This window comes from Urtica dioica, chromosome 8, assembly GCF_054948205.1.
Source record: "Urtica dioica subsp. dioica isolate 48M chromosome 8, U.dioica_male_clone48M_v1_H2, whole genome shotgun sequence".
Lineage (NCBI taxonomy): Eukaryota > Viridiplantae > Streptophyta > Magnoliopsida > Rosales > Urticaceae > Urtica > Urtica dioica.
In genome coordinates this window covers 32,255,209-32,327,297 of record NC_142763.1, presented here as the reverse complement: position 1 = coordinate 32,327,297, position 72,089 = coordinate 32,255,209, and the positions used below count along the sequence as shown (strand labels likewise).

At 40.0% G+C, this 72,089-nt stretch overlaps 2 protein-coding genes across 2 annotated transcripts in view; both read right to left on the bottom strand.

Annotated features, from left to right (window-relative positions):
* Positions 1-2,084, bottom strand: part of LOC149389261 (abscisic acid 8'-hydroxylase 4-like) — a 3,588-nt gene extending 1,504 nt beyond the window's left edge. Inside the window, exons 1-4 of the mRNA XM_089621771.1 lie at positions 1,701-2,084; positions 1,252-1,576; positions 418-567; positions 68-316 (exon numbers count right to left, since the gene is read on the bottom strand). Of these exons, the coding sequence (XP_089477897.1) occupies positions 68-316; positions 418-567; positions 1,252-1,576; positions 1,701-1,921 (945 nt within the window). The 5' untranslated portion in view covers positions 1,922-2,084. The remainder of the gene's footprint in view (positions 1-67; positions 317-417; positions 568-1,251; positions 1,577-1,700) is intronic.
* Positions 2,085-67,331: 65,247 nt separating this feature from the next.
* NIR1 (nitrite reductase 1) lies at positions 67,332-70,770 on the bottom strand. The gene is made up of 4 exons (XM_089622921.1): positions 70,206-70,770; positions 69,492-69,846; positions 68,870-69,158; positions 67,332-68,303 (listed from the first exon to the last, which is right to left on the bottom strand). Exons 1-4 carry the CDS (start codon positions 70,570-70,572, stop codon positions 67,566-67,568), a joined length of 1,749 nt encoding a protein of 582 aa, XP_089479047.1. The 5' UTR covers positions 70,573-70,770; the 3' UTR covers positions 67,332-67,565.
* Between the last annotated feature and the right edge of the window lie 1,319 nt (positions 70,771-72,089).

The window sequence follows — 72,089 nt, the reverse complement described above, 5'->3', positions numbered from 1 at the left end:
CATATAGTTGTAAATTATATAATGTCTCACATGTTATTTTTTTCTTCGCATTTATAATCACACACACCTTGACAGCCTCAAGAAGTTTTGGGTTATCATGGAGGTACTTGAGGATCCATGTCAAAACACTAGCTGTTGTGTCTTGGGCCGCAAACAAGACTCCAATGATGTTATCAGAGATCTCGCTTTTCGTTAAGATTCGACCTTTTTCGTCCCCGAAACTCAAGAACTGGCCTAAGAGATCTTTCTCCACGACCCTCTTCTCACTTTGATCGTCGATTATGTCGCTCAAAATTTGATTAAGCCTCTTCCTTGCCTTTAGAAAAAGATAATCATATATGTAAAACATAGATTAATAATAACATGATAATATAAACAGAAAATTGCTATACGATATTTTTATTTTGTCTTGCTTACTTTGGTTGCTTTTTGATATGCAGTCCCCGGAATGTTGGTGGGGAAAGAGTTGTACCCTTTATTCAATATGCAATAATTATCACTTAGCTCTATTCTATAATTGCCTTCCAACTGACCAAAGATTGAAAGAATCCCCACGTCAAAAGCAAACTGGTCCAAACAAAAATTGTGGCATTGGTCATTGTTATACTAGGACCAAAGAGACCCACTATTAGAAGGAGAAGAAATTGAACAATAGAACCAAACACAAATAAAATAAAGTTTCCAATTGAACACGTTTGCGACAAAATCATAAAAAGACAAAAACACTTTATTTTATTTTATTTATAAAAAAAGGGTGGGATTATTCATTCTAATCAGAAAAAAATAACAAGAAAAAATGAGATAGAATATCCGACATCCAACCAATGTATATCACGTCATCCTGAATTAAATCATCGCCGTATCAATGTATATTATGAACAAATATCATTTTACATTAGAACTCTATCCATAACATATGTCAAAATATTTAATGACTTTTTTTTATCATATTTTAGTTTAAAAAAATGGTCTTTTAGCTATATATCCATTTGACTTATAGCGTTTTGTATAATAGCCAATTTTTTATAAAATTTTTGTGAATAGTCACCTCAATTTATTTATGACACTAAAAAAGACAACAAAAAAAAAACTCAAAATAGGCGGAATTTTTTTCGGTTTTTTTTTTGTCTTCTTGAGTGCCGTAAATAAGTTGAGATGGTTATTTACATAAAATTTTACAAAATATTGGTTATCTAGCAATTTTTAGACTTTCGGTGTCTTATTTGACTAATTTTTGTTAAAAAAAAACACCTTTTTCATCTCATGAAGGGTATGAACAACTCTTTCTTCTCTAGCCCAAGAGGTTAGGGCAGAGATAGCCAAGGCTTGGACATCAACAATCCTCTTTTGGATGGTGTTTGGGGAGAGGGAATTCTGGACCAGTTTCCTTAGCCGAGAGTGGTAGAGACCATGGTGGAAGAACAGCGCCGAAGGCCCAATCAGCCGCTCTTTGCTCTTTGGGAACGTCGGCTTGAATAGCTGAGGGTGAGTCGAAAGAACAAACTTCGATGCCTCGGGGCTCGTCAATATTACGCACGGACACCCCAATATATGCGTCTTGAATATCTCGCCGTATCTTATGTAAAAAGAAATGTGCAGTGACGGAGTCAGAAATTGGATTCTATCTTTCAAAATCACTAAAAAAAGTACTAAAAGTGACAACTTAATTTTTTTTTTTGTTTTTAAATAATATATTAGACCTTTTGTGTTTGGTTGCAAAGAAAGTGTTGGGGTGTTGCGAGTAGAGTTGGAGGGTTTCGCCGATGTATGGCCAGCCCATTGATCCTGGTGGAAGCTTGGGCTTGGCGTGGGGTTTTGGAAATTTATGGCGCAAAAGATAGTGTGAGAATGGGATCAAGATTATGATGAGAAGACCAGTGATGGAGAGATAGAGGAATGTGTAGGAAGCAATAATCTCCATCTGCAAAGTTGTATTGTAGTGAAAGAATACTCTCTCTCTCTCTCTCTCTCTCTCTCTCTCTCTCTCTCTCTCTCTCTCTCTCTCTCTCTCTCTATTTGGAAATCACGTTGTGGTGTTATGAGAAATGGTGTGTGTTTGTGTGGGTAGTGAGAGGCTTCTTCTTTTTTTTCGGGTGTGAAGAATGTTGGAGATTGGTTGGGTATTTATAGAGTGGGAAAAGAATGGGATAATGACATATTTCGTAAAGTATTTGAAGCAAGTTTTGCCAGGAGTTTCTTCGGTAATTTGATTAGTTTGTTTACACATTTGGCACTCCTGAACATAGTACTATAAGTATATGCTTCTAGTTCTAATATATAGCGAAGTAATTAACCGTGTCATTTTTGTAATTTTTTTATTTAAGTATTAGTAAAGAAATCAAGAAATTCAAATTTAAAATTATTAATATATATAATAATTAGACAAACTAAACCACCTCAAGTGTTAAGATTAATATTTAGTCAACGTTTCATAAAATTTTTAAATATAGCCATCAATACTGTCGTGGCGAGATTTATCCCAATAAATTTTATGTAAATAATTTTTTATTTATGTTATTTTTCTTTTGTTAATTTTGATTAATGGTTAAAATGCAAAATTGACAAAAACCTGGCTATTTTGTAAAGCTAAAATTTGTTATGGGCTAATTAGTTACTAAACTTAATAACAAAAGAATTATAATTCAGCTTAAGATCAAAAAGATAAAATTGATATAGAAAGAATTAATTTATTCAAAACTAATTACAATTTATGTTACAATTTTTAATCAGAATTATTTGTGGTAAAAATACCCAAATTTTTTTTATTTGTTGCAATTTAATACTCAATCTTTAAAACTTGCTTGAAAAATAGTCAAAGTTATATAGTTAAATGGACGGTCATGATTCGTTTACTTCTTAATAAGTTTGCATTATGATTTAAAATTGATGAGTAAAATAAAAAGACTTTAAAAATATTAGAAATATAAATTGAAATATTAGACACGCACGAAAACAACTCAAAACATAAACCCTAAATACCCAAATCTGAATCTGAAAACCAAATTCTAAATAAGAGATTAATTAGGAATTCTGAAATTGTTCGAGAATGGCTGAGCATCAACACAATGGTCAAGGCAGTGATTTCGAACTGGTAGAGGAAGAATATCACGAAGAGGACGAAGTAAACATGACTGCACCGAACACGTCCGAACCGAGCAAGTGGCCGGCTTTGGTCAACGTAATCTGCAACGACGGAGCTAGTGGTGATGAATAGTCGGACGAAGTAAGGTCTGAGAGTGACCTCGACAAATCGTGTAGCGACGAGGAGGAGCAATCAACGAGGAAGAGTAAGAGAGAGTTCAATCCTCAGTCATCACGCGAAGACGTTCAACTGAAATTCAGTATGATATTTCCCTCTATTGACGACCTTAGAAATGTTCCGAGAGAGGTTTTCATTAGAGAGGATAGAGATTTTCAGTATCTCACCAATGACAAAAACTGAGTCAGAGCAAAATGCAAATGGTTAGGTTGTAAGTGGCTTCTCTATGCACGAGTTTAGAATTCAGACCAAAAGACGGTGAGCATTAATACTCTCGTAGATCAACACGTTTGTGGAATTGTGTTCGACAACAACCTTGTGAATATCTCATGATTACCACAACATTTTCTTGAGCAATTTCGACTAAACCCACACTTGGAGTATCAAAGCTTCAGGGAAATGGTTGCTGCAACGAAATACATCAACGTGACGAGTACAATGTTCTATCGGGCTAGGAATAAAGCTAGAGACCCTAGAGGGTTCGGTGAAAAATAAATTTTCCGTCCTAGAAGATTATTGCAAGAAGTTGTCCTCAACTAATCATGTTACTACAGCACTTCTCAAAAAGCTCTTATTAATGGACAAAGAATTTTTTAAAGAGCTTACATTTTCTATAAGGCTTGTAAGGATGGCTTCATCAAGGGGTGTCGACCTTTGCTTGGCTTCGATGGTTGTTTCTTGAAGGGGTATTGCAAAGGAATGTTATTGGCGGACGTAGGAATTGACGCGAACAACTCTCAATATCATGTTGCATTCGTTGTGGTCAAGAAAGAGAATAACGCAACTTGAATTAGGTTTTTGAACCTTTTACGTGAAGATCTTGATGTAGAGAACATGTCTCAATTCACTATGATGAGTGATCAGCAAAAAGGATTCGAGAAGGCATTGGATTGAAAGTTTACTTTTCTCGGTTTACGTCACATAATTCAGATTTAAATTGTGCAATAAAACACACATCATTGTTAAACCTTTAAGCTCTCTGAGAACTTGCTTTAAATTGACTTCGTTCCCATTAATTTTGAGCAAATAACACACATCATTCAGCCTCAAGTACACAACACAACAATAATTCAGATCAGTTCAACAATTCAATTACTTGTTTGCATCAGAAATATATTACAAAAAACATAAAAATGGACAACACGAAAATAAGCAATCTTAGCCTCTGAACTCGATGAGAGTGTTGCTCAATATCTAACTCCAAGTGGTAAATTCTTCTAAGCAATCTAGGAATGATCTTCTTCGCTCTTTCGCAAATTTCAGGGTCAACACATTGAAAAAATTTACACCCATCCTCTGCCTGAAAATCACACGACAAATCCCAAAAAGTCAAACAACTCTCAAAACCGAGTATAATAAATTTCGATCAAAGATTCAAAATCAAAATCATTACACTGGTCATGTGGCAAGTTCTGAACCTCCTACTGGTATTAGCATTGGTCCATGTACGCCGCAATTACAAAGAAATTAACTTGAAAACTCTCTCATCGTCGTCGTTGTACGCTGCAATTACAAAGAAATTCACTTGAAAACTCTATCATCATCGTCAAAGTTTTCGGAATGCATTTGAGTCTCCTATATGATGAATAAGATTGTTGTGATGAAGAAGATTGTTTCTCTGCCATTCGCAAGTCTTGGCTCACCTGCGACGACAATGAATCAGACGAGCGACGAAGAAAGAGTATCTTTTTTGGGGTTTGGTCGATTTAGGGTTATAAAATGACAAATTTGAGGCTTTTAAATGACTTCTGAGAACAAAAAAAATGAATATCTTTTTTTTTATCAAAAACACATAAAATGAATTTAAATGGTTTAAAAAAATAAATGTTTAAAATCTATTCTAAAACGATTTTGTGCGTACACGTGTTTTCCATCCATTTTTAATGATAGAAAGAGTAATGGTGATATAAATATGTAACTTTGAGTATTTTTTCCGCAAGTTTTAAAGATTAAGTATTAAATTGCAACAACTCAAGTAATTTTAGTTATTTTTGCCGACATTAACTCTTTTAAGAAGATATATTTATGTGATATCCAATCTCGGTTTTTCCCGTCTACTTCTCACTGTGAAATGCTTATTTATTTTATGCAACATTCAATCTGTTAGGTAATCGTTAAAATTTATGATATGTTTTTGCTACATCCAATCTCCTTCTACCCCTCATACATAAACGTCTCTGTTATCATTACTCAAATGTCTCTGGTGCATGTATACCGTCGTAATGGTTGAGAATAAAGTTCATAATTTAACAAACTTTATATCAGTATTTTAAATGCCGACGAATTTTGCCAGGAATTCGGTGGGACAAAAAACGGTTGGCGAAAGTTACATTGTCATTTTTCCACTTTATGTCATTGGAATTTTGTCGAAACGATGACCGGTCGTTTTCGTTGTCATTAAAGAGGAACACTTGATAGAATTTGTCGACATTCGAGGAAAATCGGACGAAACGGCACGGGTCTGGCGATTTTCGGGCGAGCCACTCGCGACGAAACGTCCCTCAGTTTCTTTAAGGATCTATTTCTCCAGATATTCAAGTCTATAAAAAAAAGGTGGTGAAGAACCAGGAAAAAGGAACAAGAAGATGAAAGAGGATAGAGAGATTGAACTAATATATATATATATATATATATATATATATATATTTTTGCTTCTTCTTTTAATCAAAGTACTTTCATAGTTTTATAATGAATTTGGCTGTGAGCATGTGTATATTAACATATTATATTGACTCTAGTCACACTCTGACAAAAGGCACATGCTCACAGCCAAATTCATCATAAAACTATGAAAGTACTTTGATTAAAAGAAGAAGCAAATATCAATATATATATATATATATATAAATCTTTTATGATTTATTATTATTATTATTATTATTATCATTATTATTATTATTATTATATGTGGAATCATATTTATTTGATGATGGTTTGCAATGTTGTGGTGTGACTTAAACACTTGTTATTCCTTTCTTTGATACATTTTGTTGTATGAATTTAAGTATGAAACATCTATGGTTCATATGTATGATTCTAAGTGTTTTCAATCTAGACTATATTTACAAATATATATGTATTCGTTTATTTCACAATATTATTTCCGTTCGATTTTCCATCGGCGTGTCGGTTTTTCATCGAAAACGGCATTTAATTGAAGATAGCATTTCATTTGCCCTTTTTCACATTTTTTCCGTTCGATTTTTCGTCGACGTGTCGGTTTTTTGTTAATCAGGAGGCTCAAAATGGCATCGAAAATGGTATTTTTAAACCTTGTTTTATATGTATGAGAATTGTAAATGACTAAGCCTATTCAAACTTAAAAATTTCATTTTGTCATACGTTTCAGATTTTTTTGATTTCTAGTCATTCTGCTTATGTGGCACATTGTTTATACCATTTTTACCCTTATTAATTAGTTAATATAATTTATTTTCGAAATTAATAAAATCTAATTTATTATTCAAAATCCCTAATTATTAGGATCTCCTATATCTCACTCTCTCTCTCTCTTTCTCTCTCTCTCTCTCTCTATTTTCACGTTCACTCTCTCTCTCTCTCTCTTCTCTATTTTCACGTTCTCTCTCTCTCTCTCTCTCTCTCTCTCTCTATCTCTATCTCTCTCGTTACATTTTTTAGCCATGGACAAAGGTCAAAAACATTAAAAAAAAACGCAATTAATAGTCGTTAATAACTGTTAATAGGTTTCTGCTTCAACTAATAGTCGGTAATAACTATTAATAAGTTTCTACCAGAAACCTATTAACAGTTATTACCGACTATTAACTGCGATGCTGTTTTTTGTTCAACTTTCGTTATGGCTAAAAATGTAGCGAAGAGAGAGAGAGAGAGAGAGAGAGAGAGAGAGAGAGAGAGATAGAGTATTTAGGTATAGATAGATTATTTTCATTTAATTTATTTTTGACAAAGAATTAGAGGAAAAAATAAGGGTAATTATGTCTTATTACATCAAAGATTGGCTAATTATCAAATATTACTAAATCGTTGGCTATTTCACAATTCTAAGTTTTAAAAAGGCTAGTAAGCTAAAGCGCCCTATATGTATTGTCAAGTCTACTTAATCTTTTGTGGTAGTTTTACCTGAAATCACTACTACAAATGTTGGATTATACAACCCACTTTCTACAACGCTTATGACAAGCGTTGTAGAAACCTTGGTGTTTCTACAACGCTTATGGATAAGCGTTGTAGAAACACCAAGTTTCTACAACGCATATGGTTAAGCGTTGTAGAAACTTGGAGATTCTACAACGCATATAGTTAAGCGTTGTAGAAACCTGGTGTTTCAGATTTCCCACAACGCTTCAACAATCCGTTGTAGAATCCCCGCCTCGGCGCCATGTATTTTATGCCGCGGCGAGAACTTACTACAACGCACAGTAAAAACGTTGTTAAAAAATGTAATCCGCCGCGGCGAAATTCCTCTCTCGCCGCGGCAGGTGGTTTCTACAACACTAAACAAAGGCGTTGTAGAAACTACCCGCCGCGGCGAGGTATATTATCCGCCGCGGCGAGTTGGATACCGTGGCCAAGCAGTTTTTTAAGAAACTGTCTTGCCGCGGCGAGTGAGGAATCTCGCCGCGGCGAGACGTTCCTACAACGGTTATAATAACCATTGTAGGAACGTCTCGCCACGGCGAAGACATATTTTCGCCGCGGCGAGGTTTTTTAGGTTTTCACTATATAAAGCCGTTTTCAGTTTTTTTTCTCATTTTTTCCAATACCCACACACGAGACAACCATTTTCGGCCGCATCTTTCCAGTTTTTCTCTTCCAAAATCCCTCGCCACGTCCTCGCCGCCCAAAAATCTCGCCGTCGCCTTGTCCTCGCCGCCAACTCTCTCTCGCCTTGTCCTCGCCGCCATTTTTCTCTCGCCGACTCCTCGCCGTGCTTCCTCTCGCGCCTCTCTCTCTCTCTCTCTCTCTCTTGCCGCGTCATTGTAAGGTATGATTTTAAAAGTTTTTTAAGGTGGTTTATTGATTTAATTTCGTGTTGTTGATATGGATTTCTTGTTGTTTACCCGAATTGCATATAGTTTGATTTTTTTAATTCACAAATTTAGGGTTTTGTTTGATTTTCTCTTTTTAGAACAAGAAATTAGGGTTTAGGTTAGTGGAATTTGAATGAGTGAATTTAGGTTAGTGGAATTTGAATGAGTGAATTTAGTGAAATTATGGTTTTGTTGATATGAATGAATTTGTATGAGAATTTGAGTTAAATTGAAATGTCCGGATTGTGTTTGACATATTGTTACATAGGTTAGTGGTTAAAATGGTTATGTATATTAATGTTGAGATTGAATTGTTTACGAATTTGTGATTGATCGAATTGTTCATGAATTTGTGATTGGTCGAATTGTTTATGAATTATTTGTGATTGTTGGAATTGTTTTAATTTGTCATGTTTAAATATATATTCTTGGAATTGATATATAATTTGTTATATGTTAATTGTAGAATTGTTTATGATTATGTTTTGTAGGAGCTTGAAAATGCGTCGAACTAAAAACACGGCGGTCCCCAAGGCTCCGAGCTCTTCCAGGGGTCAGAGTAAAGGAAAAGGCAAGCGACCTCGTCAACAGTCTCCCGAAGAGGAATACAACTCGAGTATCTTTACTAGCAAGGTCGCGGAGGAACGCTACGACAAAATCTTGCCGCGTAACATTATCCATGAGAGAGGATTCAATGGAAGCAATACGTCGGATATAGGAAAGCAAATCCACAACAGCATAGTTGGTCATGATTGGTGGAGGTACTGTGCTGTACTCGAGTTCGATTCGAACGTCAACTTCGTGTACGAATTCTACGCAAACTTGCCGGACTCCCAAGGTGATGTTGTGACGGTCCGTGGGAAACCGGTCGATATGAGTATCGAAGCTATCAACGATCTTCTTGGGACCCCAGATGTGCCTTTCGAGAATGAGGGCTATCGAGAATGGCTAAGAAGTTGCAGCCATCAGGAGATGTCGCGAGTGTTGTGCATTCCGGGAGAGGATTGGGTCACTGAAAAAGGAAAAAGGGTACTCAAGCGTGACCAACTCACCAGGATCGCTAAAGCGTGGATTTACTTTGTTTGTGCTCGTCTCTATCCGATCAAGCACTTCACCACTCTCGACGAGGATCGTATCCAGGTGTTGTTCTGCATTGTTAAAGGCCTTTCCATTAACGTCGGTCGATTCCTCTATAATTGGATGAAGAAACTCGACTATACTAATGAACGACACGGTTTTCCATATCCGTCGATCATTACCGGCCTTTGTACAAATGCGGGGGTACCACGCTCGAAAAGGGATACGATCAACAGTCCAATGGGGCCTATTACGGATTCCATTATCGAGCGGTACAAGATTAGGGAGGATGCACAAGCGGAGGAAGCAGAGGAAGAGGGGGAAGCGGAGCCACTATTGCGCTTACCAGCACCTCCGGTAATCGACCCCGCCACCATCGACTACATTGCTCATTGCTCCAACTATCTCGTCGGCGGGTTCCAACACACGCAACAGTACATGCACCAACAAGCGGAGTATGGCGCCTCTCACATCAACCAATTGAACGATCTCTACTCTCGGTGGGACATCAACCAAGAGAATCAGGTATTATTTCCTCCATATCCTCAGTACTCTGACTATCCGTACCCACCACCACAGTGGCCACCGCATATGGCACCTCCTCAATATCCGGCGAACCCACCACCACCACCACCGAATGACGAGTAAATTTCAAGAACCAACAACAGCGACTCTTCCATATAAATTTCAAACTCTTTTTAAATTTAAGTTTCAGTTTAAGACTCGCTTGGTTTGTTTATGTTTATGACTAGATTACTGTGTTTTATTTGTGTGTTTTTAGACTTCAGTCATTGTTTGAGACTCGTTTGGTGTGTTTTATTTCATATATGTTTGAAACTTGATGTTATATGTTTAAGACTAGTTTGGTTTGTTTTATTGATTGTAGAAATTTTAATTGAATGATCATTTGTAGTTGGAGAACAGGTAAAATATTGGAAAAAAAGTGAATGATTAGGTGGTAGAGTGCTTCGTCGCCGCGGCTAGGTACATTTCTCGCCGCGGCGTGACTATTCTCGCCGCGGCACCGTATAGTCCCCGCCGCGGCGAATGCTCTACGCCACGGCTAAAATATTACTTCGCCGCGGCGAGGTTTTGATTTTTTTAATACCGAGAGTCTGTGTTTTTTAAGAACTTGTCTCGCCGCGGCGAGGTAATATTCCCGCCGCGGCGAACTAACCTCGCCGCGGCATGGACTATACGTTACCGCGGCGAGGTTTCTACAACGCTTGTTTAAGCGTTGTAGAAAGCCTCTCGCCGCGGCAGGATTTGTATACTGCCGCGACGAGAATTTGTTTTTTTTATACCGAGACTCTGGGGTTTTTAAGTAGTTTTCTCGCCGCGGCGATGTGATATCCCCGCCGCGGCGAACTAACCTCGCCGCGGCATGGACTATACGATGCCGCGGCGAGGTTTCTACAACGCTTGTTTAAGCGTTGTAGAAGGCCTCTCGCCGCGGCAGGATTTGTATACTGCCGCGGCGCGAATTTGTTTTTTTTTATACCGAGACTCTGGGGTTTTTAAGAAGTTGTCTCGCCGCGGCGAGGTGATATTCCCGCCGCGGCGAAATAACCTCACCGCAGCATGGACTATACGTTGTCGCGGCGAGGTTTCTACAACGCTTGTTTAAGCGTTGTAGAAAGCCTCTCGCCGCGGCAGGATTTGTATACTGCCGTGGCGAGATTATCCTGCCGCGGCGAGAGTTATACTCAGCCGCAGCGATGTCGGAGAAATTTAATTTTAATGTAAATGACATTGTATAGAGAAATTTTGAATGAAAAATAACGTTGTCCACAGGAGAATAACATAAAATCCAAAATGAAAATACATTATCTAAATGTTCAATATCAAATAAAAATAGGATCTATATCCTTACGAAGTAGATGTGAAACATCGTCATCATCAAAATCATCCATCTCTTGATCAATTGGCGGTAATCCTGATGTGAACGGAGGAATGCTAGACATGTCTTCGTCTTCTTCTTCGTTACCGTTTCTCGCTTTCATATGAACCACTAACGATAACTCAGGATTTGCTGGATCCGAAACATAAAACACTTGACTTGCTTGCGAAGCCAAAATAAATGAATCATTCTCGTAGCCAATCCGTCTAAAGTCAACAATTGTAACTTTTTCATTATCAACTTTAACGTGATTATTGTCTGCCCATTTGCACTTGAATAATGCGACTCGCAACCCGCAATAATCAAGTTCCCAAATATCTTCAATGTATCCGTAATACTTCATAAAAGCATGTTTTGGATTCTTATCTTTTGCCGACGAAACATGTAAAGCTTCGGCAAACAATGTAACACCACTATTTTGTACGGGATGCTTGTTGTCTCGTTCTCTTGTGTAAAATGTAAAACCATTAACAGACCAAGCAGTGTACCTTGTAACCATTGAGGAAGACCCGCCAGATAGTTTACTCAACGTAGATGAATGTCCTGCTTCTTTAAATAAGCGTTTTCCAAGCCAGTTTTGAAACAAACGGTTGTGCTCTTCTTGCAACCATTTTTCATTTCTACCCTTCTTTGGATTATTCACTCTCAACTCATTCAAATGAATATCCACAAATGACGTGACCTCGGAAACGTTGTTCAGCACATGGAGACTTGCTTGCTCCCATTCTTTTCGGTTGACGATCGAATAAGTACCTATAATGAAACAAATACTTAAAAATAATGTTCATATATAATTTAAATAAACAAATAAAGTGTTAAAAAAATACCTGTAGATAGAGCTTTTGAATCAAAATTGGTATTCTTGGGTAACCCAATTTCGTCTGTTTTAGCTAAATACTCAGAACAAAACTCAACCGACTCTTCTGCTATGTAATTTTCAACTATGCTTCCTTCCGGCCTATTGTAGTTCTTCACGTAGCTTTTCAACACTTTCATATAACGTTCGATTGGATACATCCACCGTAAAAACACGGGCCCTCCTAATTTCACTTCACGTACCAAGTGGACGGTTAAGTGGATCATTATGTCGAAAAACGAAGGTGGAAAGATCTTTTCAAGCAAGCAAAGAGTTTTCACCAATTCTGACTGCATTAAATCCAATCGAGTTGGATCGATGACCTTCGAGCAAATCGAGTTAAAGAATACACATATCTTTGATATTGCAAACCTCACATCTTTTGGCACAATTCCTCGCAAAGCAAGAGGCAACATTTGTTGTAGCAGCACATGACAGTCGTGCGTCTTCATTCCAATAACTCTCAAATCTTTCAAAGACACGAACCTCTTATAGTTTGACGAATGACCTTCGGGGACTTTAATAGAAGCAAACTAGTTGCACAATTTCTTTTTCTCCTTTCGATCTAGAGTGTACGTTGCCGGTGGTAATTTTGTTTTTTTCCCACCCCCCTCCTCGGGATGCAAAATGCTTCTAATATTCATCTCTTTGAGATCCAATCGAGATTTTATTCCGTCTTTCGATTTATTTGGATCATCAAGAAGTGTACCAATAAGCGATTCGCAAACATTTTTCTCGATGTGCATAACATCCAGACAATGCCGGACGTAGTGTGTCTTCCAATAAGGAAGGTCGTAGAAAATCGATTTCTTCTTCCAAGGATTCTCTTTGAACGATTCTTTAGTACTAGCACTCCGCTTTCTTTTCTCAAGCACTTCATTGACGTTTTTAACCATCTCATAGACATCTTCACCAACCAAAATTCTAGGAGGGGGTCGTTCTTCTGAATTTCCATCAAATGCTTGTTTCAATCTTCTATACGAGTGATCTCTTGGTAAGAATCTTCTATGACCCAGAAAAACAGTTTTCTTACCATGCTTCAAACGGATGGAAGATGTGTCTTTCATGCAAATCGGACAACCAATAGAGCATTTCACAGAGTATCCTGACAAGTTTCCATAGGCCGGAAAATCGTTAATAGTCCACATTAACATTGCCCTTAAGTTGAACGAATCTCCACGGTAAGCGTCTTTAACTTCCATCCCTTTTTCCCATAACATCTTCAAATCATCGACCAACGGTGCCAAATAGACATCAATATCATTTCCTGGTTGATTCGGTCCTGAAATCAAAAGCGTTAACATCAAGAACTTTCTCTTCATACATAGCTTTGGAGGGAGATTGTAGTTCACAAGTATAACCGGCCAAACACTGTATTTACTGCTCATCATGCTGAACGGGTTCATTCCATCAAAAGCTAGACCAAGGCGCAAATTTCGAGTATCAACACTGAAATCCTTATACTCTAAATCGAATGATTTCCACTGTGCAGCATCAGCAGGATGTCTCAACATACCATCATCGATACGCTTTTCGGAGTGCCAAACCATGTTCTTCACGTGTTTGACACTATTAAACATTCGACGAAAGCGCGGCATTGGAGGAATGTACCATAACGACTGAAATATATTTAACGAAAATCAGTAATAAATAATGAATATGAGCTACATGTATTTCCTAATCAAGTGATGAAAATGTACGTACCTTAACTGGAACTCCTTTAACCCCGTTACATGGAATTTTACCCTTCTTCCACCGTGACTCTTTGCACGTCGGACATTCATCTAGATCTTCATACTCGTGTCTATATAAAACACAATCATTTGGGCACGCATGGAATTTCTCGTACTTCATGCCTAATGTACCCAAAGTCTTCTTTGCTTCATACATACTTAAAGGTACTTTATTGTATTTCGGAAATGTTTCTTTCAGTGTTTCCAACAATAGAGTAAAACTAGTGTTTGTCCAACCCCCCCGACGCCTTCAAATGAAATAATGTAACTAAAAATGACAACTTCGAATAGCTTGTACACCCTTCATATAATGGTGTCTCCGCATCATTCATCATGGACTCAAACAATTCCGGTCGCTCAACAAAATCGTCCTCCAAATCATTCATCATTCCGCACATATCATCAATATCATCTTCAACATCATCCTCATTTGCCGTAGAACGAAAAACCTCACCATGGTAGAACCATCTTTGATACGAGGTCATTATTCCATATGCAAACAAATGGGTCCGAACGACATCAATCGAAAAATGTCTATGATTTCCACATTTAATACAAGGACAACGAATAGATTTCACATCTACCATGTTCTCTCTAGCAAAATCACAAAACTCATCTACACCTTTCCGATATATCTCATTCAATCTATTCTCCCACATCCACTTTCTCATCTTCATAGAAAAACCCTAATTATACAAAAAATTGCCCATTCTAATTAGTAAACTATCAGGAGAACAACAATTAGAACAAGTTAAAGAAGAACTTACAAGATTTGAATGTGTAGATGAGAAGTAAACGAGGACGCTCTAGAATGAGTAGGAAAGGTACTGGAAATATTTTTTCGAGTGAGGTTATGAGAGAGTTCAAAGTGAAAAAGACCAGAAATGAGAATTTATATCACCAGTCTCGTGTCACTCGCCGCGGCGACATTTCTACTTCGCCGCAGCGACACATTCTACAACGCTTTCAAAAGCGTTGTAGAATGTCCTCGCCGCGGCAAAAATATGCATTCGCCGCGGCGAAACCATCACACCGCAGCGAGGTACAAATCTCGCCGCGGCAGGAGTCCTGCGCCGCGGCGGGAACACGTCGTCGCCGCGGCGAAAATCTTACCGAGAGCACCATGTTCCAGACATTTAGTATCGCCGCGGCATAATACATTTTACGCCGCGGCGAATGTATTCCTCGCCGCGGAGAAAATTCTCTTTTGCCGCGGCGAGGATTCTACAACGCTTGTTTAAGCGTTGTAGAAAGGTGTCGCCGCGACGAAAATTGTGTACTGCCGCGGCGAGGACATCTAGGGTTACCTCGCTGCGGCGATGGCACATTTTCGCCGCGGCGAGAATTTTCTGGGTAACTCTCGCTGCAGCGAGAATTTGCTTTCGCCGCGGCGAGGATCCTACAACGCTTATTATAAGCGTTGTAGAAGCAACTCGCCGCGGCGAGAAATATACATCGCCGCGGCGAGATCCTACAACGCTTAGAATAAGCGTTGTAGGAGCGTTGTAAAATCTGAAAATTTCAAATTTTTTTAACTACCCGCCCATTTCATATTCTATACTTAGCGTTTTTTTTCAATTTTCCCTCATTCTCATTCCTTATTCTACTTCATTTCTTCTCATCTCTCTCTCCACTACTCATCTCTCTCGTCCATCTCTCTCTCCGCCACTCTCTTGCCGCCCCGCCCCTCTCTCGCCACCACTCTCTCTCTCTCGGCCCCTCTCTCCGACCCTCACATCACCCATCTCTCTCGGCGCCCCCGTCCCTCTTCTCGCTGAGCCCCCGCGTCCTCGCCCCGCGCGCTCGCTCCCTCTCTCCGACCCTCACTTCACTCATCTCTCTCGACGCTCTCTCCCTCTCTCCGACCCTCACCTCACTCACCTCGCTAAGCCCCCGCGCCAGGGCCCTCGCCCAGCCCCGTCCCCTCCCTCACCTCGCCGCGCGCCCACGCCGCCCTCCGGTCTCACCTCGCTCGCGCCCACCCTCACCTCGCCGCGCGCCCTCACCTTCGCCGCCCTTGTGCTCGTCCAACTCCGGGTAATGTTTTTGAACATTTTTACATGGACTTATTTAGTGTGAATTCGATATTGATTTGAAATTAGGAAGATATTGTATTGGATTTGAGTTTATTGAATTTAAGTTTGATATTGATTTGATTTGAGAAATATATTTGATATTAGAGTGAATTGAGATTGAAATTGTGTTTTTGTTTAGAATCGGATTGGATTTGAGTTTATATTTTTATTTGAGTTGAGTTTATATTGGATTTTTATTACATTTGAGTTGAAATTTTGATTACATTTGAGTTGAAAATTGAATTATGTTTTGAATTTTGTTTATTAGATTCAATGTCGTCCACTACTACTACTTCTAGCGATAGTAGTAAAAGAAAAATTAGAAGACAACTAGCACTAAATTCCGATGAAAAAGGAAAAAGAAGAAACACTCTTATGAGTCGGGTTAATAGGGCCAAAACTCTAGGTAAAAAAATTCCGGTACAATTTGCTGAAAAGGGACAACCAATTGGTAAGGAGGGTGATGAGTTGTCGAGTTACTTTGGCGTGCTAGCTAGAGAATACGTTCCACTTTCGATGCACGATTGGAGATCTAAAGAGAATAATCAAATTAAAGAACGGATTTGGAACGAAATGTTAGAAGGATTTACGATTCCTATTGAACAAAAGCACGACTGCCTTATGAGAGTCGGAGAAGCGGCAAGGTTATTTCGTCATGAGCTATACAACGATCTACTCAAAGATATCATCAACGATCCAATCGCCTTAAAGAGACCGGCTTGTGTTTTGAAATTCTACACAAGTGTCACCGAAGAAGATTGGATAGCATTTGTTGAGTATAGACGATCCGAAGTGTTCAAACAAACATCGGAACATGGGAAAGTAAATACCGGAAAGAGTGTGTACAAATCTCGAACGGGCCGAAATGGATATCGAAAGCTTGATCAAGAAAATGTTAGGTTCATTTATTTTTTTAGTTATTCCAAATTTGCCATTGTTTATGGATTATTGTATAATTACTTCTTACTAGCACGAAGAAACGGGAGAATGGCCTACGAAAGAGGAACTTTGGATTGACTCGCGAATGAAAGACGTAGATAACTACAAGGATGAGAAAGACAAACTAATAGCAGAAAAAATCGTAAGTACTTTACATTTGTTATAACAATTAATCTTGTAATTTTATTTGAAAATAATTTTGTGTAGAAAGCGTTATCACAACAAGCAACGCAAGGGACATGGCAGCCGGAATCGGGAAAGAGCATTTTGCAAGAAGCTTTGGGAACGTCGCGAGTTTGCGGTCAATCCAAACACACTTCGCGTTTCAAGTACTTTGTTCCACCAACGCCGAACGAAGAATTAATTAGGATGCGTCGGGAGATGAGCGAGTTGAAATCTTTGGTGATGAAAGCCTTCGTTGGAAATGGTAGCATTAATGTCGGAGATGCTAATATTGAGTCGCCTAGTGTCGAGCGTGTGGAAGAGAATCTCAAGGACAAGGTTGTTGATGATGAAGAGATGGCAAACGTTGAAGAACACGTTAATGACGCGGTCTCTTTAGGTATGTTCATTATTTTTTTTTATCTATAAAGCTAAATATTTTGGTATTAAGATATTGATATATATATTCGTGATTTGCTTAGAACACGACGATGTTGGCGATCGTCCGAAGATCGATCCTAACATCGTTGATGATCATCCGAAGATCGATCATGTCGTTGTGGAAAAACCCAATAGTGTTCGTGCTAGTTGCTCATTGAATCCAACCACGCCGGTGACACCGAGTTCGGATGAAAGCGTCGAGTGTCTTCTTTTCATTGATAATGTTGTGAAATGAGGCACAATTCATGTTGCAAATGGGCGAGCGTACATGAATGGAGGCGTAGTTCATTTCTCACCTTTGGAGGAAGGAAATTTACGCTTGGCCGTTTCGGGGGTTTTGATTAAAAAAGCAAAATTGCCAATTCCCACCGAAGAAGCTCAAACCATTGAAGATGCTATAGGCGGGTTTGTCTCGTGGCCGAAGAGACTCATAGAAATGGACACGGGAATAGGGAGTCGCGGTCTGGTTGTCAAACAACTCTCAAAGCTCGGTTTTGAGAGTGAAGCTAGCATCGACGATGCTAAGAAGATTTCGTACAAGGTGATTAATCCCAAGTATCGATTGCTCGCTCAACATGCCAACAAAGTAATGTTACCGGAAGGAGATGTGATTATGGTCAATGTTAGTCCAAGTCTCGCGGCTATCCCGATTCCGGTGTCATTTGAAGACGTTTCCGATTTTTTGCAATACTTGGAAATTGGCGCGGGGAGCATAACGGTTTATATGGAGTAAGAGTTTTCTTTATATACGTTTTTTAATATCAATGTTCAATATTTAGTGTTTTGATCAACTAAATATTTGTTTGTCATAGCTATCTACGCTCGAGGCTAGAAAAGGCGAAGAAGACTCGAAATTATTGTTTTATAAATCCGAGCTTAAGTTCGTACATCGAAAATGACGACGAGGAGGCTTATTTGTCAAAACGAGTCAATGACGTTGGAAACGTGGTACGACATTGCAAATTTGGTGAACTAGTTTTGATGCCGTATAACAAAGGTGCGCATTGGATGCTCGTTGTCCTCGACCTTTGGAGAAATAGCGCTATGTTCTTTGACCCGTTGAGAAATAAAATCCCAATCGATTTAAATCGATTGATAAAAAGGTAATATTTTGATTTCTTAAATAATTTTTATTATAAATCGTTCTAGTGGTTTTTTCTCTTATAATCTCCGTGTTATATAGGGTTCTTGTTGATTTCAAGCTCGAGCATCAAAACGCCAATAGTAACGGGCAATCAACGTACATCAAGGCTTGGGACGCTCCGAGACAAACGGGAAACACGGAATGCGGGTATTTTGTGATTTCTTATATGCGTGATATAGTCGTAGGAGGTGTAGGAAAATTAGAAAATAAGAAATCCTATACAAAGGAGGATTTAGAGAGAGTTAGGGAAGAATGGGTAAGTTATGTACAAACATTTATTAACTGTGATGATTAGCTAGTTTTTTTATTGAATTATGGATTGGTTGTTGTATATATTATTTTTTGTATTGAAGATTATTTTCAGGTGCTAGTATCGTGTAAAAACATATTTTGGATTGAAAAAAAATGATTCTCGCCGCGGCGAACTATACTTCTCGCCGCGGCGAGAAATATTATTCGCTGCGGCGAGAAAAGATACCGAGAGCAGGCAGATTAGAAATCTTAGTCTCGCCGCGGCGAGCTTTTTTCTTCGCCGCGGCGAGTTTTAAAAAAAAAATCATCGCTTTCCTACAACGGATATTGTATCCGGGCGACGTGTAATATTCGCCGCGGCGAGTTGATTCTACAACGGATATAATATCCGTTGTATAAAAATCTCGCCGCGGCGAAAATTATATGTCGCCGCGGCGGGGATTTTTTAATTATTTAGAAATTTCACAATGGATGTATACCGTTGTAGGAGGTTCTATAACGCTTAGATATCCGTTGTAGAAAGTTGGATTCTACAACGGATGTTGAAGCGTTGTAGAAACCTCTTGAATTATACAACGGATGTGGAAGCGTTGTAGAAACCTCTTGGATTCTACAACGGATATTTAAGCGTTGTAGAAGCTTCTACAACGCAGTATTCTACAACGCTTGACAAGCGTTGTAAAATCATTCCACAACGGTTTTTAAGCGTTGTAAAATCCTTGTTTTGTAGTAGTGAATGGTACGTCATTAGTTAGGGCTCCTAAATTCTCCCAAAAATAAAAAAAAAAATTAGTGTTCCAAATGAGGATTGGGCTGTTGATGCAATACACCCAATCCATTTTCAGATAGTATTAATTGACTATAAGGAGAATTGCTTACATTGTCAACATTTTGTCCTCTCCTTTTGTGCATGTTGAAGTTCAAGTGTGATGATGTCATTGATGTGTCTCAGTTGGATAATGCCTTGTTTTCTAGCGGCCCACTTGTTTTACGCCATCCTTATGCGGGTTCGTAGAATATCATGCTAAAGTTTGACACATGCACACTCCCACGCAAAATCATTTTACTACATCATGGACTCCGTTGGAATTTTATGTGAACCCGTTTCCAAAAACAAAGCAACACAAAAAGTAGAAAACTGTAATGTAAATATTTGTTTTGAGTTATAATGCAAAGATTTAAATCCAAATGTTGGCATATTTGTGGCAGTTTTCAAGTAGTGTCCACCAATCAAAACGGAGGTTTTAGACATGATTGAGAAATTGATATTCTCTGTTTAAAAACATCGCAAAATCGTGAAGAGAGGGGGCTTACTTGTAATTTCATTACTTGTAATGGTATGAATGTAATTTTGACAGTGACATACTTGTAATTTTGCAACTTTAAAAAAGCATAAATATTACTGTAAAATAAACCGCAAGAGGGGACTATCCCCTCTTATATATATATATATATATATATATATATATATATATATATATATATATATATATATATATATATATATAATGTAACGTGCCGAAAACGCAGCATCACCCAATGATGATGTGTAAATGTTGCATTATATTTATATATGCAATCAAGAATAGTGAGGATTTAGTGAATAATATTTCTGGTCTTTGATGTTTATTTTTTGATATGCCTCTTTGTACGTACCCAAAACCGTTTACGTTTTGTTTTTCTTGCAAAATACCAGCGCATATTGTTGCGGATTGCTTGATATATATTGATATTCATAAGTTAAGAGATATTTAAAAAAATATTATTATTGTTTGTGGGTTATATTATGGCAAATATGTAATTTAATTAATGACATGAATGTAATTTCGATAGTGACATACATGTAATTTCGCAATTTTAAAAAGGACATAAATATTAGAGAGGACAGTAATATAATTAGTAAGGGCATAAATATATGTACTGGTCTCTCCGTTTGAGAAAAAAAATTGTGGTTAAAATTAAAACACGTTCTTACTATACGTACGAATAGGATTAGAGAGTGTGATGAAATAAAGTAGCACGAAAGTCCAATTGACGCGTCAGCTAAGCACTCGCTGTGTGTATATATATATATATATATATATATATATATATATATATAGAATCTAGATCATGTGTGATGGCATAAATGAAGAGCATATCTATACGATCGTGTTTGTCGCTTGTAAACGTTTCACGACCTTTGTCCTATCAACATTCACTTATAATGAGTATGCTATCCACGTACACAAATCCCGGCATTCGTTCTTATACCTGGAAAAAGTCGACAAACTCATTACAGCCGAGTAATTACGAAGCAAAAATATGCTTTTTGTTTTAATTCGTGAACAACTATGCATGAATTGATCAAAGCTTCATAATGCATGTATACTATTGTTTGAGCTTTAGACCTGGATCAATTACTTTAAAGGATTTCATCACTATTATGCTCACATGCGATTATAAGTTCCACTGCTTGATCCAACTATGTGAATTCCATGCATGGAATACTACTCATCATTCACTAATTGCTACGTGTCAATGTTTAGCTAAAAGTTTTGGGATTACCTTTTTTTTTTCCTCTCCTTCCTTTTTCTTCAGTCGAAGATTATATTCTGGTTAAAGTGACTTGATATATTCTCCGACTAGTATATGCAAATTTTTAATGTTCTTTCTTAATATGAGTTCATTTTTCATTGCAGGCTTGTTTGCTCATTTTTCTAATGTACAATATATATTATTTATTTACAATGTTTAGATATTCTACTTTTACTAGTCAACTTGAAATTTGAGTTTTACAAAGTAACGAAGATTTACTATATATTACGACATAGCTATTAGCTAAAAGAATCAAAATGAATTTGAAAAAATTACTCTTATTTACAACTAAAAAATGAAAACAAATAAAATAATTAAAACAAACTGCCTATTTGAAATAAATAAAAAATTAAAATTCCGCATAAATCAAAGAAAAAAAAAATACTTAGATGGAAATAAATCAAATCAAATAACCTAGTTTGATTCTTTTTGAAAACCTAGTTTGACATGTCTTATTTTTAAAAAAGTAATCGAAAAATATTTTCATACTATACATAATATTTTCTGATTATTTTACGATCAGTCTGCAGACCAGTTTTTCACAAGTTTTTAAAGTAAGATGTTATACTTGTTTTATTTTTAAGAAATAGTTAAAGGATGTTTTTGTCCGTGATGCCTTTACAAAAAGTGCTCAAATTTATGTTTTATAATTATCCTTTTTTTTACAGAAGTTTTTACAGAGTTTTATTTTTCCCATGGAACCCTAGTAGCCAAGGGTATTTTAGTAATTTCACGTTGAATGTCGTTTCTGAAAATTTCCAGAATTTAAAGTATGTCTTGAAATCCATTTCTAAGCTGATCCCTGAAAATCTCTTCCGTCGATTAGATTCCGAGCCGCTTAGTTTTTCCGAGCCGTCTAGTTTTCCCGACCCGTCCACGACCAACGGTCATACTTTCCGAAACGAAAGTGAGAATAATCTCACTGCAACACGGATTCGTTCGAAAATAAATACATTGACTATATGATCTGAATTAGATAGAGTGTGTGTTTTTATTTGTGTGATTTGTTTGGATATGTTTGTTTAGATATGTCTATTTGTTTGGACATGTCTGTTAGTTTTGTTATACGAAATATTATAATATGATACGATATGAGAGTTTAGTATGCCAAATGTTATGATATATCGAGTTGATGATATGATATGATATGTTATGTTGTGTTATGTGATGATATGTTGTAAATTAGAATATTTATAACATGTTCTTATTTCTAGTTATGTTATCATATATGTTTATTATGTATGTTTATTTTATATGTCATTCATGTATGTAACGAAAATAATCAAGTGAAAAGATAAGTAAGAGAGTCATACCGTCTCGAGCTATTGAGGTCTTACAAAGAATTTCTCGAGCCAACTTACAGGCTCAAATGAGAAAATTTCTCATATGTTATAAGTTTATATGATGGAGCGAAGTATGGAACCTTGCAACCCCATATCTTCGTATCCAAAATGCGCACTGAAAATTGGTACGACTACTCTAGGGGACCCCGAATTAAAATATGATAGACTTATAATAGGGTATCTTATTTATTTTATCGAGTTATGAATTAATAACGTTTTATTCTTAAGTTGTGAGTTTTCAAATTTTCATCTCAAGTTATGTTTAAAAAAATTATCTCAATTTTTTAAATAAAGTTATAAAAGTAAGATAAGTAAGACGGTCCGAAAAGTCGGGTCGTCACAGTTATGTTCTCATCACTGCACTAAAACTTTATTTCAACGTTTATTTTAGGGTTTTAGATATTTTGAAGAAAGCAAAAACTTAATTTCTCAATTTCTTCGTCGTTCTTCTCTCTCACCCTCTCGCCACAGTCCACCTTGGCCTCCATCCCACCCTCTACAATTCCTTCTCCCTCTCTATCTCCTTCATCTCGCCATCTCCCATATTGTCGCACTCTACCTCGCCCTATCATGCGCATCTCCAACATCGTCACCCTCACTCCACCACGTCGACACCTTCTCTCTCTCTCTCTCTCTCTCTCTCTCTCTCTCTCTCTCTCTCTCTCTCTCTCTTCTCTCTCTCTCTCTCTCTCTCTCTCTGTATATATATACCTTGTACTTCCGACCTCACCCAACTTGCTCTCTCTTACCTTCCTCGAGTAAGTACTTTTCTTATTGTCTGAAACTATTTTAAACTTTTTGTTATTGTCTTTGACATTTAAGGTTAGTGTATTAATTTTTAGTCATTATATTCTTTCTAGATCTATCTAAGCCGCAGTGAGATGTTGGTGTATTTACGCTTGATGGCAGAAATTCGTTCAATCATGAAAGCTTCTGCGGTGAACAGAATTGTTCCATCGTGCAATCGGTTTGCATGATGAAATAAATTTAGGTTGTGCAAGCTTGCGCGACCTAAAATGTCAATAATGAAATTGTCTCTTTTGGTTAAAAAAAATATTCTTGAAACGTTAGGCTCAACGTTCAAAATAGCTTAGTTTGTAAAATTATATATTTAATAAATCATATTTCGAATAAATTATATAGTAGATTGTGCATACTTAAAATGTACATTATTTAGTTTTATACATAAACACTTAATTTTAAACTTCCATTGGGCAATTGAAATTACTAAACGAGTAATGAGATGGTTATTCAACTATTGGTTTGAAAAACTAACCACTTAAGTAAAATCAATGATGAAAAGAAATCCAATAATCATTAGTCAGAGGTACAAGGACTCGGGTTTGTATATTCTCTCTCAAAATGCCATCTCCTTCGATACACCGATTAAATTCAATCTAAGATCCCCTTAAATAAGAGACTATCTCTCTTTTTCACACAGTCCTCTCTGGACGATTGTCTCAGCGATCAAACGCAAACACATGTTACTCATAGACTTTGTACGAATAAAGCACAGTAAATAGCAAGCAATTTCTCGAACCAGTTGTCGATGACGATCGCTCAAGAATAAGTGGGCGTGTGAGAGACTAAAATCCAAACAACGCATAGCCAATAATAAAACCCTAGGTGAGGTTTAATTAGGTTAATAATAACATCTTCCGTGAATCTATGAGATCATAAAAGTAAATCGATCATATCTCTCCAAATATATCTTAAGAAAACATAATATTTTCAGTTCTATCCCGCGGGAAGGACATCTAGCTTAAAGGGTCCGATGTCTGAAACAACTTATAAAAATATATAGTCAATCAAAAAATGGCACGTGAATAAATTAAAATTTATCAAGCGTTTATATAGTCAAATCATTATTTCACAGCTTGGTTGTAAAAATTAAAATTCTGATACACGAATAAATTTTCAAAAAAATTACTAAGGTCGTTAAATTAAACCTAACTAAAGAAGCTAAACATTCATTCTTATTGCTAATTAGATCGCCCAACTTACTAGTTTTCTAATAATTAATTATGTTGCTACTTTGGTGTATTGAACATATCAAAGATATATCACACGTATATGTCTATTGTCTAATGTACAAGACAACAAATGGGGAAGTGGTACGTGACCATAGGTTCTTCGCCGATGTATGATAATATTTTTTATATACTCTTTTAGTCTCTTAGGACCATTTTGTTGCAGAACCACCAATATCATACTCTTATCTTTTGGATGTCTTTGAGCGTTTTGGGAACAAAGATCCAACTCACATGAAATATAAGTCAAATTTTCCTATTCTACGACTTCTACAATGATTTTGGACCAAAATCAAATAAGTCAAATTTAATCCAAAAATATGACTACATGAATTGAGCTATTACATTTATATCCTTTCAATTTAGTTTCTCTTTATAAGAAAATTAAAACCTTTTTCTTTTAATTTTATTACCTATATCAATTAATTTTATTTGGGATTAAAATTTGAAACCGTCCAAAATCTTTTCTTTTCTTCTTCTGCGTTTCTTTTCTTCTTCTTCTTCGTCCAAAACCTCTATCTCTCTCTCTCTCTCTCGCGTCCAAAAACTAGTTCTCTCTCTCTCTCTCTCTCTCTCTCTCTCCATATCGCTCACCATCTCTCTCCATTTCGCTCTCTATCACCGAAACCCTAAACAAACCCACTGTCACCTCTCTCTCACTCCAGTTCATGATCTTCTACATTTCTTCGGCCGAAACCCACCACGCCTCTCACCCAGACCTCACCGAAACCACCGCGCCTCTCTCGCTCTCTCTTTCTCTCTCCAGTTCTTCTCCATTTCTTCGGCAAAAACCACCCAAAATGACGAACACCCAGACCCCTAACAACGAACACCCGAACCAAAACCCTAAAACCACACCCATTTTGGCCGAAACTCAAACCCAAATACCGGACCCAAACTCAAACCCGAAGAAGAAATCCCCCGCCAAGAAACCCAAACCCTCGCCTGAGAAATCTCCCCCGGTGGTGCGTAGAAGTCCTCGCGTTTCCCATCCCACCGCCAAGAAACCCTCGCCTGAGAAATCTCCTCCAAGCGTGGCGAAGAAGAATCCGAGCGCTGCGAAGAAGAAGCCGAGTGTTGCAAAGAAGAAGAGGAAGACGACCATCTCAAAGTCGCCGAAGTCTCCGGCCAAGCGACCAAAAATAGATACCAATGTGGTATCCGAAGATGATTCCTTTGACGATTTCGTCATAAAAAAACCATCCTCTAAGCCCAAAATCACAAAGTCATCCAATAAAAATCAAAAGGTTAGTGATTATTTTTTATGTTGATTATAGTGTTGATGTTGATTATAGTTTTATGTTGTTGAAGAAAAATCATTGGCGCCCAAATGTGAGATGTTAATTATAGTTTTAATCCGTTGACGTTGATTTTAGTTCTAACTCTTGGCGCCCAAATGTGTGTTTATACAATGTTGTTGTTTCTCATGTGTTTGGTGTTGCCGGGGTCGTTGACAGTAGCTGGTTTATTGACATTGATGTCAATAAACCGTCTGTTTTATTGACATTGATGTCAATAAACCGTCTGTTTTATTGACATTGATGTCAATAAACTGTCTGGTTTATTGAGATTGATGTGAATAAACCGTCTATTTTATTTACATTGATGTCAATAAACCGGTAGGTTTGACATTGGTACTTCAACGTTATCATGTTCTAAGTAATGTTTTTTTTTCATTTAGGGATGGAGCAGAGTCTTGGACGATGACCAAATTTCCGGGGTTACGTTCAACTTTTTGGGCGGTATTCAAAAGTTCAATGAGGTCATGAAGAAATCAATGTCCGAGGAAGAGACCAATATATTCAGGCAGTCTTGTTTTGGGCAATTCCTTGACGTCCCCGAGATAGCCAATTCTTCGGCGATAGTCAACAATATTATCTCGCGGGCTGGAAAATACAAGGACTCATCTTATGATGCTTTGTTTTTTGAAATTGGCGGTGAACCTCGGTCATTCAGTAAGGAGAATTTTGCGGAGATCACCGGCTTACGGTTTGTTGACGACTACACTAAATGTTCTTATTCGGAAGTTCTTAAGGATGGTCTCTACGAAACTGCCTTCCACAAGGGTGCCTTAAATAAGAGGGACGTCGTCGTGCAGTCCTTGGTCTCTGAGAGCGAAGAATGGCAGAATGAGAAGAAGGCGAAGTTTAAAATACTATATTTTTTGCTGAACGTGCTCATCCCCGACAACTCGAATTGTTTGGTAATCATAGTAATTATGAGTATTGCATTTTGATAAACCTTTTTGTATGTCTAACTTGATAGTGTTTTGTTTAGGTACCGAACATGAACTATGTCAAGTTGGTGGATAACTTGGACGAGTTCAACCGATACCCGTGGGGAAATGTGGCTTGGAATTTCCTCCATTAAAAGATTACAACCTTCATTGAGAAGTCAAGGTCGAGGGACACAAGTAAAGTGAGACTGCCAGGTTTCTTTTTGCCTCTTCAAATTTGGGCATTCGAGTATTTTCCCATCCTCTCGGAGCAAAAAAATCTACCACAAAGTCTCCGACACGGTCATTCCTCTCATGCTCTGATGGAAATCTACGTTTAAGGTTTCTGCGCTAAAGATGCGAGAAATCGATTTCTCAAGCTCGCAGGTAAATCTAGTAACATGTCCTTTGATTAATGTATCACCATTGTTTACTCATCATGTTCTTGAATTAATGTACCAGATTGTTTACACTCCACTTCGTCATCCATTGTGACGGCGAAAGCAAGAGTTGTCGAAAGTCGTGAAAAAAAGTCAATGAAATCCACTGTCGCAGCGAAAGAAGCCTCGAAGGTGTCACCGACGAGTAATGACAAGCATTCCCAAGTAAATACACACGTCTTTTTATTATATTCATGTCAATACTTACAGATGTTTATTGACATTCAATAATTACCGGTTTTACATGGATGTCAATAATTACAGGTGTTTATTGACATGAATGTCAATAATTACAGGTTCCTATTGACATCCATGTCAATAAACAGAAGTGTTTATTGACATTCATGTCAATAAAAACCTGTTTTTATTGATATTCATGTCAATAAACACAAGTTTTTATTGACATAATTGACATGAATATTGACATTCATGTCAATAAACACAGGTTTTTACTTACATGAATTTCAATAAAAACATGTCTTTATTGACATTAATATTAATAACTAATGTATATTGAAATGTTTTTTCATTCTATTAGGAGGAGCGGTTGCAAGCTTTGGAGAATCAAATGGCTACTGTAAAGTCTGATCTCAAGGACATATATGGCAAAATTGACGAGTTAAGCCAACATGTCAAGGGCCTTGACGAGAAGATCCAATTGATCTTTCCGAAGAATAAAGACCCATGAGATTATGACAAGAGAGGACCAACGACACATGATGACGAGAAAGAAGAGACGCGTGAAGAAGAAAAAGAAAGAGAGCAAGAAGATGATGACACTCAAGCCGGTGAGGGAGACAGGGAGAACACAGAGAAGCGGGTATACGGAGAGAACGACATTTTCACTCAATCTCAGGTAGTCATTTTTACTCAAACATTCCAAATTTATTTATTTATTAATTTATTTATATTTGTTTATTCAATTCCAGGTAGTTGTTTATGGAGAATGGGGTTTTTTGAACCATACTTCACAAGAACTGAGAGATATTGAAGTGGAAGAAGAGGCCGGCATGTACGATGACGATGTAGTTGTTACCCAGGATATTGTAGACCGGGTCAAAGAGCAAGCTATCATCATTTTCGATTCGCCGGAAAAACATCGGACCCGGAGGCCCCCGGCAACATACACTCATACACCGAAGTCGCGGCCATATGTTCTTTTCACCACCGGCCCGAAGAAAATGCCCTCTCCTTATCCACTCTCGGATCCAACGGCACCGCCTTCTGTTGATGATGTTGATGTGATGAAAAAGTGGTTGGAAGTTGGTCTAAACCCCGGATACAAGAAGACAAATGTCAAGATTAAATACAATGACTTTGAAGAGTCGTTGTCTCCATCTTGGGACTTCCGGGACGTATGCATTAGCTCGAAGACATGGTTTTACACCTTGTGGACGGCAGAGGAATGGCTAACCGATGAGGTATCATTTTTTGACATTCATGTCAATCAATAGAAGTGTTTATTGACATTCATGTCAATAAATAATCTGATTTATATCTATTCATTTCAAGAAATCATCTGAATTCTATTTGTTTGCAGCACATGAGTGTACTATTCTACTACCTTAGGAAGAAGAGGAAGTACACGGAAGTCAGCCATGCATACACGACCACCAACACGCATTTCACGAAATATGTGGAAGAACTATACAACGAATGGAAATCTTGTGAGAATCCCGACAAGTTTGACTGGTCCAAGCAATCAACTACGCAGTAGATCGTTTTAGGGATGAAATCAGCAGGGAATTGCGTCTGTCCATGGGTAGACGTGGGTATTATTTATGTCCCGTTTCACTCAAAGGATCATTGGATTCTTTTGGTTATCTCCCTCCCCGCCAAGTCAATCACTGTTTATGACTCGTTGAGCTATCGAAAGGGAACTAGAGACAGTATAGCCGGTTTGGCTGAATTCCTTCCCATCTTGTTAGGCTCAATTGGTGCATTTGGAAGCTTGAAAATTGAGGCTCAGACTTCCGAGCCATTCAAAATTATATTCGCCGATGATATGCCTCAACAACATAACGGGTAAGGATGTTTGTCATTATAAATGTCTACTTTTAGATAGTAAATATATTTTTAATTTTAATATTGTGTATTATATTGACAGCGGAGACTGCGGGATGTTTGTCATTAAGACCGCATAGTTCTTGATGCACGGGCTTCCATTGACGGATTTGAAGCAAGACAACATGGGCATGTACCGCCAAAAGCTAGTGATCGATCTTTATAAGCACGGCAGTTTGAAGCAAGATAATAGATGCATGTCCGACAATGATATGTGATGTGTAGTATTAGCGACATTGATATGTATGTTTTTATTTTGCTATCCCATAACTATGATATTAGGTAGGATTATAATGTGTTCAGGATATGGTATTCTTTTGTGTGTGGTATTATGAGATGTGTTCGGGTACACTATTTAATGTCTAGGGTATGTTATTTTGAAATGTACTGAGGATTTATTGAGATCATATTTACTGATGTGTTCAGGTATGGTATTTAATAAAGCTGAGGTTTTATTGACATCATTGTCTATAAAACTGAGGTTTTATTGATATCATTGTCAATAAAACTGAGGTTTTATTGACATAATTGTCTATAAAACTGTTGGTTTTAAGAGAAGTAGAAGAATTTCATATTAACAAAAGTCGACATCCATAATTATAAAGTATTAGATCATTCATATTCAGAATTACAAAATGGTTACAACATTAAATTAAAAATTATTCAACGACTGCTTCTCTGAGACAAAGGAACAGGATCGTCACATGTCTTTCTATTGTGTCCTTCTTTGCCGCACCTGCTACATTTACGCCCACTAGGCACTTCACCTTGGAATAGTATCCTTCTCTTCTTAGGTCTACCTGCAGGACGGCTGTTGAAGTGAGGATGAAGTAATTTGATTTGTTTAACTTCAACAGGAATGTCCCATGCTTTAGCACTGCCATGGGGGTGGATGACACCTAAATAACACCATTTCCAGTACTCGGTGGTATAATAGGCAGAACAAAAGTCCACAGGTGGAAGGTTACGAATATGACATGCCGCAATCGCATGAGCGCATACAAAACTATCTTTTTGAAATTCTAAACATGAGCATGTTTTATGCTGCAAATTCACAGCCCATCTCTCTCCATCTTTATCTAAAACCTCAAACTCGAAAACAGAAGAAGGTCTCACCTACAATGAACAAGTATTTATTGTGAGTTCTGGAACAATAAGTAATTTCTATTATTTTTTTATTTATATTAATGTCAATAAACATTGGAACTTATTGATATTAATGTCAATAAAAAGTCACAGTGAGTTATTGAAAAATAATTAATTCCTGTTTTTTTATTTATATTAATGTCAATAAACATTGGAACTTATTGGTATTAATGTCAATAAAAAGTCACAGTGAGTTATTGAAATATAATTAATTCCTGTTTTTTTATTTATATTAATGTCAATAAACATTGGAACTTATTGGTATTAATGTCAATAAAAAGTCACAGTGAGTTATTGAACAATAAGTAATTTTTGTTATTTTTTATTTATATTAATGTCAATAAACATTGGAACTTATTGGTATTAATGTCAATAAAAAGTCACAGTGAGTTATTGAAATATAATTAATTCCTGTTTTTTTATTTATATTAATGTCAATAAACATTGGAACTTATTGGTATTAATGTCAATAAAAAGTCACAGTGAGTTATTGAAAAATAATTAATTCCTGTTTTTTTTACAGTGTTTATTGATATCAAAGTCAATAAATCACAGTGTTTGTTGAATTTAATGTCAATAAATACTGTGCATTAAGGTTCGTGAATATAACTAAATAATGATGTAAAAAAGAGAAAGGTAGGGAGAAACGCATACCTCCTGATCTGAAAAACCTCGGTCTCCCTTAATCTAACCGCACGAATTGCCCACGCACAATTGTCACCCGGGCAAACGACGTGGAGATACTTCTTACAAGAACTCTTTGTCGTGAATGCAAAGTGTTTACTTATCGCATACATGTTCAAATGCTTCTTCAAGGCCTGTTTGGTAGCGTATAAAGCTCCTAGCTCGACTCTGATAAGCGAGTTCAAATCCATCACTTCATTCTCCCCAATGTGCTCACGGCCAATCCTGGACGGTTTGGTAGGGGGCTGTGGAGGTCGTTGTGTCGAGGGAGTGGGTTGAGAGGGTCCTTGTGTAGAGGAATGAGGTTGTGGAGATGGTTTATGTGTCGGTGGAGTTGGCTGTGACGGTCTCCGTGGCGGGGAAGGGGCTGTGATGCCGACGCACGTGGCTGTTCAAATGTGTATTCTTCCAATCCAATTGTGGACGGAGATGCAAACTCTTCAAATCTAGACTCCCCCTTCATTGGACTTCATTCTAGGCGAGACGAGGACGGCTGATTTGCTGCCTTATCGGGCGTTAGCTTAACTATCTCAATAACAAGATGATAATTTGACATAGAAAGGTCTCGGCTCCTCAAATACAAGTACACTACTACAAATTAACATATTGGGTGCGGAAGGGTATTAGGTGCGACATGTCGCACCTAAATGTCGCACCTAAGCACATATTAGGTGCGACATGTCGCACCAGATTGTCTTCCAAGTGACTAAAAATTTCGCTGATGATTAGTGCTATCCGGTGCGACTTTGTCGCACCTAATACGAATATGTCGCACTGGATACTATTGGGTGCGACACCTGTCACACCGGATACTATTGGGTGCGACACTTGTCGCACCTAATGAGTCTAAAAATTGAAATTCCCCCCGAATATTTTTGGTTTCCTGAAAACATAGTCGGTGCGACATTGGCTGCGACATGTCGCACCGAATATGTTTTCAGGTGCGATATTAGGTGCGACATTGTCGCACCTAATAGTTCTAGGGTATTTTAAATACCCGAGCGTCTTCTTCCTCGCCCACAGCCTCTCTCTCTCTATCTAACTGTCTCTCTCTCCAATCGCTCGTTCATCTTCCTCCGTCGTGATCTCCCCCGCCGCCGTGACCTCCCCCGCTGCCGTGACCCACGTCCAGCCACCGCCGCCCACTGCCCCACGTCCAGCCACCGCCGCCGTGACCCACGTCCAGCCCGCTGCCCCACGTCCAGCCAGCGTAGTCCTCCTCCAAGGTATGTCTCTCTCTCTCCCCTTCTCTCTTTCAATCACTCATCTCTCTCCATTTCCGATCAGCCCGCCGTGACCAGCCCGCCGCCCCGCCGCCGTGACCAGCCCCTACCCCATGTCCAGCCACCGCCGCCCGCTGCTCCCCGGTACATCTCTCTCTCTATCTCTCTCTCTCTCTCTCTCTCTCTCACCTTTATCGTCATCTCACTCGGTCTCTTTGCAGGTTCGTCCCGCTCCCAACTACAAGCCTCGCTCGTCGACACCGCCGCTGCCCCCACCGTCGCAAACCGTGCCCGACCCCAATCAGCGAAGCTTCCCCACCGCCGCTGCCCAGCCCGACACCGTGTTACATCGCCATTGAAGGTGAGTGACAATATTTATATAATTGTTATATTTTAGATTGAAATTGAAATTGAATTTGAAATGAATATATGTTTAAATTAGAATATAACAATTTGAAATGAGTATATGTTTAAATTAGAATATTGAGTTAAATGGTTGAAATTAAAATGAATAAATGTTGAAATTGGAATGTTGAGTTAAATTGTTAGATGTTGAAATTAGAAAGTTGAATTGGAATATTGAAATTGATATTCGTCTGTTAGTATTTAGTATGTAATTATTGTTAAACATGTTACATTTAATGTAATTATTGAAAATTTATTGCGACCGAGCCACAGAGGCTCGGTTTAGTATTTAGTATGTTAATAGGATAGACCTGGTTGGTTATATATGTGTTTTTTTTTTAATTGCAGATTTTGGTTAGTCAATATTTTAGGGAAAACTCTGCCGAATTTTCGGTAGAATAATAACTATATGTAATATAACGAATTCTAACCATTTTTTCAAATTAATATATATTTTTCACAATTTCTCTTTCACTCTCACTAATTCGATCTCGAATTTTTCAAATGTTAACGAGTCACTCTCAATTTCCTAACAATACATCACTCTCAATTTCATAACAATTCACTTTAAATTTCAAATATTCACTCTCACCTCTCAATTTTACCTCTCAATGTCAATAATTCACTCTTACAAGATGAATTCTAACGATTCATTTTTATCTCCCAATTTTCCGTCTCATTCAGAAGAATGTCAAATCCAAGTAGGGACTGGATTACTGAGAACAATCGGTTGAGTTTGCAATATAAAACAGGAGTTAACGAGTTTATCCGCGTTGCAAGCAAACTCCCGAACGAAAACGGTCATTATCGTTGTCCTTGTAAGTCTTGCAATAACGTGAGATGTCTGGACATCGGGGTCGTAAAGAATCACCTTTTGAACAAGGGGTTTACCCCGGGATACACCGAATGGTATCATCACGGCGAACGGCGAATGGTAGAAGATGCCAGCGAGACTAACCAAAGAGGAGTCGGTGGATTGCACGATGCTCTCCATGATATTATGGATCACGAGGACTTTGACGATTTTACGGATCCGACTCCGAGTGAAGTGCGAGCAGATGAGCAAGTGGAAGACTTGTTCGTCTTATTCGGTAGACGAGGACGGTGGACGAGGACGCGGAAGCGGTTCTCGAAGTTCTGGCAACTTATTCGGTAGAGGGAATTCTACTATTGATAAGTTTTATAGGAAAAAAAAATTAGGAATTCATTTTTTTCGCTTTTTTTGGAAAGAATTTGTATTTTTAATTAAGAATTCTATTTTCATAATATTATTTCTAATTAATTTAGAATTTTGTTAATTAATTTTTATTTAATTCTAAATGAATTTTGATTTAGTTTTTTAATTTTGTATTTTTTTTAATTTAAAAAACATATTCGGTGCGACATTGTCGCACCGAATATAATGGCGGGAACGGCAGTAGGTGCGACATTGTCGCACCCAATATGACAATGTCGCACACGATATGAATTTACCCGCCAATTTTATAAAATTTGGCATGAAAATAACTTGGGCATTAGGTGCGGTAAGTCGCACCTGAAAATGTCGCACCTAAAGGTGTACTTATTCGGTGCAACATGTCGCACCGAATACATTCTGCGATGGGTTATCCGGTACGACGTTGTCGCACCTAATGTCGCACCTAATAAACTTTTAGGTGCGACATTTTAAGCATTGGGTGCGACATTCGTCGCACCGGATAACGTTTTTTGTCCTAGTGGTAACTTTTGATGTGGCTATCGTTTGTAATCTTTATTGGCAATGCCGAAAATGGTGTCTCATATTTGACCACAATGGAATGAGTGGACGGTAAGATCCCCATCTCAGCGTACAAGGCGTCCATGAGATGGTTGTACTCAAAACGATCTGAAAGCACAAGTACAAACGATGCACCCTCCTTGTATACACATGGTTTAACCCATGTACCACTATGTTTGACATACACAAAAATATCACCCATTACTGCATAAAAAGAGTGTAATCGGGATGTTAATTTCATATTTTAAACATTTAAAATTTCTTCATAAACATTTAAAATCATAAAAAAAAAATTAAAAAACTGTGAAGATTTATTGACATTGATGTCAATAAATCTTCAATGAATTTTCCCAGAACCGTTGAAGATTTATTGACATTAATGTCAATAAAAATGCAACAATGTCAATAAATCTTCAACGATTCCCAGAAATTTTCATAATTTTTTCCAGATTTTCCATGCTTCCAAGAATCGTTATTTCCTTGTTTTTTAACTTCAAAGACCACAGGAATTCAACGAGAAACTTTTTTCATGAAAATCTCTAAACCCTAAAGTGAAAATGACAAACTATAACATACTAAAAGTGAACGAAAATGAAGAACAAAAAAAAAAAAAAGAGCAAACCTTCTTTCCTTGAGTTGAAACCACTGAAAAACGAGTTGAAGACTAGAGAGAGAGATAGGAGTTGAAGCTTGAAGACGAGAGAGAGAGAGAGAGAGAGAGAGAGAGAGAGAGAGACAGGTTGAAGCTTGAAGACGAGAGAGAGAGAGAGAGAGAGAGACGGGTTGAAGCTTGAAGACGAGAGAGAGAGAGAGAGAGAGAGAGAGAGAGAGAGAGAGAGAGACAGAGTAGTACTAGAGAGAGAAAGAGGGAACGTAGGACATAGGGCTGAGAGAGGGAAAACATAATACAATAATAAACTAATCCCAAGAACAAAATTTATTAAATATAAGTAAAAGTCAAACGAAAATGTTAATAAAATTGAGGGTATTTTTGTACTTAAAGAAAATAGATAGTCATAGTTTAGGATTAAATTGAACTTATTTGATTTTGGTCCAAAATCATTATACAAGTCATAGAATAGGAATAATCCCTATAAATTATATATTAATCAAGCATCTAAAAAGTTTTTATTCAACTAAAAAAGTCAAACGTTTACGTTGTTTTTTTTTTGCTGGTTCGTATAATCCTTTTTGTAATGCTACGTGCCGAACTAATTTGACGTTGGTCCCCAATTGTGCCAAACAAACGCAACTGCCGTATAGTTTGATTACATGAAAGATTAAGGCTCGTAAATAAATAAATGAATACAACTCTGTGTGTGTATAAGCAAAACAAGTGAAATCAATGTACAATTAAAGCAGCAAAAAACTATTGGGATATAACCTAAAAATGTTTAAAAATTTAATAAAATAAACAAACTATTAATAAATTTCCATTTTTTTTTTGTCATCATTCATCCGTATATATTACGTGATTTGAACCTATACACGGGCAAATGACATAAATCGAGTGATTGAGCGATATTATGATTATCGTAATGGTTCAATAAATACAAGGAAAAAAAAATATGATAACTATTTAGCTATCGTAATCGGTAATGGATTTCACTACAACTGCTATATAGCTAAATATTATATATATGATATCTGTCCTAGAAGGAAAGAGAATCAAATTTGAAGATCTTCTTCTCTAACAGAAAAGAGTAGATAGAAGATCTCTTTTTATCTTTGACAAAGATTTGACAAAGAAAACAAATACAGCTTACGGACTTGGTGTCTCGGAATTACGCAAAAATATGATCTCATATCGGCTCCAAAATTTGGCTAGACAATGCCGAAAAGTGTAGACCTGCCGAAAAGTGTAGACCTGACTTTGCTTTGATCTCTTTGGCTTTCGATCCAAAATTTTGGACTATACGGCGGATTTGTATCATAAAGAGATTGAACCGAATATTGTATAAATAATGCCTAGCTATGATATTATTACGAGAAAATGAATAATATACTATCATTTTATAACTCAATTCCTATTTTGCATCAAATTATAAGGCTATTTTGAAGAATAATCAAATTGGCTCAACAATATTAAGGGATTAGCCAATGTTTCATTTTATTAAGTAAATAGTCCAACTTTAATAGACTACCTAAACTACCTCTATCATCCACAACCTCCAGTAACCCTAACTCCTTCCCTCTCACCACCGCCCCAAACCTCTCCGACGATGACTCCTCCACCACATCCACCGCCGCCACGCCCTCCTGCTTCGGGATCTCGAAGCTCCGACGAGTCCAAAGACTGAATTTCTCGCATAACCGTTTCACCGGCAAGATTCCGGTGATCGAGCTCGCTCGTCTCCCGAGACTCTCCGCCTCGAGTCGAACCGGTTCGACGGAGGTCTCGACCAATCCTCGCCGCAGAAAAAGAAGAATAGAAAGAAAAATCTCTAATTGTGTTGATTCACTGTAAATTCTCGAATAGGTTAATTTAATTAACGTACTGGAGTGAGTTAGGTTAATTAATTAACTGATTCGTGAAGGATTTGAAATTTACAAAAATAAGAACTTAAGTCAATTGATATTCAAAGCATTCAATTAATTAACCTAATTCCTAATTCAATCCTTTAGTAAATTAACTTTACTCACAAAAAAATTAGAACATGAGCTAATATTCAACCAATAAGATAATTAATTAACCTAACTCACTCCAGTACGTTAATTAAATTAACCTATTGGCAAAGAAAGTGAGGGCATTATGGTCTGAGCCGAATATATCGGCTATTTGCTTAATAAAATGAAACTTGGGCTATTCCCCCAATAAGAATGACAAACTTGGCTAGTTACAACAAATTTTACAAATTATAATTTAGACAAAAATACTGATAAAAAGAAGAGAGAGAATATTTTTTTATCCGTTTTTACTCTCTTCTAATTTTTTCTTTACTTTTTTTTCTCTGAGTCTAACAAACAAATTATTTATTTGTTTGACAATTTGTTGACATATATATATCAACAATTGACACAGTTTGTTGACATATACATGTCAACAAATGACAACATTGAAAAATTTATTGATTTATTGACATAGATGTCAACAAATTACATGATTAGTTGACATACATATGTCAACAAATGACAACACTCAAAAGTTTGTTGATTTGTTGACATTTATGTCAACAAATCATGTAATTTGTTGACATAAATGTTAACAATCGACACAAATTGTTTACATACACGTCAACAATCGATATCAGTTGTTTACATAATTGTCGGTTGTTGCTGATATGGAGGACACAATTTTTTTTTTACTATTTATGCAAAAACAAAAAATCAAAGCTAAAAAATGAAATGGTACAAGCATTTCATCAAACAGCTAATATATAATGTAAATTGATTTCATCATCTCAATGAGTTAGGTTAATTAATGTGAGTTCAGGGTCTTGGACCAACGTGGAAGAGAAAATCAGTGTCGAAGAGAGGAATGCACACTTGGTTTAATAGTAAAATTGTCCAAATGGTTTTGGTGCAATATGGGAATTGGGTTATGAAATGGTAGTATATTAGTCATTTTCTTTATTATTATTATATATACATATAAAGAAAAGCACGGAGACACTATTCACGATACAATTGACTATTAAGTCTACATGAAAGTGATGAGATTACTCTTTAAATTTTTTATAATTACACAATTTTCCACTAAAAGATATTACAAAATTACCACTCTGATTTAGAAAAATAAAATCAACTGAAAATACGAAAAATTACAAATTTGTCACTGCTTGATCGGTTTTAACCTAAATTATGGTGCATACATGATGATTGGTATTTTCGTATGTATATATAGCATATTAAACCCACGACAACGCGTGAGAGTAAACATATATATATATATATATATATATATATATATATATATATATATATATATATATTATGCATATATGTACTGCATTTCAAACACATTTCAATATTCGAAATCTTGTGGCAGGATATACATTTGTCAATTGCAATCATGCTTATCAAATCTCCAATATTTTCTCTTATCTCTTGCTTCCCAATTACATGGGAACATATGTTTCCCTCCTAGTGGTCCAGCCAAGCTTACCAATATGGAACATATCCTTTTATCATTATACTTGAAAAGTTGTCCTAATATGAAATTAACTTAAAATTTCAGGATATTGAAGTAAAACATTAAGCTCTCCTAAGCGTAACTATACTATAGCACTACAATATATATATATATATATATATATATATATATATATAATTAGTATAAAATAAAATAGCATTCCCATTATAGAATCTATAAAGGGGTTGATCTATATTGTTTAGTTTGACTTAATTATACATTGAAAAAAAAAACCGAATTAAAAAACTTAAAACACACTTTGGTCATTCACAAATATTACCCACCCAGTGGATGATCAGTAATCCATTTTCTATGGCTAGTCCAGAGTCCAGAGTCCAGATGTGTGTATGGAAACACTAGACAGACCATTTATGTAGATATATTGACTAAAAGAAATTGGGCTCCAATACTGCGAGAGAATCTTTGAAAGTGGTACATATAAGATTAGATTTCTATTAGTGGAGTCAAATTAGAGACCAGAATCAGATTTTCTGAAACAGTCATAGGAGATCTGTCCAAGCATTTCTACTACATTTTTCTTTATTTTTGTCTAATTTACAATAATGGATCCAGGCACACGCGTTCGTCTATCAACCAACCCAGCAAGATTTTCTTTTAACATAATCAAATATTCATATGTTTTCTATTGTTTTCATCTCTTATATTGGAATTTAAAAGCAATAAGATATCACAAGTGTACGGTTTTGTTTTGTTTTTTGTTTTTGTTTTTATAAGGGGCTCCTCAAAATGATATATTGATAAAAATCAATGGCTTAGATTGTTGTCGCACGAAAATGAACAACTATTGAAAACCTCGGGCGGTTCGATCCAAGGCCGGACCAAGTGATCGCACCCGGGCCAAGAGTGTGAACTCGATAGTCTCGAGCTAGGGTTTTCTCCAATCAACCCGCCTCTCGGGAGAGGTAGGGGGTGAGGAGGAGTAGTGACCGTGCCTTGGGTGTCGGCTGCCTACGTACCCGTGTGTGGGATCAGGTCATAACGTAGTTCAAGCGTGAAAGACGCAGTATGAGGCGTAGAACCTTGGTGGAGAGGCGTGCTCGACGAAGGAGACGGGGCGCGAGGAGTCCTCGGCAGCGTCTCAGAACCTCGGAGATCGCGTACGCGTCTAGCGTGTTAGACGCGCGAGGAGAACTCTAGTCGAGAACCCTAGGGGCGTGCTTGAGCACCGGAGAACGTTCGGTCAGAAGGAGCGACGTCCGGGAAGTCCCCGTGAGTGCTTCAGAACCTCTGAGAACGGGGGAGAGAGAAGAGAGACTGCTTCAGGCCAAAAATGGCATCAAGAGAAGTAGAGAAGAGTAAGAAATCGAGCGTGTCGATAGGAGATGAAGGGATCATCTTCCCCTCAATGAGAGTGGGTTTATATAGGTGTTTGAGGACCCTAAGGGGGTCCTTTGGCGTCCATGTGGGACTAGGAACGCGCCCCTTTTCAAGAAGGGGCGCACAAGTAGTGGCGGCGCACAGGGCGCGGCGCGCGACCCGCGGCGCGCGGCGCTCAACCCGCGGCGCACGGTCTGCGCTGCTCGATGCGCGGCGCGGCCTCGGCCGGGCGCGGCGCGCGGGCAGCGCTGCCCAATGCACGGCGCGCGACCCTGCTGGCGCGGCGCGCGCTGGACTTCTTCTTCACGGGCTCTTCGCGATCGTCTCGCTTCCGGGCCCGTTGAGCTATCGTGGGCTTGGTATTTTGGGTCTATGACAAATGTTCGTTCGACGGATAAGACTCGAATCGATGCTCGACTCGAGGAGACCGACTCGAGACTCGACTCGAGGAGCGAAGCTCGACTCGAGGAGACCGACTCGAGGCTCAACTCAAGGAGCGAGGCTCGACTCGAGGAGACCGACTCAAGGCTCAACTCGAGGAGACCGACTCAAGGCTCAACTCAAGGAGCGAAGCTCGACTCGAGGAGACTGATTCAAGGCTCAACTCGAGGAGCGAGGCTCGACTCGAGGAACCGACTCAAGTTTTGACTCAAGGGACTCCGCTCGACTCAAGGAGTCAAGAGTTTGGGGCGAGGATTTGAAGGCTTGCCGCTTTTGAGGACCTCCGGCCTGACCATCGGCCCTTTGAACGACGTGCCTCATTGGCGTCTCGGATTTTCCGAAAACAACCGACAACATTAGCCCCCCAAGTTCGTCGCTCGGGAGGTGTCCCAGCGATGAACTTTTTGTTCTTCTAGTTGGGTGTTTAAGGAAAATATTTCTCATGTCCCGTTACCCGAGGAAAAAATCTTCTTTTCCTCTCTCTTTTTTTTTCAGGGGGCCGCGCGGCGCGCGGGCTTGGCGCGCGGCGCTGGTTCGCCTTGCGCGGGGGAACTCCGACTTTTCGGAGTTTTTCCTCCGATTTTGCTCCTTGTGGGATTAGGATTTCGAGGACTTTGCTGCTCCCGAGGACTTTGATTGTTCGGGGGTCGATGCTTCGAGCTCGCTCACCTACCGGACATTCGTCGGTCTCCGGGAGGCATTCGCCATTCCGTCGTCCGTGGGGCTTCTCCGTCCCTTACAGGGCGACCGTCCTTTCCGGCCTCGTCGTGGATTTGCCGCAGTTTCAGTTCCAAGTCTTAACTGCGGGTTGCGGCTGCCGTTTCAACCCATCGTTCAGCAGCTTCTCGCCCGTCTGGGGGTGCACGCGTGTCAGATGAGTCCGGCGTTCTACCGCATCGTGGCGATGTGCCACATGGAGTGGTATTGCCAGACTGAGCGGGTAATGACCGTGAATGATTTTTGCAATCTCATTGCGGTCTTCCCTGCGCCCGGGCAACCCAGTTTCTCCGTGGCCCGCAATCGTCGGAATACTAAGCTGATTATCGATTCAGAGAAGTATAATCGACGACCATGGGTGTGGGTCTCGGCGGAGGCTTTTGGCGACGCGCCGCTCCGGTTCGGCCCCTTGGCCGAATTTTCCGCTGACGCGGGGGCCGATGACCTCGACTTCGTGAAGGAGATCCGGGGAATGTCGGAGTCTCGGAAAGCCGTCGAACGATTTCGCTCCCCTGAGCTGATGGCTTCCACTGGGTGGTTCCCGCCGTTTCCACCTGGCAGGGGCGACAGTCAGCGGACTGAGCGTGCTCCCAGTGCCGCATCATCTCTCTCGAGCGGCGGTCTTCAAGGTATGTCGACGTTTCGCACTTTTTGTTTTTGTTCTTAGCTTAGGGTTTTGACTTTGTTGCTCTTGTAGTCTCTTCGGCTAGGGCGAGGGCTCGAGCGCGTTTAGCGAAGGCTTCTCGAGACCCGAAGTCGTTGGCGGCGATCCGTTGTCGGATTGCTGCGTGGAACGGTCGGGAGAAGCCCGATACCGATCATCGGGCGGAGAGCGGTCCTCGCGCTTCTTTGAAGCGACCCTCTTCCTCGGCTCTGCCCGACACGTCCTCGGACTCCAAGCGTGTGAACTCGATGGTCGACGTGGAGGCTGCGGAGGTTAGGGGGGAATGTTCCCTGGGCCTTGCTCAATCTTCGATGAAGATGTGGAAGAGCGTTGTGGCCAGCAGCGACGTGGAGTTCTTTCGTCACGACGTTTCCGATGCACAGAGTGAGTTTCTCTTGCTTCGCTTGTTATGAATCTATCTTTCGCTAAATTGTCTTTTTGCCTTCTCAGGTGCTTGCTCGAGCGACCCGGGGCGAGAAGATCCTTCATGATCTCATCAGGCGGATGAGCCGTGCCCAGGACGAGCTTGCTCAAGCGAAGTCTCAGCTGGCCCACGCCGAGCGAGGTTCTCACTCAAAGGCGGAGTTTGCGAGTCTCCGCGAGCAGCTTCAGGAGGCTCGCGTGGAATTGGGAGTTACCCGCGGCAAGTGCGACCGTGCTCAGGTGGCGGTGGCGAAGATGGCTGAGGAGCTAACGACGGAACGTCAAGCTCTCGAAGTGGCGACTCGATCGGCGGAGGTCTTCCGGAGCGAAGCGCGGGACCTTCGACGCCAGTTGGAATCGCGCACAGAAGAAGTCGGCATTCTCCAGGGTCAGCTTACATCGAGCGAGGCTGCCCGTGTTCGAGCGGAGCGCGAGCGCGACTCCTTGGCGGATGAGGTGGTTCGGGTCTCCGCGGAGAAGGCTGCGGCGGAACAGCTTGCGTCTGACCTTCAAGACGACTTTGATGTCGGAGTCGAGGAGGCAAGACATGCGGCGGCGGTGGAGTGTCGGGACGCCACGGCTACCGAGACTTCTTCGACTCGTTGTTCCCACCAGTCGACGGAGCTGATCCCGTAGGCGACGATCCCGCCGAGTGACATTTTTTCTTCTTTATTTTTCTCGCGCAAGTGTTTAGCGCATGCTTTTTAGGTTTTTCCGTTCAGCGCACCTGTTTTAGCGCTTGCTTACTAGGATTTTTCCCTTTAGCGCACTTGTCTTAGCGCATGCTTTCTAGGATTTGAGGCAATTGCCCCTTTCTTTTATGAGAAGTTATTTATTTATTTTTATGAATGTTTTTACTCATTCGTTTGTCATGGCATGTTTAGATAGGCAAGTGTTTGTGTCAATGGTCTTGTTGATTCTTTTACCTCAGCAGGATACCTTTTCTGACGTGCCAGTCACTCGGATGGTTCGCGTTCTTAAGTTTTTCGACTGCGAGTTAGCCATGCCGCGTACGCATCTTATGTGCGCCGGATTGCGCCATGTAGACGTCTTAGGTTGTGCCATGCAGGCGTTTTAAGCGCGCCATGTAGGTGTCTTGAGTGCGCCATGTAGGCGTCTTAGGTTGCGCCATGTAGGCGTCTTACGTGCGCCATGTAGGCGTCTTAGGGTGCGCCATGTAGGCGTCTTAGGTTGCGCCACGTAGGCGTCTTAGGTTGCGCCATGTAGGCTTCTTACGCGCGCCATGTAGGCGTCTTAAGTGCGCCATGTAGGCGTCTTAGGTTGCGCCATGTAGGCGTCTTACGTGCGCCATGTAGGCGTCTTAAGTGCGCCATGTATGCGTCTTAGGTTGCGCCATGTAGGCGTCTTACGTGCGCCATGTAGGCGTCTTAGGTTGCGCCATGTAGGCGTCTTACGTGCGCCATGTAGGCGTCTTAAGTGCGCCATATAGGCGTCTTAGGTTGCGCCATGTAGGCGTCTTACGTGCGCCATGTAGGCGTCTTAAGTGCGCCATGTAGGCGTCTTAGGTTGCGCCATGTAGGCGTCTTACGTGCGCCATGTAGGCGTCTTAAGTGCGCCATGTAGGCGTCTTAGGTTGCGCCATGTAGGCGTCTTAGGTTTTGTTTTGGTGAAGCGTGTTCTTTTGAGGGTTTCCTTACCATAGCTAGCCCCCCCCAAGTTTTTGGGTTATAAGTTTAATCTTTTATAACGGGAAAACTTGCACTAAACGGAATTTGACACGAAAAACTCGTGTTTTATTACTTTTGCGAAAAACTTGCGAGAAAATTAGAATCCTAGAACATTGGCTCGTAGGCCTTATTGTAAACGGGAAATAAAAGCGATAAAAATGCGGGGAACGCTAGCTATTGGTAGTACTGCCTCAAGTGCTCCGCGTTCCACGGGTGGCGAATCGGAGTTCCGTCCGTGTGCTCGATGTAGTACGTTCCGTCGTGAATGACTTTGCGGACTCTATAAGGACCTTCTCAGTTTGGGCCTAGGACGCCGGCGCCTTGGACTTGCGTGTTCTGGAACACTCGTCTGAGGACGAGGCTTCCGACGGCAAAGGTACGCCTTTTGATCTTGGAGTTGTAGTATCTTTCGACCTTGCGCTTCTGTGCGGCGAGGCGTCTGAATGCTTCCGCTCTCTTTTCATCGATTAGATCCAACTCAAGGCGCATGGCCTCGTCGTTGTCCGCTTCGTCGAACGTATCGACTCGAAATGTGGGTATCTCTGTTTCGATTGGAACCACAGCTTCGATCTTGTACGCGAGGGAGAATGGCGTTTCGCGCGGTTGTCCTATACGCCCATAGGACGAATGGCAATTCCTCGGCCCAGGCGCCTTTCTTGTCTTCGAGCTTCTTCTTCAGGTTGCTCTTGATGGTCTTGTTGACTGCTTCGACTTGGCCATTGGCCTGCGGGTGACGCGGCGAGGAGAAGGTCTTGCTGATCTTCAGTTGATCGCAGATATCTCTTACTCGCGCGTTGTCGAATTGTGCTCCGTTGTCGGTCACAATTGAGGCGGGGATACCGTGCCTGCATATGATGCTTTTCCAGATGAAGTTTGTCGTGTTGGCTTCAGTTATTCTGGCAAGCGGCTCGGCCTCTACCCACTTGGTGAAGTAGTCAATGGCGATAATGGCATACTCGTATTGCCTTGGCGCTCTAGGGAGCTTACCAATGATGTCCACGCCCCACTTAGCAAAGGGACGTGGGACAACGATGCTGCTTAATGGGGTCGGAGGCTGTCGCGGAATTTCCGCGAAGCGCTGGCATTCATCGCAACGCCTTGCCCATTCGCAAGCATCTCGCTTCATGGTAGGCCAGAAATAGCCTTGCTTAAGCGCTTTGAGCGTGAGGGAAGTTCCAGCGGCGTGGTTCCCACAGATGCCCTCATGAATTTCGCAGAGGACCTTGGTCGACTCAACGCTATCGAGGCACCGGAGCAGCGGTGTTGAGTAACCGCGCTTATAAAGTATGCCCTCATGGAGCGTGTATTTGGATGCTAAGGCCCTTAGCTTATCGGCTTCCTTGCGGTCTTCGGGGAGTTCCCCTCTTCGTAGAAACTCGACAATCGAGTCCATCCAAGTGGGCTGAGATGCCACCTCTATGGTCCCGACTTCATCTCGGGAGACGGATGGCCGTGGGAGAAATTCAATGGGTACGGTCCCCAACCCGTCTTCGTCGATGCCTGATCCAAGGCGAGCAAGTGCGTCAGCCTCATAATTTTACTATCTTGGGATTTGGTGAATCTCGAACCAAGAGAAGGCATCGAGCTTGGAGTTTGTCTTAGCCAGGTATGCAACCATATTAGGTTCCTTGGCGGTGTAATCTACTTTAACCTGGTTCACGATCAACTGCGAGTCGCAGTGTATTCGCAGGTTATGAGAGCCAAGCTTCTGTGCCAGCTCTATACCTACAATGAGGGCCTCGTATTCAGCTTCATTGTTGGAGGCCTGGAAGCCGTAGTGGAGGGCGTATCGCAGCCTTTCCCCGTCGGGGTTAATCAAGACTATTCTGGCGCCAGCCCCCCGAGCATTAGATGCTCCGTCTACGTATAACTCCCAGATGGGACCCGTTGGGTCTACCTTCCTTTTCCGAGTTAGCGCATCACCGTTTAGGTCAGCTTCCGATCTTCCCATATCGTGAGTATATGAGAATTCTGCACGAAGTCGGCTAAGGCATGCCCCTTTTATAGCCGTTCTTGGGTGGAACTCAATCCCGTACTCGCTCAATTCTTGGGACCAGATCGCCATGCGAGTCGATGTTCCCTTTTGAAGAGCTTTACCGATCGGATGCTCAGTTCGCACCGCGACTGGGTGAGCTTGGAAGTACGGCCGCAGCTTCTTAGCTGCCGTTACGAGAGCCAGAGAAAGTTTCTCTATCTCGGTGTAGTGTGTTTCCGCGTCGAGTAAGGCTTTGCTCACGTAGTAGATCGGCCATTGGACCTTGTCTTCTTCGCGGACAAGGACGGCACTTACAGCTCTTTCAGAGACGGCGAGATATACATATAGCGTCTCGCCTTCTCTTGGTTTAGAGAGGAATGGTGGGGACCCAAAATAAGCCTTCATTTCTTGGAAGGCACTTTCGCATTCGTCCGTCCACTCAAAGCCGTCCGTCTTCTTTAGAGCTTTGAAGAACGGTTGACACTTGTCGGTGGCTTTAGACACGAAGCGTGTCAGAGCGGCAATCCGAACGGTCAGGCTTTGTACCTCTTTGACTCGTGGCGACTTCATTTCAAGGAGTGCCTTGATTTTTTCCGGATTCGTCTCTATGCCTCGTCGGCTGACGATGTAACCGAGGAACTTCCCGGATTCAACCCCGAATACGCATTTGTTGGGGTTGAGCTTCATTTTATATCGGCGGAGGATTGTGAACATCCCTTAGGTCGCGTACGTGATTGGTTGCCAGTAGGCTTTTAATGAGCATGTCGTCCACGTATACTTCCATTGTCTTGCCGATTTGATCGGCGAAGATCCGATTCACCAAGCGCTGGTACGTTGCTCCCGCGTTCTTAAGGCCGAAAGGCATGACCTTGTAACAATATAGACCTCGATCGGTGACAAAGGTCGTCTTAATTTGATCGGGCTCGTGCATTCGAATTTGGTTGTAGCCTGAATAGGCGTCCATGAAGCTTAGAAGTTCATGGCCGGCCGTGGCGTCCACCAGTTGTTCGATGCGCGGGAGTGGAAAGCAGTCCTTAGGGCAGGCTTTGTTAAGATCTTTGTAGTCTATACAAATTCGCCACTTCCCGTTAGGCTTTTTCACCATTACCACGTTGGCGACCCACTTGGGATATTTAGCCTCTCGAATGAAGTTTGCGGTGAGGAGTTTCTCGACCTCTTCATTTATGGCCAGGTACCGTTCTGGGTTGAACTTTCGTCTAGCCTGCACTTTTTCGGCGACCTTTGGGTCGTCGTTCAATCGGTGCACTATTACCTCGGGATCGATTCCGGGCATGTCCGCATGAGTCCATGCAAAAACATCCTTGAACTCCCTAAGGAAGGCAGTAAGCTGAGTTTTGATGGCGAGTGGAAGTCGGGTGCCAACCTTTACAACCTGATCAGGCTTAGATTCGTCCAGGACGATTGGCACAAGATCATCGGAGGTTTCCACCTTGAGTCTTTCGATTTCATCCCGGGGGTCAAGTTCTCCGAACTTCCTTGCATCCTTTGGGTTGCATGGGAAATCGTCTTCCAGTTGGAAGATTGTGTTGACCACTTTTCCCGCGGATTTGCCATCAACTCCTTGCACGTAGCATATTCTGGCTTGGGATTGGTCTCCAGCCATAATGCCGATTCCCTCCTCGGTGGGGAATTTCACCAGTAGGTTATACGTGGAAGTGATTGCCCTTAGCCGGTTCAACGTGGGTCGCCCAATGATTAAGTTATAGGGCGACTCCTGGTCAACCACTAGGAATGGGACCATGTGAACGGCCTCAATTCCTCCAGGGGTCCCAAAGGTGACCGGCAGGTCGATGATGCCCTCGGTCATAACCTTTTCTCCAGTGAACCCAAACAATGGCGTTTGGGTCGGAGTCGGACGCAGCCCCTCGAGCTTCATGCGCTCTAGGGTGGACTTGAAAATTATGTCGGCAGCGCTGCCGTTATCGATGAGAACCCTTTTCACCAAGTTATTAGCCACTTGGGCTTTGAGCACGATTGCGTCATTGTGCGGATGCACAACTCGCTTGGCCTCTTCATTGGTGAAATACATCGTCTCGTGAGGCACGGACGGAGGTTCTTCATATGTGAAGTTGACGTGCATAGCAGCCTCTTCCTGAGTCACGGCCCTAAGGAATTTCTTCCGTTGTCGGGCTGAATCTCCATCCTGTGGACCTCCCAATATGGTGGTTACCACGTGTAGTTGTGGATTGGCGTTGGCAGCAGCCGTGGTTCGGTCGGCAGCAGCGGCTGTTCCTCCTCCCTGACCAGATTGTTGTCTATTCGTGGTGGGGCCCGCAGCGCTAATCATGCGTAACACGAACTCCTTCAGCTCACCCCGTTGGATCAAAGCCTCGATTTGTCTTTTAAGATTGTAGCATTCTGAGGTCAAATGACCGTATTCCCGATGGAACTCACAATATCTAGATTGATCGCGAGTTGCAGGATCCTTTTTCATTGGAGCCGGGGGCGTGAACTTGTCACGTGCCAGAGCCAGAATCCGTTCCAGCGCTGTGTTCAGCGGCGTGAACGACGAGTACCCTTTGAAGTTTTCCGCAAGTCGCGGCTTCTGGGGTACAGGGGGTTGGTTACTAGAAACTTGGTTCCCCTTGTTTCGTCTTTTACGAGGTTCGTTATGCTCGTGGCTAGGTTCTTCTCGACGACGAGAGCTTTGATTAGTGCTCTTGCGGCCGTCGAGGTAATCTTCGACTCCCATGAAGGTCTTAGCTCGAGTCATTAACTCGGCCATGGTAGAAGGGACACGGCCGACGACAGACTTGAGGAAGTCACTTGTGCGCAAGCCTTCTATGATAGCGGCAATTGCGTCACCGTCGTCAAAGCGGTCGACCTTGTTTGACTCTTCAGTGAATCGGGCGAGGTATCGTCTAAGAGACTCGCCACTCTCTTGCCTGATTGACCATAAGTACATCTTGGTCTTCTTTTGGACCATAGATGTAGCGAACCGTGCTAGGAACCTGTCCTTCAGGTCTTTGAACGAGTGGATGCTTCCTGGCCTTAAGTTCTTGAACCACTCAAAACCGGGTCCGGCGAGAGTCAAACTAAAAGCTTGGCACATGGCGCCAGGAGAAACACCTTGCATCGTCATCCAGGTTTCATAGTGCTGGATGTGGTAAGCAGGATCTGCCTTCCCATCATAGGGAGTGAGGTTCGGGAGCTTGAAATTCCCCGTACAAACCTCAGCCAGTATCTGAGCCGTGAAAGGCGATGAATTCTCCTCAACGGCCCCATAGGCGCTTCCACCTATTCCGTATTCTCGGAGATCTCGTACCTCATTTCGAAGGTTGTGGATCATAGTGACCACATCGAGACCGGTCGTTGGAGTAACCCCTTGTTCGGGAGGAGTCACCTGCAGCCTCTCGTTAGACCCTTGACCTGCGCGGCGGTTCCCGTTAGTTGGGGCTGCCAGCGGGATATTGGGTCTAGAGCTTAGTCGCTCTCTCAGATCATTGCCACGCCCAATGCATTGAGCAGTGAGGCGGTCCCTAAGGTCAGGGCTGGTCGTACGGAGGCGCAGGCTTCGTCTGCGACGGCGCGCTCTCCGCGTGCCCTGACTTTCCGCAACATTCTTCCTCGGACCTAGTCGGTCGAGAGCTGAACGTCGGGAATTCCCCTCTTGAGAAGCTACCGGCGCATCGCCTGTTCGGGGTAAGGGATTCGACGGACCGGCTTCAAACACGGCGGGGAGTCCCCCGTCCTTCGTGAGAGAAGTCTCGATATCCTCCGACTCACCAGTACCCTCGTAATCAGGGTCGCGGTCGCGGCTTTCCTCGTTGAGGTTCTCAGGATCCCCGTTGGGGATTACCGTGTCACGCACAGGTTGCTTCGCAGCCAGTCGGCTATGGTACCTTGCGTTCCTCGCCTTCAGTCGGCGGATACTCTCCTCTAACTCCATGATGCGGTTGTCCCTGCTATCAGGAGATGGAGATGGTGAACGGGTCGAGCTCTCTTCGTGGAGCGACTCTTCGTCACCATGCGCTCGGGAGCGCAAGAAGTATTTCTTGGTCCCAGTGACGTTTTCGGGGTTGTTCACGCCCTCAGAACGTACGGGTGGTTGGCTACTCATCGTTTCTCAAGTTCGAGAAAGCTGAGTTCCCAGAAGAAAAGAAGAAGATGAACAGAAGGGATTTCGGGCTGAATAGGTCGGGAAGTCCCCTCCTTCTAGCGCCAAAATGTTGTCGCACGAAAATGAACAACTATTGAAAACCTCGGGCGGTTCGATCCAAGGCCGGACCAAGTGATCGCACCCGGGCCAAGAGTGTTAACTCGATAGTCTCGAGCTAGGGTTTTCTCCAATCAACCCGCCTCTCGGGAGAGGTAGGGGGTGAGGAGGAGTAGTGACCGTGCCTTGGGTGTCGGCTGCCTACGTACCCGTGTGTGGGATCAGGTCATAACGTAGTTCAAGCGTGAAAGACGCAGTATGAGGCGTAGAACCTTGGTGGAGAGGCGTGCTCGACGAAGGAGACGGGGCGCGAGGAGTCCTCGGCAGCGTCTCAAAACCTCGGAGATCGCGTACGCATCTAGCGTGTTAGACGCGCGAGGAGAACTCTAGTTGAGAACCCTAGGGGCGTGCTTGAGCACCGGAGAACGTTCGGTCAGAAGGAGCGACATCCGGGAAGTCCCCGTGAGTGCTTCGGAACCTCTGAGAACGGGGGAGAGAGAAGAGAGACTGCTTCAGGCCAAAAATGGCATCAAGAGAAGCAGAGAAGAGTAAGAAATTGAGCGTGTCGATAGGAGATGAAGGGATCATCTTCCCCTCAATGAGAGGGGGTTTATATAGGTGTTTGAGGACCCTAAGGGGGTCCTTTGGCGTCCATGTGGGACTAGGAACGCGCCCCTTTTCAAGAAGGGGCGCACAAGTAGTGGCGGCGCACAGGGCGCGGCGCGCGACCCGCGGCGCGCGGCGCACGGTCTGCGCTGCTCGATGCGCGGCGCGGCCTCGGCCGGGCACGGCGCGCGGGCAACGCTGCCCAATGCGCGGCGCGCGACCCTGCTGGCGCGGTGCGCGCTGGACTTCTTCTTCACGGGCTCTTCGCGATCGTCTCGCTTCCGGGCCCGTTGAGCTATCGTGGGCTTGGTATTTTGGGTCTATGACAAATGTTCGTTCGACGGATAAGACTCGAATCGATGCTCGACTCGAGGAGACCGACTCGAGGCTCAACTCAAGGAGCGAAGCTCGACTCGAGGAGACTGATTCAAGGCTCAACTCGAGGAGCGAGGCTCGACTCGAGGAACCGACTCAAGTCTCGACTCAAGGGACTCCGCTCGACTCAAGGAGTCAAGAGTTTGGGGTGAGGATTTGAAGGCTTGCCGCTTTTGAGGACCTCCGGCCTGACCATCGGCCCTTTGAACGACGTGCCTCCTTGGCGTCTCGGATTTTCCGAAAACGACCGACAACATAGATTACAAGAACGCACAAAGGAAATTTAAAAACTTCTACATCAAGAAGATGAAAAGTGTATCACAAACAATTATAAATATAACAAAATAACATGTGGGTCACGTCTATGCAGATAACCAGTCATTATCCGATTACTACACAAATCACGAGCGAAAACGCCGGTCTTCGCCTGTTGCAGATTGCGGTTTTAGGGTTCTTGTCTGACTGAAATTCACGCTCTAAGGAAATCATATCTTAAATCTAATATTCAGATCTGAAGAAATATTCAGAAATTGATCCACTCCGATTAAAAGATCGGGCGATACAAAAATCAGATCTGATATGTCTAGATTGTTGAAACATGATCAAAAGAAAAGGCAAACATGAAGAAGAAAATAAAGATAAAAAGTACCTTATGCTAGGTCGAGAGTATTAGCGTATATATAATATATTAGTCATTATTATTATTATTGTATTTAGGATTATTTCTCTTTTCATTTATTTCCCGTTTTGTTGTATTAGGGTTATATATACCCAGACTATTCTATTTCTTTCTATGCAATTCATTATTCAGACTTCCTCTTTTTTTTCTGAATCTCTAAATCTTCATGGTATCAGAGCCATCTTCTCCATTCTTGGCTTTTGTTAATTGATCGAAGAAAGTTAATATGCCAAGCACGGTGTTCGCGGTATCGTTGGTATTTTCGTCCGTATCGTTGGTATTTTCGCCTCCTTTTCTTGATTTGTGGATGTCGTAATTGGTTGAGTGATTGTCATGTTCGTCGGTTTGGTGCTGTTTGGATGCGTTGTTGATTTTGATTTCGGATTTCGATTTTGGGGTTTCTCTCTGTTTGTTTGGATTTCGTTTTTTGGAGTGTTTGGATTTGTGTTTTTTGATATGGCGGGTCGTAGAGATGATTCTCTTCAGGCAATTGGTGTTCAACTGGAGTTATGTGAGGGGGGGTGCGTCGTAAGCCTTCCGATGAGAATGCTGAAGATTTTGCAACTTCGATTGATGTTTGGGAGACTGACAACGCGAAAATTATCACATGGATTAACAATTCTATTACCCACTCGATCGGTGCTCACTTGGCGAAGTAGACAGAGGTCTGGGGACATCTGGAGAGACCTATACTCAGTTTAATTTTTCCAAACAGTATCAGTTGGATATGGATATTCGTGCGCTTTGGTAAAACGGTTTGAGTATTCAAGAGTTCTATTCTGCCATGTCCTCATTGTCGGATCAGTTGGCATTGACTGAGTCGGTTGAATTGAGGACAGTGGCGGCTTACATCTCTCGGCGTGAAGAGCAGCGGTTTGTTCAGTTCCTGATGGCCCTTCGTGACGACTTTGAGGGATTGCGTGGTGCAATTCTTCACCGCAGTCCTCTTCCTTCTGTTGATTCTGTGGTCAACGAGCTGCTGGCCGAAGAGGTTCGTCTCAAGTCCAAGACTGACAAGGAGAGTCCATCACCCGCGGTGCCTGCTGTCCTTGCTACCGCGTACTGTTCTCCTGCTGGTAGTACGCCCACGTCATCACTCCCTCTGGATAAATGTGTCTTTAGTAAAGAGAAGGAACATTGGAAGGCTCAGTGTCCGAAGTTAGGTAGGGATAGAGCACAGCAGCAGCAGCAACAACAACAACAACAACAACAACGCCCAACTCAGCCTCAGTCTCGCCCGACGGCTCCGTGGGTACCCCGTCCGACGGCTCCATGGGCACCTCGTGCACCAGCTCTGTGGGCACCTCGTCCGACACCTCCGTGGACCCGTATATGTTTGATCAGTTCCAGTAGTTCCTTGCCTCTCAGCCTCATGCCATGTCAGCCTCTTCCTCTAAAGGTTTGTCCTCATCGTCAGTCCCAGGTATACCATCCTCCATTTGGATACTTAATTCGGGTGCCTCCAAACATTTGTCCCCTTATTTTTTATCTTTTGTGTCTTTGTCCCCTCACTCGTTCATACCCATTATGACCGCCGATGGCACCCCTATATATGTCATCAGAGGGTTTTGGTTCTGTTGTTACATCTCATATTTCCATTCATGATGTCTACTATATTCCTAGTCTTGCTTTAAATCTTGTGTCTGTTAGTCAATTAACCGATTCTGGTTTTGTAGTCACTTTTTCTTCTTCATTTTGTTGTGTTCAGGATCCGTGATCTAAGATGGGGATTGGGACAGGCCGTAAGCAGGGGGACTCTATGACTTGGATTAACTTAAAGTAACAGATATGACTGCCTCTAGCGTGGATTTATCTTCTTTTCGTTTGAGTCATTCGTCGTCTGACTTTTATTTATGGCATTCTCGTTTGGGTCATGTTTCAGCGTCTCGTTTTCATTTTTTGGTTTCTACGGGAGTTTTAGGAAATTTGAACTCTCGGGATATTTCTGATTGTAGTGTTGTAAACTTGCAAAATTTTCAGCTTTACCTTTTCATAAAAGTGTTTCGTCTTCTCTTGCTCCGTTTGATCTTATGCATTTTGATGTGTGGGGACTTGCTCTCGTGTCTACTAAGGGTGGTTCTATATACTACGTTTCATTTGTTGATGATTTAACTCGTTACACTTGGGTTTATTTAATGAAGCGTAGATATGATTTTTTGAGCATTTATCGTGATTTTAGAGCCCTCGTAAAAATACAACATTCTGCTGTCATTAAATGTTTTCGTTGTGATTTAGGGGGTGAATATACTTCTAACGATTTTTGCCAGTTACTTGCTTCCGATGGGACTATCCGTCAAACCTTATGTACTGACACACCTCAACAAAGCGGTGTAGCTGAAAGGAAACACCGTCACCTTATTGAAACTGCTCGCTCATTCCTCCTGGCTGCCGAGGTTCCTAGTATTTTTTGGGGGGAAGCTATCCATACCGCTGCCTATGTCATAAACAGAATCTCAACCTCTCATAATTCAGGTTTGTCCCATTTCGAAAAGTTGTTTGGAAATGTCCATGATTATGCCTTTTTGCGTGTTTTTGGTTCCACTTGTTTCGTGCTCCGACCTCACGCCGAGCGCGATAAATTGTCTTCTAAGTCTGCTTTGTGTGTCTTTTTGGGATATGGTGTTGGTCAAAAGGGATATCGTTGTTTTGATCCGTTCACTCAGAAATTGTATGTCTCTCGTCATGTTGTTCTTTTAGAGCATATTCCTTTCTTCTCTGTTCCCGCTAGTTCTCATAACATGATTCGGAATGATCTTATTCGCATTGATCCTTTTGATATTGACACTGATGAGATTGTACACACTAATACTTTAGTTCCTGAGACACACACGCCTCCGACCCCCCCTGCTACGACTTCTCAGCCATCACTTGAGATTGCGGATCATCCTCATCTGCGTCAATCCACTCGTCCTCGTAGGTCCACTAAACTTCTCGATTTTTCCTATTCTTCATACTCTACATCTTTTGTTTCCTTTCTCGTGTCTCTTCACTCTTTGTCTGAGCCTTTGTCCTATAGAGAGGCTGTTGTTGACCTCCTTTGGCAGACTGCTATGGCTGAGGAACTTACTGCTCTACATCAGACCCACACTTGGGACTTCGTACCGTTGCCGTCAGGGAAGCGAGCCATCGGTTCTCGTTGGGTCTATAAGATCAAGACAAAATCAGATGGGTCCGTGGAGTGGTACAAGACCCGTCTTATGCTATTCTCAGGAGTATGGTATGGATTATGAAAAGACTTTTGCACCAGACGCAAAGATGACGACGATCTGGGCTCTGATCGTTGTGGCTTTCGTATATCGTTGGCAGATATCTCAAATGGATGTGAAGAATGCCTTCTTGTATGGTCATCTTCACGAGGAGGTCTACATGACATCCCCTCCTAGTGTCGCGCATCAGCCCGGTCATGTGTGCAAGCTACGCAAAGCTCTTTATGGTCTCAAACAAGCTCCCCGAGCTTGGTTTGAGAAGTTCTCCACTGTGATCACTTCCCTTGGTTTCATTCCTAGTCAGCACGATTGTACAGGTCGTATCATCTTGCCCTTGTATGTTGATGACATGATTATTACCGGCGATGATTATGATAGGATTGAATCGTTGAAGTCTGACTTGGCTCGATGCTTTGCTATGAAAGATCTGGGTTCGTTGCGTTACTTTCTGGGTATAGAGATGACTTTTTCTCCGAAGGGCTACCTTTTATCTCAGTCAAAGTATATATCAGATCTCTTTGAGCGTACTCGTCTCACTGACAACAGGATTGTTGATACTCCTCTTGAAACCAATGCACGCTACTCTCCATCTGACGGGTCTCATCTGCCCGATCCCAGTCTATACCACACAATGGTTGGAAGCTTGGTTTATCTCACGGTAACTCGTCCTGATACTGCGCATGTTGTTCATATTGTCAGTCAGTTTGTCACTGCTCCTACCACAGTTCATTGGGCTGCTGTTCTGCGCATTCTCAGGTATCTTCGTGGTACTCAGTTTCAGAGTCTATTGTTTCCCTCCTCGTCTTCATTACAGTTGCGCACTTACTCTGATGCCGATTGGGCTGGTGATCTTACGAATCGCAAGTCCACCATTGGATTCTGTGTTTTCCTTGGAGATTCACTCATCTCTTGGAAGAGCAAGAAGCATGATGTTATTTCTCGCTCTTCCACTGATGTTGAGTATCGCGCTATAGCTATGACTACATGTGAGATTGTTTGGTTACGCTAGTTACTTGCTGATCTAGGTGTCACTTTTCATCATCCTACGCCGTTATACAGTGATAATCAGAGTTCCATTCAGATTGCTCGTAACTCGGTCTTTCATGAGCGAACCAAACATATTGAGATTGATTGTCATTACACCCGCCATCATCTACAGCTTGGTACAATCACATTGCCATATGTTCCCTCTTCACTTCAGATTGCCAATTTATTCACGAAGGCTCATTTCCCTTTGTGCTTCCGCTTCTTAGTTGACAAACTCTCAATGCTTATTGTTGTAGCATTGTGCGTTTGAGGGGGGATATTAGCGTATATATAATATATTAGTCATTATCATTATTATTGTATTTAGGATTATTTCCCTTTTTGTTGTATTAGGGTTATATATATCTAGACTATTTCATTTCTTTGCTATGCAATTCATTATTCAGACTTCCTTTTTTTCTCTGAATCCCTAAATCTTCAGAGAGTTCTCCACATTGGTCGAGAGAAAAGTTGTCACGTGTACGGTTTACCTACAGAGAAAAGTATATTTTCTAGATAAAAATTTTAAAAAATAATAATATTTTTCTCTGCTCTTAAACATATATTCACTTATATATATATATATATATATATATATATATATATATATATATATATTTATATAGTTCATTGGACAGTTGTACCATTTTTATTTGTCTATGTCTACTCACACAAGAATTTTATTTGTTTGAAATCGTTTGATTCTAATCTTATTTCATTTTGATTTTTTTTTTGCAAATATATTATAATGAAGAGCAGGGTCATTGCAAACTTTATTTTTTTATTGCAATAAGTTGGTAATTGGGATGACAATTTGGTCCGGACACAAAACACGAAACAGTTATGACATGATTTAAAGCAGATTTGAATCTCAATAAATGGGTCGGTTCTTAATTGGATCGAACACGCTAACACAATTAAATAATTGGTCAAAACGACATGATTACGGTAATACGATTAATATCCAATTAACACGACTATTAAATGATCGACACGAAACACGATTATGATCCGCGCGAATATGACCCAACTAAAACGATTACAAGTAATAGCATGATTACGACCCAATTAAACAGGATTATTATAATATATATATATATATATATATATATATATATATATATATATACACACACACACACACATAACATTGTTACTACAAATAAAATAAATATGAGATTTATATTCACGTAGAACAACTTATAGTTTCAATTTTGTTATGAATGAGGTAAAAAAAATAAGCTACAAGTATATCAATATCAATTCATTTAGACTACCGTATATTCGATACGAATTGACTTCACGAGAAAGAACTTTTGAATTCATGTATAACAATCTATAAAATCAGTTTTCAATCACTATTATATATATATATATATATATATATATATATATATATATCAATAATTATGTCATTAGATTATATCAAACGATCATGATTCACAAAGAATAACGTTGGAATCCTGTAGTTATTTTATCCAAATGTATGTAATACCTAACTATTAAAATTTTATATCTAACAAGTTTAATTAACTTTAGAAAGTAATAATCAATTTTATTAAATTTTAAAGAGTCATATTCAATTTCAATTAATTTTAGAAAGTCATATACAATTTTATTTTAATTAAACATATCATATTCACTTTATTTAAATTTCATTGAAATAGAATAAGTTATTCCTTCCCTTTTTTCAAATTCAATTTCGAATTTTGGTTGAGTTTTTTTTTTAATACATAAAATTAATTATTGTTTTCAATTCTCACCCAAATTCCCTTCCCTCATTAACCGTATATCAGACATTATTTTTCAGAAGCAGGTAGAAATTGTTGAGACGTTTGTATACATTTTATTGTAGACACGATATTATTATCATTTTATAAAAATAAACTAAAATTCAAAATGTGACAATTTTACTATTAAATGAGTTGTACAAATATTATAATATTCTTCATAATTTTGGGACATTTTGGTCCCGAAATATATAATTTTGTAATAGATCAGTCACGAAATTATGTATTTCGTGAGCAAATTATATATATTTATATATAATACACTTCCTTATATATATAAGATATCAAGACATCGTTAAGTTGTTTATATATATATATATATATATATATATATATATATATATATATATATATATATCGAGTGTATTGATCAAGGATTAAATCTCGCATCTCGCGATTGTACCGCACTTCTAATTTTGGGGGTATCTCGTCTCGTATCGTGGTATCCCGTGATATTTGATGAACATTCGGGGTATCTCGTACCATGTGGTAAACCGCATTCCGCAAGATATACCGCTCAAAAAAGGGTATTCCGCGGGGTATTTGAACAACTTTTTAATTAGTATTTTGTCTAAATTTAGGATATACAAAAAATTAAATTTTAAAATAAAGTTTTCAACATTTCACACATGGAATTCTAAACAGAGTACAAATCAATACACATGTAATAGATAGTTCTCAAACAAAGTCACACTAATATCTAAATAAAGAAAACAAATAAAGACACACGTAATAAAGATTTAAATTCGGATTAAAAAACCATTTCAAATCAACAACATCAACATTAACAACAACTTCTAATTATTTAAATAACATTAACAATAACGAATAATCGAGAATTAGATCAAACAGTAATAAATAATCTAGAAATTAATTACATTTCGATCAAATTAATTATAAATTATATCTAAATCAACAAAATAAATATTTAAATTCACATTAAAAAACCCATTTCAAAACAACAACATCAACACTAACAACAACATCTAATTATTCAAATAATTACCTAAATTCGGATTATAAAAAATCCATATCAAATCGAGTGAACAAATATTCAAAAATCAAAATCTATGTCTTCTTCTTCGTACATCATAATTTCATTAACAACCATTCAAAAATTAACATCTAAAGTCTAAACCGGACGGAAAATCCATTCAAAAATCAACTAAAAAAATTAAAAATTAGACCTGAACACTTACCTTGCGGAAATGGAAAAAACGGCGAGATTTGAGCAGAAATGACCATCCGACGGACGAGAAATGAAGATCTTGTGCGAGATCGAGGGAGAACGGAGTAGATCTGGGCGTGGGTCGCGCCAGAAATGCATGGGCTATTTTCCGTCTCTTGCGGAAAGCATGCAGAAATGTGAGAGAAGAACAGAACCGAACCCTTTTGATGAACGAGAAATGAGAAATAGTGTGAGATTTTGCGAGATTTAATACACTTCGCGAGATATTAACGTACCTCTCTCACGCTTGTTAAAAATGCGAGATCTCACGCGAGATACCCTCATCTTGCACAAGATTATAATCCATGTTATTAATAACGTATAATTTCTCTTAAGGGAGGCCATTAGACCCTATCAGTTGATCATTCTCTCTTGTTGATTCATAAAGGGAACCTTGATAAACTGTTATTGGAACACAACATTGAAAAGCTTAAGACTCCATTTTACACTTTAGAAAAACCTTTTAGAAAAACCAAAGTTTTGAGCATGAGAAAAGTAACAAAAAAATGACAATTGATTTTAAATATTAACAATTTTGAGTTAGCATTGAAAATGCTGAAATAAGTATTAATATAGTTGAAAATGCAATAAGTATAAAAATAGTTGAAATTTCTTAAATAAGTATAAACTAGTGAAAAATTCCGAAATGAGTATTAACATTATTGAAAATTTTGAATTGCTTATTAGTAGTTAAATATTATAAATTACATTATGAAATAATTGGATATGGTGAAATAATTAATCAGTTACATTAAATACAAATACATCTAATTATTTTTCCCAAAACTTGAAACTCAAGAGTAACTGAATTATAATTTTATCCAGCTTAGAAATCTCAGGAAACTAAATAGAATGTTAAGGGCACAAGGAAGCAGCTATATATTGATGTCGTTTCCGAGCCTCAACAATCACGAAGAAAACTAAAGTGTGCAAAGTGTTTGATTCGATTTTAATTTAAATGTGGATCACAGAAAGACTTCGTATAAGAAACTAATATTAATTATACGATAATAAATACAAGAATAACACGAAGAAATAATTGGCTTTATTTATAATTCGGTCTTAGGTACACTGGTCGAGCTCGATCAAATAAAAACACAAATGACGAGCTCGGAAAAATGCAAATATAGAGAGAAGGTATTCGATAATAAAAAGTGATGTGCAAATTCTCTCTGAAAGAAGGATTTTATATTGTGACGAGATGTGAAATCCTCGGCGATACGTGTTGGTGTCCTCGTCCTTCATTGCCTCGCATGCTGGCACGTCGTCTTCTCGTTTGAATGAGCTTGGAAGAAGTCATCAACTCTTTGAGTTTATAGGCGAGATTACTTCTCCCACGTTGACTTTGACTTTGACTTCGTCAGGATTCGTTATGGAGGTAAGCTGAGCTCGAAAATTAATTAAATCGTCAAATGATTTCTTTATTTTACTCGGTAATTAAATAAATTCGATAATTAAATAACGAAAATTATTTATTTACTTTATTTTCTATTAAGTGGGCTCTTTCGACATTGGGTTGGGCCAAAATCTATCCCCACACTATGTACTACTTAATTATTAGAATCTGAAAAAAAAAAAAAAAAAAAACAAAAACAAAAATAGTAACTATAACATTTAATGCAATTGAGAGGATACAATATAGTGACAATTCGCTCAAAAAGTTGATCTTCCGAGAGTGCGAAAATAAAAATTCACCCCCAATGGATTAGCTTGGGTGGCAAGACCTCTTGCCTGTGAGATGACTTCTGCGAGAGGGTGCGGGTACAATCCCTAGGAAACGCAATAATTGACGTTTGAAGATTATATCTTGTGATTTGTGTTTAAATGTTCAATGTAATTGATGATATCACTACTACATATATAGGTATCAGGTGCGACGAAATGTCGGACCTAATGCCAAAATGTCGCACCCGAAAGAGGTATCGGGTGCGACTTTAGGTGCGACATTTTTCGGTGCGACATGTCGCACCCAAAGTTGCACTTATTTTACTTCAGAAAATCTCAAAAATAGAGGGAAGACGAGTATTAGGTGCGATATGTCACCCTTAATACGTTATTTTAATTAAAAATAATAATTTACAAATTACAGCGAGGGCTGAGGCCGGCAAGGGAGAAAGGGCGGCAAGGGCTGGGTCCGGTGATGGAGGAGGCATTGTGACGGGGCAGACACGGCTGTCGCGGTCTTGGGTGGCGGAGGTGCTCTGTTGGAGGGCGGAGAGCAAAAGAGGTCGCGGTCTTGGGCTACGAAGGTGCTCGGCGCACGGAGGTGCTTTGTTGAAGGACGGAAATACGATGTCGAAGGAGGAGCTCGGTGGAGGTGCTCGGCGCGCGGAGCTGCTTTGTTGAAGAACGGGAATACGACTTCGAAGGAGGATCTCGGCGGAGGTGCTCGGCGGAAGTGGTCGAAGGAGGAGAGAGAGAGCGAGAGAGAGAGAGAGAGGCAGAGTGGCGATGTGACGAAGAAGAAGGAGCGGTTTTAGAATGTTAACATGCGACATGTCGCACCTGTTGAATGTATTAGGTGCGAAAAGTCGCACCGGATAGTAAAAAAAAAATTCAATTCAGGACAGCGAAAATAAGAGGAGAGATCTAAAGCCCGCTTAAATTTTTTAAAACTTTTAAGTGCGACATGTCGCACCGGATACCACTTACTATGAACGAAATTTTTGGTTTTCTGGAAGGGTATCCATTTAAGTGCGACATGTCGCACCGGATACTCTTTCGCACCAGAAAATGAAATTTGTAGTAGTGCATAATGTATGATGTAAAAATTGAATTATTAAAAATAAAAATAAAAAAGTTCCCCTTTCTATTTTTTTTTACACTACAGGTTATTTTTAATATGATCATGATTCATGTAATTCGAATTTTTCAATTATTTAAAACTTATTTCGGAATTTTCAATGCTAAATCGAATATTTTCAATTATGTTAATACTTATCTTAGAGTTTTGAACTAATTTTACTTATTTTAAAATTTTCAATATTATTTTGGAATTTTCAAATATTTTTATACTTATTTCGATTTTTCCTACTATTTTTATGATTTAATTCTCATGTCCAAAACCTTGATTTTTTTAAAAAATGTAGAATAAAAACCTGGATTTTCCAATGGTGTCTCAAGTTGGGGCTCCCAACAACCTTGATTTATAAGTTTGCCTTCCTTCTTATTATAATTTACTGTCTTACTGTGTATATGAAAAGATAAATGGAAATAGTTTTTTTTCTTTTTTAAACCGGAAGGACTAAGTGATCTGTATTCTCACAATCATTACACCATTTCATTACAATATATAGTACATGATGATGTATACGTCGCCGGCCAAAATTTGTAATGTTTGACTTGTGAGTAATAATGGCCTAGATCACTGTCCCGTTTTAATTGAATGCTCTCCAATATAAAGAGGTTAAAACCCTAAACATGCATGTGATAGACATTTGCAAGCGCTAGCGGTCACGTTGCATGGCCCATGACGTAGAATTTTTTTAGGTCTCGGAAAATGGGTTCTGGTTTATTAAGGTCTGGTCTCAATCTCATTTATCGGCTACGCGAGAGTGCTTTCTTATCCATCGATTTGAACTATTATACTAAAAAGGAAATTGCTGACTGTTCAGGAAATGCAAATATAAATACATAGACACACCATGCCTTTGGTCATATAGTTAATTTGGCGGTGCCCATATGATTGATAGCGATTCTAGACACTATAGGTTACCACATCTAGAGAATTGGTCTGCTCTCTTGAATGTTCTATAACTGTAGTTTTCTAGACAAATCAAGTTAGAATGTACATAAAAAAAGTTACATCGCCTTTTTATTGGAGAGAGACAATTTAGTATTTTTTTTTTCTTTTAAATCAGTAGCTTTTCTTACCCTGCGTACGATTGGTCATATGTTAGAAATATCGTCGAGACAATACATTTGTTATTGTGCTGAGTTTGATATTATGTATGAAAGACACTTTTTCACCTCTCGAAATTCTTGAAGGTCTCACACATATTTCACAAAAAAAAAAGTCTAAAGTTCGTATTTGCACAGTTCAAAGCTATAAAGTCAAAGGAAGAGTCACGTTCTCTCTCCTAGAGAAACTTCGAAACAGTTGAGGAAAAACACTACAACAAATAGGACATTTACCGACGATTTTTTTCGTCGCTAATGACCCCATAATCGTCGCTAAATCTCTTTAGCGACGATTTTAGCGACGATTTTTATCGTCGCTAAAACCCTAATCGCCGCCGCCGCCCCTCTGGGTTCTCGGACGCCGTCACTGTCGCGGCTCCGGCCCGGAGGGGAGGGCGATTCTCCACGAGACTCCTTCTCTGTGGTTGCCGTTTCTCCGCTTCTTCGCCGCCGAGCCCGCACGCCACCGCCGCCGAGCCCGTACGCCACCGCCGCTCCAGATCCGTCGTCCCTGTGAGTTCGTCGACGCTGTTCACCGCCGGACTCCGGTGCGACCGCCGTCCGCATCTGACCCTCGGCGGGTGGCTCTCAGCGTGTCGTCGTTGTGCGCGTCCGCGTCCGAGCTACCGCTCTCCGATCGTAGTGCGTCCGCCGTCGGTGAGCGCCGTCGGGCTCTTGCTCTCCGATCGTTGTGCGATTGACGAAGGTTCTCAGATCTGGGTTGGTTGGATCTGAGGTGGTAGTAGATCTGGGTTTTTGTGGTTGGTTTTCTGTTTTAGCGGCTGTTTTTTGGTTTTTGGTTTTCAGTTAACTTAGGGTTCTTGGTTGGAGTATGAGTCAATTTAATTTTTATTATGTTTGTTTTGTTTTGGTTTGTTTTGGACTCGGATTAGCCGTAGTCTCAACTCCCGTAGTGGATTTCCTGTTAGGTTTTTATCTATGCAGGTTGAAGAGCCACCCTATTCGTGGTTTTCGGACCGAGTTTGGTTGGATTTTTCCATCGCCATTCTTTGGGTTTTTTACGAGCCTCTTGTGTGCTCTATTGGTGCTTGTAATTCTTCCCGTTGTCGGAAGTTTGCACATATCGTACTTTTACCGGAATTTAGTGTTAGATTCACCTCGACTTAGATCTTGGTAATCCATGTACTAAGGTGTTATTCTCCTGTATTGATGGATTTTTTACCCAATTTTAATGGAAAATCCGTACTATTCAAAAAAAAAAAAGTTATAAAGTCAAACAATAGGGGCTAGGAGAAAATTTTGCCTAGATGAATGAAAGCGAGTAAGAAATCTCCAGAACCAACTCGATTTATAAAGAGAAATGTATATAAATAATTAACACTCACAAGTCACGTCTCCAAAAATGACACTTATTACTCTCCAAATTTCAAACATGATCGTGGGCAAATGACAACTGTTCGTCAAGCAATATTAAGAGTTATCAGTAATATTAAAATGGTCGTTCACTGAGAGTAATCAGAATTATTGAAATATCCTCAGGCCCTCAACCCTCAAGTGCAAATCTACGGCCATGTCTCGTCGCTTACGACATCACGCTGGCTTAACTCGCGAGAGATCGATACTCTCTAGCCTAGTAATATTTAGTACTCTCTAGGCTAGTAATATTTAGTGTATTTACTATGTGAGAGACTGTTTCACTCACAACTTCAAAACTCATACTTTGTCCTTCACTGAATTTACTAAAATATTCATCATCTAGTTACAAAGTTTTGATGGAAATTAGTTCCGACATCCAATTGGAAATTTATTTTTTGTTGACATTAATACAGATTACTTTTATGTAAGTTTATTACCTAGTTAACTATTACCATATATATTTCAAATTTAACGATATAATTAATATATTGGACGGGTAATCTTGTCTTATTTCCAAAAAAAAAAAAGGAAATCTAATGTAGTATATTATTGGAAATTAGAAGTAAAACCGAGAAAAAAATGAGAGAGTTAAAGAGATAGATGCTAGTAATGGAGGTTAAAGAGAAAGATGTGAATTAATAAATGCGAATGGTGTCCAAATTGAAAAGATATGTACAGCTTTGAAATTATTACACTTAAATGTTATTTTATAAATGTCAAGACAAAGATAATTATTTTAAAAAGTGGTACATTTTTTAGGATCTAATGTTTATTTATAATCTCTGTTTCGCTCTTTGAACTCCATGGAGGACACATTGTGATTGAATTTGTCTCTTTAAGTCAGCTCGCGACACGTGTCTCTCCTCAATATGAAAATGAGAGTGAGGGTTTGAGAAAGTGGTGTTTGACCATAGTTTGTCTTTCGAGAGATTATAGATCATTGAACGAACCTCTGCTCGGCAGCTGGACTGAGCTCGAATGGTCGGGTCGGCTTAACACATTTTGAGGCCTAAAGCAAAATTGGAAATAAGGTATTTTTTATTGAGAATAAAAATTCAAACACAACGAGAGCTTTTTTCTAGATTTAAAAAAATTATCACATTTTTTTATCTTTACCATACCCCAATTAATATATTTTTACTATAACATAATTGTTCTTTAATTTTATTCTAACATCAAGAAATATTGACAATACACACCAAGAAAAAATATACACACAAAAAAAATTAATTTAAATATAAAAGAAAACAACACAAATATATGAATAAAAAAAATAAGATAGATCCCGAAAATTTAAGGACATCCAGCAAATGTATATGGAATGTAATAATTGAGTTAAAGAGAGAAAATGAGTTTTTAGTCTATTACATGGCCCTGCAATTTTTATGTAGAATTAATTGGCAACATTGTAAAATTGTGTGTTTTTCTTTTGATTTTAATATTAGAAATTACTTTAGGCAGCCATATATTGTACTTTATCTAAAAAAAAAACATGTTTATAGCGAAAATAACTTTGATTAAGCTGTATACCGTCACTTTTTTATTTGTCTTGATGTTTACCATTTTTATATTAAAAAAAAATGTTTATTGTTTTGAACTCTAATTAACTTATTTACAATTTAATTTAGAAGAAAATAATTATTTATCGTTTGAAAAGCAGTTATTTTTTAAGAGTTTTGAAATAGCAGCTAGTTTGGAAATGTTACACTTAAAATTTGTATTACTAAATCAATGTGGGTTATTTTTGGTGGCCTTCTTCATGAGTGAGGCCTGAAGCAAATGATTTACAAAACCAATAGGCTAAACTCGATGAGACCTCACTAGATGAACTGGGCTCATCAAGCCCATCTCCACATGTTTGGGCCTCCAGTTCAACTCTCTGAAGCCCAAATTACTAAGTACTACTACTTTTCTTTTTTTCTTTTCTTTTTTCTAATAACATCCTAGTAAACCTTTATTTTATTGTATACAACGCTAATTATTTTCTGTATAAATTCAATGCAGCTAGAGGAAAAAAAAAACTCACATTGAAAGAAGAATCCAATAGGGAGTAGTAGAAAGTATAAAAGAGCAACTTACTCAACATTGTATCGATGCCTTCATTGCCGTGCCAGTGACGGTTAACCCGAATAGATTAAAGAAGCAGTTTTAGGCTATACTGATCTCGGTATTAATGTTAATAACACCTTAGTCATTCGGCACAAGTCTCAACGAACATGTATATGGCTAAGAGACTGTTCATTGGAACAAAGAGAAAAAGAACTTGTGAGCTTGTAAACAAGCTGAGCTCGAACTTCTGTTTAGTGCTCGTGAAATGAAGGGATCGAGTTTGTGCTCTCAGATACTCGATACTTCTGAATAGAAGTCATGTTAGTTTAATAACTTGTGAAACAATTACCCTGTCCTGAATTATTAGACTTTCATACAATTTTTCAATTTTGGGTAAACCACAAATACAGCTTTTATTTGTTAAGACTTAATATTAGGCTTTTAGTTGATCTCAATAACTTTTAGACCTTGTTCAGATACAGATTCAAAACGAAGGCTTAACTCAAGTATTTTTACTATCTCGTTAACAATCAGAACTAGTTATAGCCTACAAAGAGAGGTCGGTAGCTCATTCAAAGTTCAAACAATCAAATATCATGAAATGAAAATGAGTAACAAAAGACAAGCAGCTAAAAACAAAGGAGAGATCTTAAAAAACTCATTTAAGTGTAACATTTCCAAACTAGCTGCTAGCTCGTCAAGCACTCTCTTAGACCCCTTAAACAGAGATCTTCAACTAACAGTCATGAGCTCAATTCCTTCATCAACCTCGAGGAACTCCACACCTGTCGAGAAAAAAATAATACATGATAAAAAAAAATAGTTCGGCTATTTTTTTATTACTCGTGAAAATTACACTTCAATAATACAAAAAGCGAGAAAAAAAATAAAAATAAAACAACCCTATTTTTACTTCCAATATTCCACTTTACATGAGATGACTGACTGAAGAAGTTGATTAAAAAAAAAAAAACGAGAAGCACCACCAGCTAATGATTTATTTTTGTGAGAGGTTAGAAAGAAAAATCGGGCGTTAATCTCTCACTCGTCCTCTTCCTCTCTCTCCCTCGGAACGGCCCCGAAATGGTTGACCAAAATGTCAACGACCAATGGGACCAAGTCCTTGCAAGGCACGCCTTTCTTGTAGACCTGGCCGAGGTGCGAGTCGCTCCCGACCCGCCCCCCCAAAAAGACATCCGCGCCCTCGACCATCTTCCCGTTCTCGTCCCTGGCCATGCAGCCCATGAACCCAATGTCCGCCACCTGGACCTGCCCGCACGTGTTCGGGCAGCCCGTCCAGTGCATCCTCACGGGCCTCGCCACCGAAACCGCCCGGCCCACCTCCTCGGTCACCTTCAGGGCCCGAGCCTTGGTCTCGATGATGGCCTGCCCGCAGAACTGGCTGCCCGTGCACGCCACGAGTCCCTTCATCAGGATCGCCGGCTCCGGGGACAGAGTCCGGAGGAGCGGCTCCGCCAGAAGGGCCTCGATCCTGTGGTTCTCGACGTTGGGGATCACGACGTTCTGCTCCACCGTGAGGCGGAGCTCGCCGGTGCCGTAGTGGTCGGCGAGGCGGGCGAGCTCGTCCATGTCGTCGGCTTGGACGCGGCCCACCGGCACGTGGAGGCCCACGAAGCTCAGGCCTTCCTGCTTCTGAGGGTGCACGCCCAGATACTCGCGCCTCTCCCATTTCGGGTCCACCAGCTCCTCCGCCGACCCTCTCTCGAGCCTCTTTCCCGCCATTCTCTTCACTACCTCCTCTCTGAACCCTTCGATTCCCTGCAATTTTTTTTTTTTTTTTTTATCCAAAGATAAGCTCGTTGTGGGGTTACAAATTTAATTCATAGTGTCCATGACCACGATTATACTAATTATTCTAAAAACATCACTCAATTAAAACTGAGTATTACAATTACCAAAGCCCAAAGATCTTATCAATTAGATACAATATTAATTAGCTTCCATTAGTAGTATCTTGTTCAACAGTGTATAATCGCATTCAAGGGAATCAAACAAATGACATGAATCCCATCTCTTCCTTCTTATTTTTTTTTCTTTATTTCTGCATTCGTCTTAATTCGATATAATTCTCATTTCCCTTCCATTCTAGATCTTCCCATGTTTTAACTTAGAATTAGAAAGAAAAAAAAAAACAAGAAACATATTTTTAATATAATTAAGAAAGTTTTTTCGTGGTAAGGGTAATTCTTGGGAGCTTGTCAGTCCCCGGTTCGGCCTCATGGATTTTAGTCGGATGTATGTAACCCAGACACTACGGTTATCCAAAATTAAAAAAATATATATATATTTAAAAAAAAAAAAAGGTTTTTCGAGAGAGTACTCACGAGTTCGTCAATGAGCCACATCATGCGAGTCCTCTGGCGGTTGCCTCGGGTGCCGAGATCTCTGAAGGCCTCGAGCACGGCGGCGCAAGAGGGGATCACATCGTCCCCCGACACCCACGCGTCGAGCGGAATCGCCTCTTCGCACCGCTTCGGGCTGAAGAACCCTCCCACCAGCAGATTGAATCCGAACCGTCCATCCTTCGTCGCAGGCATGTACGCCAGGTCGTTGATGTGAGGGTGCTCGTACAGGTCGTGGGTCCCGATCACACAAACGTTCCACTTCCTAGGCCTGCATACATTGCACATATATACATCAGCGCACTGAAGTATAATGCTATCAGCTTTTTCGTCCCTAAACTAATGCTTTGAGTAAATTGGTCCTCAGACTACACTTTTGTGTCAAATTACACAAAAATATCGCACAAAATACACGAACCAATCACCTCAAAAAAAAAAAAAAGCAATACCCAGAATTAGCTCATTACACCAACGAAAACCAAACGAGAACGAATGACCAACATTACCAGACTCTTCTGAAAAATTATTAAAGGCTTTTAACGCAACCATTTTGGTCCCTAACCTGAACTAATGTTTTGAGTAAATTGGTCGTGAGAAAACTCACAGGTTAGAAACGGCGGGGTTTCCGCGGGAATTTCCGGTGATGAACTGAGACAGCAAGTTGGTGTATGGCCTGGTGTCGACGATCTCGTGGGGGTCGATCCCGGCGAGGGGGTTTCCGACGGGGTTGCGGACGTTGTCCATGCCGCTCTGGAGGCTGGTGAGGCCGACCTCCGCCAGGCCTTTGAGGATGTCGGGGACGTCGGGGAGGACCACTCCGCGGATCTGCCAGTTCTGCCGCGTCGTAACGTCCGCGCAGCCCTCGCTGCCGTACTTGCGGATCACGCTCGCCAGGTACCGCGTCTGACTGCTCGTCGTCACCCCGTTCGGAAGCTTCAACCTCATCATGAATCGCCCGTCTGATTCCACAATTCATTTCCACACTCACCCTCATAAATCAATATATGAACCAAACAGAATATTGGTGACCGTTGACTAAAAAAACTATGATAAATCAAACCATCTGAATTTCTCAGCAGCGAAAACAAGACCTTAAAAATATCTCTACTCCACTCGCTTACACTGACCATCAATCCTCATAAGTCAACAAAGAAAAACATAGGTGACCCTGGATCCAGAATATCATAAATCTACCATCTTATTTTCAGCAAAAAATAAAACAGCTTATATCTCTCACTCCCAAGCTCTAAGTCTAACTATATATTATACACAAAATTAATCAAAAGAATATAAGATAATATATATATGAAAAGCTCACATTGATGCTTTCTTCTGTGGAAAAGACCGAGCCACTTGAGTCTGACATCGATGTCGTCCTTGGTGTCCTTGGACTTGTCAATCTCCTCCATGGAAAGCTTAGCGAGCTCTTCGATCCCGTTCTCCATGAAAAGCTTCATCGGCTCTGCAGCGATCTTCACCTTCTCTTGAGGATTAAGTCCTTCCCTGAATTTCTCCTTCAAAACCCAAAACCCCTCTCGCTCCTCAACCCTCGGCTCCAATCTTCCAGCGTCCACCGCCGGCGCCGGAGCCGGAACCACCGCAGGAGTGGTCGCGTGGACCCTCGTCTTTTTGCTGTTGTTGTTGGAGAGAGGGAGAGAGAGACATCGAACCGAGAGAGATGACATGGTTAGGGCAGAGACAGAAAGAGACTTGAGAATTTGGGTCGATGAAAGAGAAGAAGTGAGGTCTGTGGGTGAGAAGGTTTTGCCTCTGATCGAACATGTTGTAGACTTAAAAGGATTACAGAGTGATTTGTGGCTGCGAAGACAAAGATTAAGAGACTCTTGGGTTATTCTAAAGGTCACATCTTTTTCTTTAAGTTGCCAAAGATTGATTTTTTTTTTTTTTCAAGGTGGTGGTATTACATTTTGGACAATGGCGGTATCTTCTTTATCTCTTTTTATATTATTACATATTAGAAATGATAGATTTTGATATTCATGCACTGAAATTTTTGTGTTTTAAGGAAAATATTCTATGCGTTTCAAAAAAAAAAAAAGGAAAATATTATATAACTCGCTTGAATTTGGTGTGAAAAGTTTAGTTTACAAATCTAAAATATAGATATAATTTTTTGACTAAAATTTATAAGATAGATATAATATTTTTCCAATTTAGAACAGTATATTCGTATACATCATAAATGTGAATATCTGGTGAAGGGCAATTCATTTATTTTTTTGGGGCACGCATTTGTTTTGTTGTTAATTGCTTGGTTTTGACTGGAACCGAGAATGTTGTGGCGATGCCTCACATGCGTGTGTGTGCCACATGATTTAGTGGTTCTCTTTTCACTTTTTTTATTTTTTTTTTTTATTTTAAGAGTGAGTGAGTGAAAAGTATTCGCAAGAAAAACGCATTTAACTTTAAAATTAAAAATTAAAAAATATTAGTAGTTGTACTCTTTTAGATAGGATTTCTTTGTCATTTAAAAAAAAAATTAAATATCAAGAACATTAAAACGCCAAACAGAATTATATCTAATGAAAAACCTCTGCATTTCGAAAAAAAAAAAAAAAAAAATCAATGACCACGAACTCTCTACATTAATTTATATTAGCTTACATTGCTCTGCTCTGTTTTTTAAAATAGGGTACTCTAGCTAATTAATTATATTAAAACGTTATAATTTTAATATGTCCAACGTTTTGAAAGTTTTAATCAAATAGCCTTTAACATCTTACTTGATTGTCCTTAAGTGCTTATTTTCTTAAATTAAAAAAAAAAAGTCATTGCAATTCCACAAATTAAAGAATCGGTTACCTCCTAAAAAACGAAGTTAAATATTTTCAAAAAAATCGCAAAACTCTGAGACGACGATTAAAAAAAATCGCAAAACAAATTAAAATAAATTTCTGAAAATAAAGTAATTTGATATTTTAAATCATAAATTATTAATCATAACTGATTCAGTAACTACGAATCTGAAACCATACGAAAAACAAAGTATGTTAAAGATAATTAACACAAATTAATTGGCGATTCATAAGCTAAATATCTGAAACCATACAAAAACAAGTCATATTAACGTTAATTAACAAAAATTTACTGACAATTTAGAAGCTAAAAATCTGAAACCATACAAAACAGTGCATATTATCGTTAATTAACAAAAAAATTATTGCCGATTCAAAGAGGGAAA

Coding starts and splice junctions, on each gene's coding strand:
- NIR1 (XM_089622921.1), bottom strand. CDS start 70,572: ATGTCATCTCTCTCGGTTCGATGTCTCTCTCTCCCTCTCTCCAACAAC. Junction 69,847..70,205: donor CCACAGAAGAAAGCATCAAT/GTGAGCTTTTCA, acceptor TTGTGGAATCAG/ACGGGCGATTCATGATGAGG. Junction 68,304..68,869: donor TGTGGCTCATTGACGAACTC/GTGAGTACTCTC, acceptor AAAAAATTGCAG/GGAATCGAAGGGTTCAGAGA.